Raw genomic sequence first — 72,089 nt, forward strand, 5'->3', positions numbered from 1 at the left:
TAAATATCACATAAACTTATTAAAGTTTTTTTTAAAACAGACATGAAACCTCATCCCACCAGTGGATGAGGTTTCATGTTTTTTCAGAAGTCCGATGTGGGGCTCCTGGCCTGCCCACCAACCTTAAGGTTGGACCGGCAGAGCCTTTAATTAGCTTAATTATCTTGTCAACGGCCTCAATTGGCCATTGACAGGTTGGCGGGCGGACAGCTGATTGCACTGTCCCCCCGCCTTCCTAAATATTTAAATGGGGCTGGATGATATCGGGGGTTCCCTGACCCCAGCTCGCCGACAGAAAAATTCTGGCCATCATCTGTGATAAGAAGCAATACCGTACTCCAGAGCTACCTCAAAAAGACACTTGGATGTAATTCCCCACAAAATCATACAAAATGTCATTAGTGAAGATCGAATAGGATGAATGACAGTAGACACTTTTTTTCTTGTTCCTCTTTTAAGAGTTGGGATCCATAAGGCTCTGCTGTGCTCTGGTGGATCTCGAAACTGGAATTCACATTCCGGATAAAATCATGGCCATGTACTTTCAACATTTCCAGTTTATTCAAAGACTAGGCATAATGATATTGATAAAAACAATGTAAATAAGTTCCTTCTGAGGTTTACAAAATCTCAGTCTTATATAAAGTCATATGTATTTGCCCTAAATATTTCTCTCACATGTCAAAACCAGACTTTTTGACTATAGCTGGCAGTTCCTAGCATTGGTCAGTAGTTTAAAAATAAACAAACCAAACCTACACAGCTTAAATTGCTGTGCCATTGTTTATCTACCACAAGCCTTGTATTTGTGTTGTCAATTGATTTCAGTCCAATTATTTGCCTGATTGTATGAACTGCCTTGATAAATTTAGATATTGCTGAAAGATTCTGAGGAAATGATATTTTGACTTGCTTTTTGAGATTTCAAAACTATTTACAAGTGTATGTTGAATCTGATAATGGAGATGGGCACAGCACAGTAAATTAAAACAATAAATTCAAGGCAGGGCCTTAAGCTCTAGAAAAGAGAATTCCAATGTATTTTAACGTAGATGGGCTGTTGAAAAAGTAAAAGTAACTTTTGTAGAAGCCAAAATGTGGAATTAGCAAAATTCTTGATTTATTACACTAAATTCAGTAACAGCTGTAGCCAACAGCAATAAGTGATGATGTAATTCCAACAAAGGAGAACATGAATCAGACAATCTGGGCTTTTTTTTTGCTTTGTATGCACTTGTATTTCAGCTGAATGTGACTTCTCTCCACAATTCAAAATTAAGTTTGGCATGATCTCTTCCTACTACTTTCTGAACACCTGTACCTTGGATCCCATTTGCAGTGAAAAAAATATTTGTTAGCTGCATATATTATACAGACTTTTCACTTAAGGCACACATTTACACCTGTTTAACAATTTTAGTTATAAGACAATGGAACTGTTCCACAAAGCTGTCAGCAAATCTCCGTTTGGTCTGCCCATTGTAGAGGAGACCGCATCAAGAGTAGCTTTGCGGAGCACCTCTGTTCAGTCCGCAGGCATGACTCTAAGCTTCCAGTGACCTGTCATTTCAATTGTCCATCTTGCATGAGATCTTTGTCCTTGACCTCCTGCTGTGTTCCAATGAAGCTGAACTCAAGATCAAGGAACAAACAGCACTTCATCTTTTGAGTAGGCACTTTATAGTCTTCTGGACTCAACACTGAGTTCAACATTTTCAGACCATAATCTCTGCTCCCCCAATTTGGTTCCTTTTCTTTGCATGTGTCAGCCTTAATCATATTTTTCTCGATTTGCATTCAAATGGCAGCTGTTCATTATTCTGGGTAAGCAGAGCTCAGTAGATGCCGAGGTGAGTCTGCCAACAATGCAATATTATCAATGTCATTCACACTTCCTCTGAACGCATATTTTGTTTATTTACTTGCCCCATTACTTTTCTCTTTGGCTCTGCCCCACCAATTCTTTTTGGATTTAATGTCTCCCATCTTCCACCCTTCCCTTTTTGTCTTTATCCACCTTCTTTCATTTCACAGACACGAAAGCTGTTATATTTGTAACTCTTCCAGTTCTGATGAAAGGTCACAATTCTCTCACCACAGATGCTGCCAGACCTGTTGAGTATTTCCAGCATTTTCTGTGTTTATTCTTTACATGATCTCACTTCAGGAAGAGAGTTAAATTTTAATGTTAGAGTCTATTATAAAAGATGTAATAGCAGTGCATTTAGAAATGCATAATATCATCAAGCAGAGTCAACATGGTTTCACGAAGGGGAAATCGTGCCTGACAAAGTTATTAGAATTCTTTGGGGAGGTAACAGACAGGTTAAATAAAAGGAAACCAGTGGATGTAATATATTTGGATTTCCAAAACGTTTGATAAGGTACCGCACATAAGGCTCCTTAATAAGATAAGAGCCCATGGTGTTGTGGGTAGTATATTAGCATGGATAGAGGATTAGCTAACTGATAGAAGAGAGAGAGTTGGGATAAGGGGGACATTTTCAGGATGGCAACCTGTAACTAGTGGAGTGCCACAGGGTTTAGTGTTGGGGCCACAATTATTTACAATATATATTAATGACTTAGATTTGGGAAGTGAATGTACTATCGCCAAGTTTGCGGATGACACAAAGAGTCTACAGAGGGATAAAGACAGGTTAAGTGAGGGGGAAAATATTTGGCAGATGGAATATAATGTGGGAAAATGTGAGGTTATGCACTTTGGAAAGAAGAAAAGAGGAGCTGAATATTACTTAAATGGAGAATACTGCAGAAAGCTGCAGCACAGAGGGATGTGGGAGTCCTCGTGCATGAATCCCAAAAAGTTAACATACAAGTTCAACAGGTAATAGGGAAGGCAAATGGAATGTTGGCCCTTATTTCAAATGAAATGGAGCATAAAAATAGGGAAGTCTTGCTAAAACTATACAAGGCACTCATTAGACCACACCTGGAAAACGGAACAGTTTTGGTCTTCTTATCTAAGAAAAGGTATACTGGCATTGGAGGCAGTCCAGAGAAGGTTCACTAGATTGATGCCAGGTATGGAAGGATTTTCTTATGAGGAGAGGTTGAGTAGGTTGGGTCTGTACTCATTGGAGTTTAGAAGAATGAGAGGCGACCTTATTGAAAGGTATAAGATTCTTAGGAGGCTTGACAGGGTAGATGCTGAGAGGTTGTTTCCCTTTCTGGGAGAGTCCAGGACCAGAGGGCATTATCTCAGAGTAAGGGGTTGCCATTTAAGACAGAAATGAGGAGGAATTCCTTCTATCAGAGGGTAGTGAACCTGTGGAATTTTTTAGCGCAGAGGGCTGTAGAGGCTGTGTTGACCCTTCATCAGAACTAAGACATATAGAAATTAGATGATATATAAACTGGTAGAAGGGAGTGGGACAGGAGAGCTCGATAGGGGGCCAGTAATAGGTGGAGGCCAAGAAAAGACTGCCAAAGATGTCATAGACAAAAGGACAAAGGGGTGTTTACAGTGGTGAAATTATCTAAAGGATTAGCACATGCTTCAGGTAATATCACCACCGTCAACATCCCTTTGTCCTTTTGTCTATGACACCTTTGGCAGTCTCTTCGTGGCCTCCAATTGTCACTCGCCCCCTATCGAGCTCTCCTGTCCCACCCCCTTCTAGCATCTTATATTTCATCTCATTTCTATATGTTTTAGTTCTGATGAAAGGTCATATGGACTCAAAACGTCAAATGTGTTCCTCTCCGCAGATGCTGTCAGACCTGCTGAGTTTTTCCAGGTATTTTTGTTTTTGTTCTAGATTTCCAGCATCTGCAGTATTTTGCTTTTAGGAAATCAAGGGTTATGGGGAAAAGGCAGAAAAGTGGAGTTGAGGATTATCATATCAGCCATGATTTCACTGAATGGCAGAGCAGACTCGATGGGCTGAATGGCCCATTTCTGCTATTATGATCATTGGCCACTGCAATAAAGCAGGCCCATAAGTGTAGTTACGCATTAAACTGCATGAATGCATTAACTGCATTGTCTACTTGTGACGGAGGAATTTGGATCGCATTGAATATTAAGTGTAACTGATTTAATTTCTTTAGATCAAAACTCACAAGTGATGGATTGAAAGATAACATCAGGACACCTGTATTAGTGAAGTTTAACTCTGTAAACAGTCTCTTTGTCATTGATTCCAAAAGGAAGCCAGTTAAGAAGAAAGAAAGAAAGACTTGTAGCAACATTCTGGGGGCTTACCATTGACCTGGGCCAACCATCTAAATACTATGGCCAAAAGTGCAGGTCAGATGCTGGGAATTCTGTGGTGAGTTCCTCACCTCCTGACTCCCCACAATCAGCAAGGCACTAGTTCGAAGTGTGATGGAATACTCTTCCTTTGCCTGGATGAAGCAACAACACTCAAGAAATTCAAAACCATCCAAGACAAAGAAGCCCACTTGATCGGCACCCCATCTTAAACACTCGCTCCCTGCACCACCGGTGAATGGCGGTAGCACTGTGTACCATCTACAAGATGCACTGCAGCAGCTCATCAAAACTCCATTGACAGTATTTTCCAAACCAAACTCTACTGTCATGTTATTATAATGGTATAAATCCTTGGGGTAGAATTTTGAGCTCGTTGGGCAGGTGCAGTGGGTGAGTCCGCCCGATGACCTCAAAGTTCTGCCCCACGATTGACCCCCGACCATAATTCCATGCTGGCTGGCCAATTAACAGCCAGCCAGAGTGAAATACATGCTGGAAAGCTCAGAGCTGCCAGAGGCATCAGCTCTTCTTTTGTGCCAGCTCCTCATTTCCCTGATATTTCAAAAATCTATCAACCGCCTCTTTAAATACTTTCAGTGATCTAGCCCCCACTGCTCTCTGGGATAGAGAATTCCAGACAGTAATTACCCTCTGAGAGAAGAAATTCCTTTGCATCTCACTTTTAAATGAGTGTCCCCTTATTCTGTAACTATGCCCCCTAGTTCAAGATTCCCCCACGAGTGGAAACATCTTCTCAAGACCCAACCTGTCAAGCCCCTTCAGAATCCTATTCATTTCAAGAAGATCACCCCTCTTTCTTCTAAACGCTAATGAAAAAATGCTAGCCTGTTTAGACGTTCCTGATAAGTCAACCTCTTCATCCCAGGAAACAGCCTAGTGAATCTTTTTTGAACTGCCTCTAATGCCAGTATATCCTTTCTTAAATATGGGGACCAAACTGTACACAGTGCTCCAGGTGCAGCCTCACCAACATCCTGTACAGTTGTAACAAGACTTCTCTATTTTTAAACTCTAACCTCCCCCAGCAATACAGGCCAAAATTTCATTTGTCTTCTTAATTACTTACCGCACCTGCCTGCTAACTTTTTGTGTTTCGTGCACAAGAACACTCAGATTTCTCTGCGCTGCAATTTTTTGAATCTCTCTCCATTTAAATAATAGTCTGCCTTTTGATTCTTCCTAACAAAGTGCATTTCCTACATTAAACTCCACTTGCCAAATTTTTGCGCACTCAACTCAACCTATCTATATCCCCTTGTAGATTTCTTATACCCTCAGCACAACATGCCTTCGCACTTATTTTTCTATCATCAGCAAATTTGGATACATTATACTCTGCCCCCTCCTCCAAGTCATTAATATAGATAGTAAATAATTGAGGCCCTAGGACTGATCCTTGTGGAACTCTACTAGTTACGTCTTTCCAACCTGATAAGGACCCATAAATCCCAACTCTCTGTCTTCTGCATGTTAACGAATCCTCAATCCATGTTAATACATTGCCCCCAATACCATGAGTTCCTATCTTGTGCAATAACCTTTTATGTGGCATCTTATTGAATGCCTTCTGGAAATCCAAATACACTACATCTACCGGTTCCCTTTTATCAACTCTGCTTGTTATTTCCTTAAAGAACTGTAGCAAATTTGTCAAACTTGATTTCCCTTTCACAAAACCATGTTGACTCTGATTGTGTCAAGCTTTTCTAAATGTCCTGCTATATTTTCCTTAATAATGGAATCTAGCATTTTCCCAACCACAGATGTTAGGCTAACTGTCCTATAGTTTTCTGCTTCTTGTCCCCCTACCTTCTTGAAAAGAGGCATCACATTAGCACTTTTCCAATCCACTTGGACCTTCCCAGAATCCAGTGAGTTCTGGAATATTTCAGCCAATGCCTCCACTATTTCTACAGTCATTTCCTTTAAAACCTTTGGATACAGGCCATCAAGTCACAGCGACTTGTCTGCCTTTAGTCCCATTAGTTTGTCAAATAGTTGGTCCCTCCTGATAGAGACTGTTACAAGATCTTTCTCCCATTAGCTCCTTGCTTATCTGATATCTTTGGGATGTTTATAGTGTCCTCTATCATGAAGACCAATGCAAAATATTGGTTAAAATTATCTGCCCTTTCCCTGTTCCCCATTATCAATTCTCTAGTCACATCCTCTAAGGGTCCCATGCTCACTTTAGCCACTCTCTTTCTTTTGATATACCCATAGAAGCTCTTGCCGTTTGTTTTTATTTTTCTTGCCAGTTTACTTTCATAATCAATTTTCTCCTTCTTTAACAGCTTTATAGTCATCCGCTGCTGGTTCCTAAAAAATTCCCAATCCTCTGGCCTACCACTCGTTTTCACCACTTTGCATGCCTTATTTTTTGATTGGATACTCTCCTTGACTGCATTTGTTAACCATGGATGTTTCATCCTTCTCCTGGATTCCTTCTTTTTGAGTGGGGTAAATTTTTGCCGTCTTAATGAAATATCTGCTTAAATGTCTGCCACTGCTCATCCACTAACCTTCCCCTTAGTCTATTTTCCCAGCCCGGTTTAGAAAACTCTTTCTTCATACCTCTGTAATTGCCCTTATTTAAGTTAAGGACACTGATTTGATACCCAAGATGCTTCCCCTCAAACTGAATTTGAAATTCTACCATGTTGTGATCGCTACCCCATAGAAGATCCTTAACTATGAGATCTCTTATTAATCCTACCTCATTATACATTACTAAATCTAAAATAAGCCTGTTCCCAGCTAGCTTCTGCTTTAAGAAACAATCCTGATGTACTCTACAAATTTCTATGTTACCCCTGCCAATCTGATTTGTCCAGTCAATGTGCAGATTAAGTTCACCCATGACAATTGTAGCGCCCTTCTTACACGCCTCCATTGTTTCCTGATTTATACTTTGTTATACAATGAGGCAACTCTGCAGGGGCCTATAGATGACTCCCAATGCAATTTGGTTCTTCAAATCTGCACTTCCCTACCTATGATGGAATTCTAAGCAGGCTCCTTTCTTTGCTGTTCAGGATCTCTTCCCTCTGTGGTCTCTTTGTCTCTCAGCCTGACTGACTTTCTGCCCTCAAGATGTGCGTTAATGAAGAATTTCTTAGCACAATCTGCGCTTTGTCAGATGACTATAGTATTTGTGTTCTTGGCCATTTGCATCTCCTTGTGAGAGAATGGTTTTTCTTCACATCCATCTTGTGGAATTTCAATCCACAGCCACTAAGTCTGGGTAGCCATTGTACATAGCTTTTGTAGACATTTAGACAATAGTAACTGTTAACTCCACAGGAGAGCTCTATTGCATTTTTAATGTCTCTTCAATGAAAGGTCCCAAAAAATGTTGTTTACATTTTAATGCCCTGTCCAAACAAGCAAGCTATTTCCAACCCTATTCAGTTTCATGTATATTTGCAGACAAGGAGGGAAGTCATCTGATTTCCTTGACTCCACCTTGTTTCAAGGTAAATTGTCCATTTTCCATTCTGCTTTTAAAAGTAAAGTGTTGATTTTTCATAGGTTCACTGGCATAACTATATGAGCATGACAGTTGCCTGTTTGATAGGGCCAGTAGGCCACATCCAATTTTTTTCCAGCTTTCCCTGTTTAATTTCAACCCTGATCTATTTGCAACGTGTACAGTGTCCTCATCGCTTCTTGGGTTGTTTCCCTACTGTGGCTATCATTTCTTTAACATCCTTATAATGCTTAGTTCTACCGTTGAATGTAACAATCCTTTTCATCCATCCATCCCCTTTGTTCCTTTGAAGAAGTTTGCCAATGATTCCACTAACACTACCTCTTCTTGTTTCCTCCCATTCTCATTTGTTCTGTTGCTATTGAACTGCATTTTCTTCTTGCACTTTTTTCAGTGACGGTGAACAGTTCTGTGACTGAAATGATAACTTATTAATTCATAACTGAATGCCACTGTGGCTGCAGAATGGCAATTTGTCACCAGGTTCTGAAATTGCATTCTATCTTTTACTATCCCTTCAGCTGACATTACTCATCACACAATCCTGGGGAGGTTAATATGGGTGTAATTGAACTATTACTTTAGTGCTTTTTGACTGGGTCAAGTGCTCTTGAGTCAAGTCAGTCAGGTAGCATAACTGCCGGTTTGGACTTGGCACTCATCTATGCCATGTATCCCAACTATTATAATCTTCATTTGGTAATTCTACTATGCCTTGCTTTGCCCCAGTTTTTGCAATATCTTCCTTTATCTATCAAGTTCCATGACAATAACAACTAGTTATATTTATATAGCGCCTTTGATGTAACAGAACTTCCTAAGGCGCTTCACAGGAGCATTATAAAATAAAGTATGACACCAGGCTACTTAAGGGAAATATTGGCCTGAATTTGACCCTCGGGATGCGCCTGAAGTTGGCTCGGCCGGAAGCAGACATACAACCCGCTCCTGGACGAGACCGTACTGTGAATGTGATCTTACACTGGCTGGCCAATTAACGGCCAGCCAGCGTGAAACGTGCCCAGAGAAAGGCTCAGCCACTACCGTTGGGAGCGGGCAGTGGGCAGGCGCTGACATTGGTGCTTCCACTGAGCTCCCTGAAGGCAGACAGATTTCTCAGGGAGCTGCAGAATGCCAAATAATTAAAGAAAGCCCAAAAATGCTGCAAAAAAATGTCCATGCAGCACAATCAAGCACCTGAAAGCATACCTCATTAAAAAAAAAATCTCCAGATATTTATTTTTATTTTGAATCCTAACAGAGATTTTATCCCGCCCTTGGATGAGGTTTCATCAAAAATGTGAAGTCCGCCTGGCTGATTGGCCCATCCAATAACCATAAAGTTGGACGGGCCATGAAAAATCATTTCAGTTTGGCCATTAATGAGCTTAATTGCCCGTTTAATTGTTGGTGGGTGTTCTTCCGACTTTTGTGCATGCCCATAGAGTGAAATATTGTGCAAGTGCGCGATGATGTCAGGACGCTCGCCCGATGTCATCTCGTACGATCTTACGCCCATTTGTGTTGGGCGCGCACCTGCCCCCAGGATGTAAAATTCCAACCATTAGGCCAGATGACCAAATGCTTGGTTAAAGAGATAGGTTTTAAGGAGTGTCGGAAAGGAAGAAAGTGAAGTAGAGAGCTGTGGAGGTATAGGAAGGGAATTCCAAAGCTTGGAGATAGGTAGCTGAAGGTACAGCCCCCAATGACGGAGGAATTAAAATTGGTGATGCACAAGATGCCAGAATTAGAGTAATGTGGATATCTTGGAGACTGGAGACTACAGAGATAGGGAAGGGCAAGGCCATGGGTGGATTTGAAATCAGGGATTTGAATTTTAACATCAAGAAGTAGCTTATCTGAAGGCCATGTAGGTCAGCGAGCCCAGGTGAACAGGACTTACTGCGAGTTAAGACACAGACAGAGAATCTTTGAATGACTTTAATTTTACGGAGTGTGGAATATGGGAGACCAGACAGGAGTGCAGTGGAATAGCCAAGTCTAGAAGTAACAAAGGCATGAATGAGGGCTTCAGCAGTAGTTGAGCTGAGACAAGGGTGAAATTAGGGGGTGTCACAGAAGTAGAAATTGACAGTCTTAGTGAAGGCATGGATATGGGGTCGGAAGTTCATCCCGGAATCAAATATGGCACCAAGGTTGCGAAACTGCTTAATCTCAGATGGTTGCCAGGGAGAGGGATGGTGTCAATAGCTGGGGAATAAAGTTTAGAGCATGGACTGAAAACAATGGCTTCAGTCTTCCCATATGCGACACCCTTGCGACAGCTCAGTTTACTTACTTCGGCATCGATTTTGATTTGTTAATTGTTTTTAAGTTTTCCTGTGAATGAAGTGATGAATGATATTAAAATTGGTTTATCACCAACTTCTTACCTATGGCCCACCTGCTGTTATTTTCGAGTGACACTTAGCATTCCTACAGGAAACAGGAGCACTTCTGCTCCTCCTGAATCCACAGAATTGTAACCTAGAGATTTTTCTGGGCCATCATTGGAGTGAGCAGCAGTGGCCCCTTTTAGGATTGTTGCTTAGGCCATTCAATGCCGTGGCACATGTCTGCCTGAAGATTGCAACAGGTGTTCCAACTCCAACATTGGATCCTGATTAGTATAAACAAGGGCTCTACCCTCGAAACAGGCTGGTGCTCTAACTGCCTGAGGGAAAACCCTTTAAAAATAATGGTGTCTGGTACCATTAAAATGGGTTTTAGCCAAGTGACAGTCCTCTCACTTGAGAACTTGGTCACTGAAACACAAGCAAGAGATTCATGTGCTGAAGGCAGTGCAGGAAAGAATAGAGAAATTTGTACCTTTATGCATTGAAAGGATTAATCTTCTTGAGTATATGATAGTTAAGAAAATGGAAAAGTAAATCTGGAAGATTACTTTAGGTAAAATTGAGACAGTAAAGAAAGGGATACAGTATCGAACTAACAAAAGATAAATTTAGGCCTGATGGCAAGAAGTTCTTCATTTAAATGGTAATCAAAAAGAGAATTGGCTCCCTGATAGGATAAAGAAGGTAGATACACGAACATAATTTAAGAAACAATGGAATTCTACCATAAGAGGAGTCATAAAGAGTCACAATCATCGAGTCATTATGGCACAGAATGAGGGTATTTGGCCCATTGAGTCCATGCTGGTTCTCGATAGAGCAATCTAATCAGTCGCATTCAATATCTTTCTGGTTGGGCAGATAAATTAAAGTAGTCTGAATGACCTTCCTCGCTGTAATCCTCCTGTGATCAGAATCCTGTGAAGACAGTTTAAGCCAGGTTGGTGTTAGGCCCTGCAGAAATTTTTGGTGGTGTCTTTATGGATGTGGCCAATCAATCTATGCTAGTTGTTTGTTATTGTAGTGTTAGAAATGCTGAAGGGACAACCTTAAAGCTGTTGCCTCTGTGATAGGAATGAGAGTTCCAGACCGATAGAAATGTGATGGTGCTGCAATGCATCCAATATGACAGTCTATGTATGCTCATTAAATGTCAGAGATGTCCAGGCAATCATGGTGGTAAACGGAGAATCAGAGGTGTGTAGGGCCTGTGCCTGAAGCTGACGTTAGGACTTTTGGATATCCGAACAATTCCAAATTAATATCTAAATAGATCTCCACCTATCTGAGGCGATTACTAATTATGCCAGAATTCCCATGCCAAACAATATTAAATGTGATGCAAAGTGAATAGAGGCCTGATAATTCTGTCCAAGTGAATTCACCTGGCCAACTTGGCCAATTGCCACCTCATCAGTCTACTCCCAATTTTCAGCACTCACCAACTTACCAAAGCTTATTTTGGCTTCCTCCAGGTCCAATCAGTATCACAGCCTTAGTCCAAACCTGGACAAAAGAACTGAATTCCAGTGGTGAGGTGAGAATGACTGTCCTTGACATCAAGGCAGCATTTGACTGAGTGTGGCATCAAGGAGCCTTAGCAAAACTGGAGTCAATGAGAATCAGCAGAAAACCTCTGCACTGGTTGGAGTCATACCTAGCACAAGTGAAGACGGTTGTATCCGTTAGAGGCCAATCATCTCAACTCCAGGACATTGCTTCATTCCTTGGAGTAGTGTCCGAGGCGTAAAATCTTCAGCTGCTTCATCAATGACGTTGCCTCCGTGATAATGTCAGAAATGGGGGTTCTCAGTGATGATTACACAATGCTCAGCACTATTCACAACTCTTCAGATAATGAGGCAATTCAGGTCCATAAGCAGTAAGACCTAGATGGCATTCAGGTGTCGGCTGATAAGTGAAAGTGATATTTGGGCCACACAGGTGCCAGATAATGACCATCTCCAGAAAGAGAAAGTCCATCGTACACCATCCTGACTTAAAAATATATTGCCATTCTTTCATTGTTGCTGGGTTAAACTGCTGGAATTCTCTTCCTAACAGCACTTTTGCTGTACCAATACCACATGGACTGTAGTGGTTCCAGAAGGTAGCTCACCACCATCTTCTCAAGGCCATCTAGAGATGGGCAATAAATGTTGGCCTTGCCAGTAATGCTCACACCCCCTGAATGAATACCAAAACAAAGAAACCAGGCAGGTCAAATCGGAGAATCTAGGATCTTCTTGTCACATCCTAAGGCATGTACTTTAGTCCTACTTAGAGCTGTCCATTTTCAGGGTCTATGCGATTGATATTTGCTAGTTTTGTAGATGGTCTGCATATTTATATTGTATTTAGAATTGGTGTTCAACAAAGAAATGGCAAAGGATGGTTGAGCATATTCCACTTTAGCACTTTGCAGCCAATTCCAGATGATGTAGATATCTGTGTCCATACCATTCCACCAAAAGAAATGATAGCAAAAAGAGATGAAAGATAAAAATAGAAATGTAGTGTCAGCCTTGGCTCAGCTGGTAGTACTCTTGCCCTGAGGCATAAGGTTATGAATTCAAACAGCACTCTTGGAGTGCAAAGGGACTTGGGAGTCCTAGTACAGGATTCTCTTAAGGTTAACTTGCAAGTTGAGTCGGTAGTTAGGAAGGTAAATGCAATGTTGGCATTTATTTCAAGAGGACTAGAATATAAAAGCAGGGATGCACTGCTGAGGCTTTATAAGGCTCTGGTCAGACCACATTGAGAATATTGTGAGCAATTTTGGGCCCCGTATCTCAGGAAGGATGTTCTGGCCCTGGAGAGGGTCCAGAGGAGGTTCACGAGAACGATCCCAGGAATTAAAGGCTTAACATATGAGGAACGTTTGAGGACTCTGGGTCTATACTCGATGGAGTTTAGAAGGATGAGGGCGGATTTGATTGAAACTTACAGAATATTGAAAGGCCTGGATAGAGTGGACGTGAGGAAGATGTTCCCATTAGTAGGAGAGACAAGGACCCAAGGGCACAGAGTAAAGGAAAGACCTTTTAGAAAAGAGATGAGAAGAAACCTCTTTAGCCAGAGAGTGGTGAATCTATGGAATTCATTGCCAAAGAAGGCTGTGGAGGCCAGGTCATTGAGTGTATTTAAGACTGAGATAGATAGGTTCTTGATTGGTAAGGAGATCAAAGGTTACGGGGCGAAGGCGGGAGAATAAAAACAAAAAACTGCGGATGCTGGAAATCCAAAACAAAAACAAAATTACCTGGAAAAACTCAGCAGGTCTGGCAGCATCGGCGGAGAAGAAAAGAGTTGACATTTCGAGTCCTCATGACCCTTCGACAGAACTAGGTGAATCCCAGGAAGGGTTGAAATATAAGCTGGTTTAAGGTGGGGGGGGCGCGGTGTTGGGTGGGGGGAGAGAAGTGGAGGGGGGTAGTGTGGTTGTAGGCAAAAGCAGTGATAGAAGCAGATCATCAAAAGATGTCACAGACGGCAGAACAAAAGAACACATAGGTGTCGAAGTTGGTGATATTACCTAAACGAAGGTGCTAATTAAGAATGGATGGTAGGCCACTCAAGGTATAGCTCTAGTGGGGGTGGGGGGAGCATAAAAGATTTAAAAATATTTTAAAATAATGGAAATAGGTGGGAAAAAGAAAAATCTATATAATTTATTGGAAAAAAACAAAAGGAAGGGGGAAGAAACAGAGGGGGGAGGGGATGGGGATGGAGGAGGGAGGTCAAGACCTAAAGTTGTTCACCAGTCTATCACCAGAGATTGAGACAGAGAGGTCAAGGAAGGGAAGGGAAGTGTCAGAGATGGACCACGTGCTGCTTCGTGCTCTCGTCGGGACTTGGAAAAATTTATTAATTTTGCTTCCAATCTCCACCCCTCCATCATTTTCACGTGGTCCATCTCTGACACTTCCCTTCCCTTCCTTGGCCTCTCTGTCTCAATCTCTGGTGATAGACTGTCCACCAATATCAATTACAAGCCTACCGACTCCCACAGCTACCTTGACTACAGCTCCTCACACCCCGCTTCCTGTAAGGACTCCATCCCATTCTCTCAATTCCTTCGCCTCCGTCGCATCTGTTCCGATGATGCTACATTCAAAAACAGTTCCTCTGACATGTCCTCCTTCTTCCTTAACCGAGGTTTTCCACCCACGGTCATTGACAGGGCCCTCAACCGTGTCCGGCCCATCTCCCGCGCATCAGCCCTCACGCCTTCTCCTCCCTCCCAGAAACATGATAGGGTCCCCCTTGTCCTCACTTATCACCCCACCAGCCTCCGCATTCAAAGAATCATCCTCCGCCATTTCCGCCAACTCCAGCATGATGCCACTACCAAACACATCTTCCCTTCACCCCCACTGTCGGCATTCCATAGGGATCATTCCCTCCGGGACACCCTGGTCCACTCCTCCATCACCCCCTACTCCCCAACCCCCACCTATGGCACCACCCCATGCCCACGCAAAAGATGTAACACCTGCCCCTTCACTTCCTCTCTCCTCGCCGTCCAAGGGCCCAAACACTCCTTTCAAGTGAAGCAACATTTCACTTGCATTTCCCCCAACTTAGTCTACTGCATTCGTTGCTCCCAATGCGGTCTCCTCTACATTGGAGAGACCAAACGTAAACTGGGCGACCGCTTTGCAGAACACCTGCAGTCTGTCCGCAAGAATGATCCAAACCTCCCTGTCGCTTGCCATTTCAACACTCCACCCTGCTCTCTTGCCCACATGTCTGTCCTTGGCTTGCTGCATCGTTCCAGTGAAGCCCAACGCAAACTGGAGGAACAACACCTCATCTTCCTACCAGGCACTTTGCAGCCTTCTGGAATGAATATTGAATTCAACAACTTTAGGTCTTGACCTCCCTCCTCAATCCCCAGCCCCTCCCGCCTTTGTTTCTTTCCCCTTCCTTTTGTTTTTTTCCAATAACTTATATAGATTTTTCTTTATCCTTCCTATTTCCATTATTTTAAAATATTTTTAAATCTTTTATGCTCCCCCCACCCCCACTAGAGCTATACGTTGAGTGCCCTACCATCCATTCTTAATTAGCACCTTTGTTTAGATAATATCACCAACTTCGACACCTATGTGTTCTTTTGTTCTGCCGTCTGTGACATTTTTTGATGATCTGCTTCTATCACTGCTTTTGCCTACAACCACACCACCCCCCTCCACTTCTCTCCCCCCACCCAACACCCCCCCACCCCACCCCACCTTAAACCAGCTTATATTTCAACCCTTCCAGGGATTCACCTACTTCTGTCGAAGGGTCATGAGGACTCGAAACGTCAACTCTTTTCTTCTCCGCCAATGCTGCCAGACCTGCTGAGTTTTTCCAGGTAATTTTGTTTTTGTGAAGGCGGGAGAATGGGGTTGCGAAACTTATCAGCCATGATTGAATGGCAGAGCAGACTTGATGGGCCGAATGGCCTAATTTCTGCTCCTATGTCTTATGGTCTTATGGTCTTATAGAGCATAAAGCCCAGGCTAACACCTCAATGCAGGACTGACAGAGCACCGCACTGTTAGAGGTGTTGTCTTTTGGATGAGGCATTAAACTGAGGCCCTGTTTGCGTTCTCAAGTGGACATAAAATATTGCATGGCATCATTTTGAAGAGAAAGGGAATTATCTCTCATGTCCTGGCCAATATTTATCGCTCAATCAACATCACAAAATTAGATTATTTGGTCACTATTACATTTCTGTTTGTGGAAGCTTGCTGTGTACAAATTGAATGCTACATTTCATAGACTACAGCAGTGACAATGTTTCAAAAGTACTTTATTGGTTGTAAAGTGTTTTGAGTCATCCAGTGATCATCAAAGTCCTTATATGAATGTGAGTCTTTTGTTATGTAATTTAAAACCTATTTCTATTCTGTTAATTTGGGGATGTTATTTTGTAACAAGTAAAATATTATAGCTATGAGTGCAAAAATCAATACAAAATGGAGTATTTAAAAAAATATTTAAGAAAGTAAAACAGGTATGATTCTGTGTCCAAAATCAAGCTCCCTCAATGTCTTCTATGTACATGCACCTTAAGTTGTGCTGCTGAGTCAAACTGTTCAGAAAGTTTTCAACCATCTTCAGCCAGCAATGTAGAGTGGATGGTCCATCTCAGCCTCCTTCTGAGACTCCCAGTATCACAGGTGCCAGTCTTCAGCCAATTCGGTATAGTCCACATGAGATCAAGAAACAACTGAGCACTGTGTTCAATTCTATTCACAACTCTTCAGGTAATGAAGCAGTCCATGCCTGTGTGCAGTAAGACCCGGACAACATTCAGGCTTGGGCTGATAAGTGGCAAGTTCCATCTCCAACAGGAGAAAATCTAACCATTTCCTCTTTCAACAGCATTATATCATTGAATCATTCACCACCAACATCCTGGGTGTTACCTTTGAAAAGAAACTTAACTGGACCAGCCACCTAAAAATTCAGGCTACAAGAGTAGATCAGAGCTGATTAATCGGCTCCCCACTTCACCTCCTGACTCCCCAAAGCCTGTCTAGCACCTACAGGGCACATGTCAAGTGTGTGATGGAATACTCTCCACTTGCCTAGATGAGTGCAGCTTCAATAACAATAGAACCATCCACGACAAAGCAAACCATTTGATCAGCACCCCATTTAACATTTAAGCATTCACTCCCTCCACTACCAGCCAACTGTGGCAGCAGTGTGTACCATGCGCAAGATGCACTTCAGCAACTCACCAAGGGTTCTTCCACAGCATCTTCCAAACCAACCACCTATACCATTTAAAAAAAACAAGGGCAGCAGATGGTAGTGAATCCACCACCTGCAAGTTTCACTCCAAGTAGCACACTCAGAATGATATTGCTGTTTTTTTAATTAATTTATATATGTGAGCATTACTGGCTAGGCCAGAATTTATTGCCCATCCCTAATTGCCCTTGAGAAGGCGGTGGTGAGCTGCCTTCTTGAACCACTGCAGTCCATGTGGTGTAGGTACACACACAGTGCTGTTAGGAAGGGAGTTCCCGGATTTTGAATAGTGACAGTGAAGCAATGGCAATATATTTCCAAGTCAGGATGGTGAGTAGCTTAGAGGGGAACTTCCAGGTGATGATGTTCCCATGTGTCTGTTGCCCTTGTTTTACTGGATGGTAGTGGTTGTGGGTTTGGAAGGTACTGTCTAAAGAGGCTTGGTGAGTTCCTGCAGTGCATCTTGTAGGTGGTACACATTGCTGCCACTGTGTGTCGGCGGTGGAGGCAGCGATTGTTTGTGGATGGGGTACTAATAAAGCAGGCTGCTTTGTCCAGGAAGACATTAAGCTTCTTGAATGTTGTTGGAGATGCACTCATCCAGGCAAGTGGAGAGTATTCCATCACACCCCTGACTCGTGCCTTGTAAATGGTGAATGGGCTTCGGGGAGTCAGGAGGTGAGTTACCTGCCATAGGATTCTGAGCAACTGATCTGCTCTTGTAGCCATGGTATTTAAATGGCTAGTCAGTTCAGTTTCTGCTCAGTGGTAACCCCCAGGATGTTGATAGTGGGGGATTCAGTGATGGTAATGGCATTGAATGTCAAAGGGCAATGATCAGATTCTGTCTTGTTGGAAATGGATATTGCCTGGCACTTGTGTGGTGTGAATGTGGTGTGATGCCACTTGTCAGCCCAAACCTGAATATTGTCCATGTCTTTCTGCAATTGGACATGGACTGTTTCAGCATGTGATGAGCTGTAAATAGTGCTGAACATTGTGCAATCATCAGCAAATATCCCCACTTCTGACCTTATGATGGAAGGAAGGTCATTGATGGAGCAACTGAAGATGTTTGAGCCGAGGACACTACCCCGAGGAACTCCTGCAGTGATGTCCTGAAACTGAGGTGATTGCTTCCAACAACCACAATTATCTTCCTTTGTGCTAGACATGACTTCAAATAGAGAACAATTTTCCCCTGACTCCCATTGACTCCAGTTTTGCTAGGGCTCCTTGATGCCACATTTGGTCAAATGCTGCCTTGATGTCAAGGGCAGTCACTCTCGCCTCACCTCTGGAGTTCATGTTTTGTCCACATTTGGACCAAGGCTGTAATGAGGTCAGAGGCTGAGTGGCCCTGGTGGAACTCAAACTGGGCATCAGTGAGCAGGTTATTGCGAAGCAAGTGCCGTTTGATAGCACTGTTGATGACACCTTCCATCACTTTACTGATGACCGAGAGTAGATTGATGGGGCGTTTGGCCGAGTAGGATTTTTTTCTGCTTTCTGTGTACAGGGTATACCTGGGCAATTTTCCAAATTGTTGAGTACCTTCACTGTTACTACGCCAAATTTTGGAACTCTCCAACTAACAGCACCATGGCTGCACCTATACCACATGGACTGCAGCAGTTCAAGAAAGTGACTCACCACCTTCTCAAGAGCATTTAGAGATGGACAATAAAAACTGATGTTGCCAGCTGTACCCACATTTCATGAATGAATAAAAACAAGAACTGGAGAAGCATCAGGCAGAAATCCCCATTCTTACTGGAAAATCCATATTTGTGGATGCGGAACCATGAAAGGATAGTCATAAGAACATGAGAAATAGGAACAGGAGTGGACCATTTGGTCCTTCAAGCCTGCTCTGCCATTCAATAAGATCATGGCTGATCTTTGTTTGATTTCTACAATCCCATTTAATCCTGATAACCTTTTATCCCCTTGCCTAACAAGAATCTATTTACCTCTGCCTTAAAAAATATTCAATGACCCCGCCTCCACCATCTTCTGAGGCAGAGAATTCCAAAGTCACACAACCCTCTGAGAGGAAAAATTCTCCTCATCTCTGTCCAAATAGGGCAACCCCTATTCTTAAAATAACACTCTCTAGTTCTGGACTCACCAACAAGAGGAAACATCCTTTTGATGTCCACTTTGCCAAGACCATTCAGGATCTTGTACACTTCAATCAAATCACCCCTCACTCTTCTAAATTCCAGTGGAAACAAGCCCAGTCTGTCCAACCTTTCCTCATAAGACAACCCACTCATTCCAGGTATCAGTCTAGTAAACCTCCTTTGAACCGCCTCCAATGCATTTGCATCCTTCCTTAAATAAGGAGACCAAAACTGCACACAGTATTCGAGGTGCGGCCTCAACAATGCCCTGTAGAACTGAAGCATAACATCCTTACTTTTATGTTCAACCCCTCTCATGATAAAGGAAAGCATTCTATTAGCCTTCTTAATTACTTGCTGTACATGTATACTAACTTTTTGTGACTCATGTACTAGAATACCTAGATCCCTCTGCACTTCAAAATTATGCAGCTGTTCTCCATTTAAGCAATACACTGCTGTTTTGTTCTTCCTGCCAAAGTGAACAACTTCACATTTTCCCACATTAAACTCCATTTTTCAGATCTTTGCTCACTCACTCAGCCTATTTATACCCATTGGCAACTTCCTCATGTCTTCTTCACAACATACTTTCCTACCTATCTTTGAGTCATCTGCAAATTTAGCTACCATGTCTTTGCTCCCCTCATCTAAGTCATTGATGTAAATCATAAAAAGTTGAGGCCCCAGCACAGACTCCTGCATGACTCTACTCATCATATCCTGCCAATCCAAAAAAGACCCATTTAGGCATACTCTCTGTTTTCTGCCAGCCAACCAATCTTCTATCCATGCTAATATGTTACTTCCTACACCATGAGCTTTTATTTTCCGTAATAACCTTTGATATAGGACCTTATGTGGAGGCCAGGTCATTGGGTGTATTTAAGACCGAGATAGATAAGTTCTTGATAGGTAAGGGGATCAAAGGCTATGGGGAGAAGGCGGGAGAATGGGGTTGAGAAACTTATCAGCCATGATTGAATAGCAGAGCAGACTCGATGAGCTGAATGGCCTAATTTCTGTTCCTATGTCTTATGGTCTTATGGTCTTATCAAATGCCTTCTGGAAATCCAAGTACAGTATGTCAACAGGCTCCTTTTTTATCCATTTGCATGTTACTCCTTCAAAAAACTCCAATAAATTGGTTAAATGTGATTTTCCTTTCACAAAACCATGCTGATTCTTCCCGATTGCCTTGACCTGTTCTAAATGCCCAGCTATAACCTCCTTAATGATCAATTCTAATAACTTCCCCATGACAGACATCAAGCTAACTGGTCTATAGTTTCCTGTTTTCTTCCTCCCTCCCTTCTTGAATAGAGGGGTTATATTTGCTACTTTCCAGTCTGATGGAGCCTTCCCAGAATCTAGTGAATTTTGGAAAATTAGCACCAGCACATCGACTATCTCATTGGCCACCTCTTTTAAGATGCTAGGATGTAGTCCAAAGACTTGCCAGTCTGCAGCTACATCAATTTGCTCAGTGCTGTTTCCCTAGTGATTTCAGTTTCACCAAGTTCCTTTCTCCCATTCACCTCCTGATTTTTAGCTATTACTGGAATGTTTTTTTGTGTCCTCTGTAGTGATCACAGAAGCAAAATATTTGTTCATTCCTTCCGCCATTTCCTTATTATCTACTATTAACACCCCACTATCACTCTCTAGAGGACCAACACTTAATTTAACTTAATCTTTTCCTTTTTTAAATAGCTGTAGAAACTCTTGTTATCCTTTTTTACATTTCTAGCTAGCTTCCTCTCATACTCTAATTTCTTTCTCTTGCTTAACCTTTTAGTCATTCTCTGCCGTTCTTTATATTCTGACCAATCATTTGTCCTGACATTCATCTTTGCAGAGTTGTATGATTTTTCCTTAAATTTGATGCTTTCCTTAACTTCTTTAGTTAACCATGGATGGTGGGTCCTCCCGTTAGAACTTTTCTTTATTATAGGAATGTATTTATTCTGGATAGTCTGAAATATCCCCTTTAAATAGCTGCTATTGCTTCTCTGTTGATCTATCCTCTAACCTAGTTTCCCAGTTTACTTCAACAAGTTCAGCTTTCATCCTCACATAGCTGCCCTTATTCAAGTTTAAGATACTAATCTTAGACCCACTCTTCTCCCTTTCAAAATGGATGTAAAATTCAATCATATTGTGGTTGCTGCTACCTAGAGATGCCTTTACTCTGCGGTCTCAATTAACGCTGTCACATTACACAATGGCTAGTCTAATATAGCCTGCTCTCTGGTTGGCTCCAGAACATGCTGCTCTAAGAAACTATCTCAAAAGCATTCTAAGAACTCCTCATCCAGGTTACTACTGCAAAACTCATTTTCTAGTTTATGTGTAGATTAAAATCACCCATGATTATTGCCTCCCCTTTATCACAAACACACAATATTTTCTCTTGAATACTTTGTCCTATACTGTGGCTACTGTTACGGGACCTGTAGACCACTATCACTCATGTCTTTTTTCCCTTACTATTCTGCATCTCCACCCAAATCGATTCTACATCCTGATCTCCTGAACCAAGGTCATCTCTAACTATTGAACCAATGCCCTCTTTGATTAACAGTGCTATCCCTCCACCTTTTATTTACTTCAATGTGGGAAATCAATTCATTTGCTTTATTATGAATGTTACACACAGTCAGATAGAGAGCCTTCAGTTTTGTCTTTTTGTTACCGTTTTAACATCCAGTCTTGACTGTTGATGTATTGTTAGGTTTTTCTTCTCGGTCCCTTCCTGCCATTCCCTGACCCTCATTTCTCATGTTACTATTTTGCTTTCTTGTCTTGACTCTACACCTTGAACTGCTACCTCTACCCAAGCTTGATCCCTCACCCCTCTTGTTTAGTTTAAAGCCCTCTCTACTTCCTTAGTTATGCGATTTGTGAGGACACTCATCCTAGCACAGTTCAGGTGTAAACCACCCTAACGATACTGCCCCCACTTTCCCCAATGCTGATGCCAGTGACCCACAAACTGGAACTCACTTCTCCCACACTAGTCCTTGAGCCACACATTCATCTCTTTAATCTTATTTGCCCTCTGACATTTTGCACATGGTTCAGGTAATAATCCAGAGATTATTACCTTTGAGGTTCTGCTCCTTAATTTGGTACCTAGCTCCTCATACTGACTTTGCAGAACCTCTTTTCTAGTTCTACCTATGGTACCTACATGGACCATGATGGCTGGATCCACCCCCTCCCACTGCAGGTTCCTCTCCAGCCCTCAGCAGATGTCCGGAACCCTGGCACCAGGCAGGCAACATGCTGCACAGAACAGTATCAACCTTTCTCACTATACTACCCCCTATTACTAATACATTCATTTTTGCTTCCCCTGCTTGAATAGCTTCCTGTGCCATGGCCATCCAGCTCATCCACTTTGCAGGCCTCGTTTTCAACCACACTGTTTGTGAGCACCTCAAACCTGTTTGACAATTGCAAAGTCTGAGGCTTCTCCACTACTGTCTGCTTGGTCCCATTACCTGCCTCAATGACAGTCACATCCTCCTGTCCCACACTGTTGACCATAACAGATGACCCTATTCTAAGAGTTGTGACTGCCTTCTGGAACAAATCATTCAGATATTTCTCCCTTTCCCTTATGTTGCACAGTCTGCATTTCGGCTTCCAGATCGATAATTCTGATTCGAACTTCATCAATACTTCCTGCAGATGTGTTTGTCATGGATCGCCTTGGCTTCCAAAAGCTCCCATATCCCACAGCTGCAACATAACACCTGTCCTGCCCTTCTAACTTGTTATTTAGTTAATTTATTTTAATTATTTGCTTCCTGTGTATGCTACAATTGTTATGACACAGCTGATGGTGTATGCTGAGCTTTTCAAATCCCAGAGGGGGACTTGAAAAAAACTGTCATAACTAATTTTCAATTTGTATGTCTCAAGATTCAGTCTTTGAATTCAGTAATAAGGCCACTGAGTTTTAAAAGGTTTCTATAATACTAAATTAAGCATTTATTAATAAAAGAAAAGATTGTAAGCCCATACATATATCTACAAATTACTACTATAATAACTACTAAATCCCCTAATTAATTTAACTCCCAGTTATACTTTCATTAAGGCAACAGTAAGACACATAGAGATTAAAAGACCCAGGCAAAGCAAACAATACCCTGAACAGTCAGATTCAAAATGAGTTTTCTTAGCTTCAGTCCCTGGCAGCAGTAGTTTGGTACATACAGGCTGCAGGCTTTTCACACTTGTTGGATCTTGAACTGCCTCTCTTACAAACAGCCTTCTCTCCTTTATACATATTTTCCTCATTGAATGAAAATTCCCATTGTTTCATTATGTCTTTTGAACTTTACCTCTATATTAATAAAAAATCTATTATAATACCAATTCTACAATTTTGGGAAAAATAAATAAGCACACTATTCCTTTCTACTTCTGCTGCCTAGGTATATATTACACCCTCTCCTTTGAATTCAAGCCACTATAGTTTGTTTAAAAATACAAATGTTCCCTTTACACCTCACATTCTAAAATTTCCACGTGTTTACCTAATTAACATTTCAAACCTAACTTCTCTTCTTACATCAAAGCACCCAGACTAGCTGCCCCTAATTCAATTAAGTCACAAACACACACACACACACACACACATGCCTAGACATGTCCCACTGTTACTTTATTTTACAATAAATTCCAATAACATTATGGAAATTATTATATCTTCCTGACACAAGTTACTGCATTTATTGAGTGCTAGTACCAGTGACAACTAAAGGTTATATGCTTCTTAACTACACAGGTATGTGTTTTAGATGTTAGTTTAAATTACTTTATTTTAATTGCTTTTTTATCTTTATTGTTTTAATTTAATTTTAAAGTTTTCAAATTTTGATTTATTATTTTAAAGTTTTAATTCTTTTTATTTATAGATCTACCCGAACTCGCCTGTTCTCAGCTGATTTCTCTCACACTGTCCCTTAGACTAAGCACTTACTGGCCAATCAACTTGCTAGCTTCCTGTGATGCCTGTGAATAATTTATATAGATTTTTCTTTTCCCACCACTTCCATTATTTTTAAATGTATTTCCATCCCATGTTTTATCTCTATCTTTTAGCCTATTTCAAGCCCCCCCTCCAACCTCATCCCCACTAGGGCTATCTGTCCCTTGCTCGCCCTGCTTTCTACCCTTAATGTCCCTATTAGCACATTTCTTAGCTAATATCACCACTGTCAACACCTCTTTATCCTTTTGTCTATGACAGCTTTTGGAAATCTCCACCTATCAATGGCCCTCTGTCCAGCTCTACCTGTCCTACCCCACCTTAAACCAGTTTGTATTTCACCTCTTTTCTATTTTTCCTTAGTTCTGATGAAGAGTCATTCGGAATTGAAATGTTAACAGTATCCCTCCCCGCAGATGCTGTCAGACATGCTGAGTTTTTCCACGTATTTTTGTTTTTGTTCCTGTGATGTCACAGTTGCTTTCTTCTTTTTCTTTGACTGCTGCCTCACAGCAGCTGAAAGGGTGCACTCCTCAGCTCCTGACTATCTCCTGCAGGTCTGCTCCACTCCGGCTCCCAGCAAGGTAGCCTTTCAAGGGTGTGATTCCCCATTGTGAAATAGTCTGTTGGCATTCATTGTTTAAGCTTAAATTTGAAGGATGTCCAGTTCGGCAGTGTTCTGGCAGATTGGCAGCAACCATTGAATTATATCCTAGAAGGTATGAGTGCCTCAAGGAGAGATGGTGGGAAAATTGGTGGATAAGAATCAGGCAGTGATTATATGTGTGGAATGAAGACAAAAGTAGTGATTTCCTGTGGACGAACCTTTCTTTTACTTAGCAGTGTCATTGCAGGGGTCTTATCAGGGTGTCTTGCTCACTCAGTTCCTTGAGGTTTTCAATGGGAACAGGGTCTTTGCAGTTAAATGTCACAAGTCACAGATGGAACAACAAAGTAACTTTCCTGACAGCATGGCCATCAGTCTGTAACTATCAAATTGAGCAGTGGTTGTGCTAAAGCACTCTGCATAATGGGATTGGGCATTTTAGAGACTACAATCTTTTAATAGAAATATCTTGATTTGTTCATTGTTAGTAAGAAGAGAAATATCAAAATTATCAACCTGGAATGTTTGTGATCAAGAATTGACTTGTGGTGTGGATAAATAATGGCCAGGACACTGGGTATAACTCCCCTGCTCTTTTTCAAAATAGTGCCATGGGACCTTTCACATGTATCTGAGAGTGCAGGCTGGACCTCAGTATAAAGCTTCATTTGAAAGACAACACCTCTAACAGTGGAGCACTCCCTCAGTTTTGCGTTGGAGTGTTAGCCTCGATTTTTGTGCTCAAGTCCTGGAGCAGGACTAAAACCCACAATCTTCTGATTCAGAAGTGACAATGCTACCAACAGAGCCATGATAAACAAGGTAATTCTATCAACACATAATTATTTAGTTAAAGCACAAACAGAATTTTTAAATCCAGTGAATAATAGGAATTATGATGTTTTAAAACATGCTATTCCTAATGCATATGATTTAGCATTTATAGGGTATAAATCAGGCATCCTTTCTCACTCTTTGGATGAAGTGTTCAGTGAGCCCACATTCTGGGTATAAAATGTAATTGTGTAGCGCTGCTTCTAGTCATGCTATATGAAGACCTACCTGCTGTTTTGCAGCACATGAGGTGCTGTCCATTACTTCCTGGATTGTATGGAAAGTGTAACTGTACTGGAATAATTACAGAGGTAAATCCCTGCATGCACGCAAAGATGTGCGTGATCCTCACATCCTGAATGGATTGATGCAACACCGGGATATCAAAATTAGTCGATGATTGTGAAGGCAAGTGACTTCCACATTCACTCCTGAAACAACAATTATAACAAAGCAAGATGGACCCTGTTCTAGACTTAATTAAAGGGGCCCTCAACAACTTGCAGCTGAGGTGCTTTTGGCTTATACCCAGTTGGTGAAAGCACTGCAGTAAGTTGCTGGAGGAATTTTGAGGTTTTTGCAGACCACAGAAAGGCGGAAAATAAAATTGCATTGTGTAAGTATGAAGATAGTGGCTGTTGTGCTTCTTTCTCCGCGACAAAATCAGGATATGGAGAGCAAGAGGCAGAGAAAGGAAGATCTATGAGGAGGCAGGAGATGGAGGCCCCAAATAGAATGTGCTAACCTGAAAGACTCTTTCAGGAGCAAAACTCATATGTTGCAAAGAGTCAGACGCACTCTCTCAGCAGGTTACACTTCACAAAGGAGGTTGTCACAGTGTGTCACCTTCTTCACAACAACCAGGAGACTCAAACTAATGTGAGGAGGACCCTCCCAGTGGCTGTGAAAGTCACCGTCGCCCTTTCTTTCCAGGTCAATGGGTTCTTAAGGCAGGAGCAGGTAAAACATATCACAGTTCACTGTGGGCATAGAAGCATCAGGGAGGTGACAAAGGTGCTCTATACATGGACATGGGAACTTCAGACTCTTCTCCATTAGAAGGGAACACCAGGGTGAAAGGGCACATAGATTTGGTAATAGAGTGGACTTCCCAATGCTGCAGATTACCATCGACTGTTCTGCAAGCCCTCGTCATGCCAAAGAGGAGTGAAATCACAAGGGCTATCACTCTGTAATTGTACAGATGCTGTTTGACCATGCCAGGAAATTCATCTCAGTAAATGTCCACTATGTGAACATTCTTTTATCCTATTCTTTTTGCGATTCTTTTATCCTATGACAAAAGAAATTCCCACCAGCATAAGGTGCTGCTTGGTGATAGTATACCCACTCCACACATGGTGCAGTTTGCTGGTGAGGTGATATCCACTTCACACAAGACACTGTTTGGTGAGGTGATACTCACTTTACACATAGCTCATGGCTTTCACAATCCCATCATGCAAGGTCAGAGGGCATTCAATGAAATTCATTGGTCTCCTAAAGCAAATACTTAGATCGCTCAGGGAGATCTCTGTAGTGCATGCCCAAGAGAGCATCCATGTTTGGGGTGATATGCTGCATTATCCACAACATAAAAGTTCTGAAGTTCTGAGGGCCCAGGCACCACTCCTGAGATGCAGAAAGCACGTTGCCATGAAGGAGGAGGAAAAGGAGGAGGAGAAAAAAGAAGTGAGAGGATCACATTGACCATGTGCAACTGGATAGAGCAAAAAGAACCATGGCCTGAATTTTATCGTTGGGGTACACCTGAGGTCAGTGTGGCAAGAAGTGGATGTAAAACCCGCCCCTGGCCAAGATCACGCTGTGAACGGACTCTTACACTGGCTGGCCAATTAACAGCCAGCCAGGGTGAAGCGTGCCCGGAGAAAGGCTCAGCACTGCCTTTGGGGGAAAGGAGAGGGCGGGCACCGACGTCACCACGGGCACAGGTGAGCACTTCCACTGAGCTCCCTGAAGGCAGACAGCTGACCACCAAATAAAATAAAGCACAAAAATGCAGCAAAAAATGTACATGCAGCACAATCAAGCACCTGGAAGTACACCTCATTAAAAAAACAGTCCCCAGATATTTATTTTTATTTAAAATACTAACTGAGATTTCATACCACCGTTGGATGAAGTTTAAGCAAGAATATAAAGCCCCCTGGCCAATTGGCTTGTCTGCAAACCACACGGTTGGACGGACCATGAAAAATTTCTTTCAATTGGGCCATTAATGGGCTTAATTGCCAGCTTAATATCGCGCAAGTATGTGGTGATGTCAGGACGCTCGCCTGACATCATCTTGCGTGATCTTACGCCTGTTCTGGTTGGGTGCGTGCCTGACCTCGGAACACAAAATTCTGGCCCATGTTGTGAGGCTTTAATTCAATTGAAATGGTCTTCCCCACCTCTACCATTCCAGAACAGTACATCCATTTTATATTCCCCATCACAAGGCCCTTTGGCCAGTATCATTCAATAAAGGTCAGCAACAAAAGTCTTCACTGAACAATTTTGTTGTGTCAAAAGTTAAAATTCCCCTAATATCTAAAGTAAAATCTCAAAAATATTGAAAGCCTGGCAATTTAGAATTAACAGTATCTGCACTATCAATTATGCAAGTATCTAGGAATTGAAGTTTCATGATGATCTTCATCCAAATTCTGCACTCTTTAGATACCAACATAAAAATAAAATACTGCAGATGCTAGGAATCTGAAATAAAACAAAAAAGTGCTGGAAAAAGTCAACAGCTCAGGCAACATCTGTGGAGAGAAACAGAGTTAATGTTTCAGGCCAACAACCTTTCTTTAGTGTTCTGAGATTGGGTCCTTCTGTCTTGGACACTAGGGCCAGGATTTTCCATTTGGCGGGAGTGGGGGGAGCAGGAGTGGACCCAATCACCGCCCACAATCGGGTCCGCTCTGCCATTTTACATGGGCAGGCCAATGAAGACATACCCAGTGTATTCGCCAACTTCAGTAGGTAGCGGGAGCGGGCGGGCTGCGGCGGGCATGCACAGACCACCGGGTCCAATGGCGACCTGGCAACCTGTTTAAAAGAAAGCCTGGCAGCCTTTTGTAGGCTGCTCACAATGGCCAGTTCCAGGCCGCAGCAGAGGATTTTGGGTGAGCAGGCCACAATGTAGGGAACGCCAGTGGGGGGCCAATGCGCCCCTTATTTTTCTGATGACTGCCTTGCTGCCCTCCTCGAGGAGGTGGCAGCACGGTGGGAGGTGTTGATCCCCCTAGATGGGTGGAGGGGCCCCCCCACATGACCAAACATGCCTGGGAGGAGGTGGCGGAGGTGGTGAGCTCCCACGACGTGGAGCAGCGCACTTGGATCCAATATCACAACAATTTCTCCAACAATTTCTTGCACTCCGGCAGTGTGAGTACCATGTTGGCATCAGACATTTAACCCAGCAGGTAGCCTTACCCTCTGCACCCCCACCCCCCGCCTCAAGTCTCCGTGTCTTGACTGTATTGAATCATTGACGGCAGTTTTCCTTTGCTGGGTGGCCAAGCAGAGAGTGCCCATGCTGAGGTCAGCCTGAGTGATTCATGAGAAGATGAGCTTTCCCCCGCACCATGTGTTGTTCTTAGTCCCACATGACTGCTTTGGGGACAACCTGGAGGGGTTGCACCTAGGCATAGACTCAGAACTCCAGTATATGACTTAGTCAAGGTGATGAGATGGTGGAAGGGGAGCCTCAAGGTGGCAAAGCAACAAACCATCTGCTGCCCTCTATGCTGCACGTGCTTGTGCCTCCTTGTCATGGGAATATATATCGTGTGGTGCCTAATGTGATGCAGGCAGCATGTGTACAAGGGGATGTTGGGGGGTGAGGGGGGGGTTGGGTAGCAGACCTAGCATCTTTGACTGAGTGATCAGCAGCAGCAAGGAGAAGAAGTACTGGAGGCCTGATGTGTCCCACTCTGGTTGGGGTGGGCTATGCGCAAACAGAGTCCATGTGCAATTTGCCCTATTCAATGGTTTTCTCTCCTTTTCAGGAGAAGGATGTGCAGAACACAGCCGAGCATGCAAGGAATGGAGGCGGCCAGGCACAGCTCTCCATACTAAGCTGTTTCAAGCAGGAAGCCCTTGAACTGGAGAGGCACCATGCACCCAGGTCTACTGGCATCGGTGAGGCTGGGGTACCACGGCCAGGTATTTAAGGCCAACTGTGAGGTCCATATTGTCCTCCCAACAGCCTCCTAGCACTGAAGATTGTTAAATTAGTCATTATCGCAACATTGCTGGGCCATTGGTTATGGAAGGTTGTGCACATAGTGAGCCTGAGGGATAGGGATGAAGTTTGTCAGTGTGTGCACGCTAACTGATCCACTGCCCTTGTTCTTCCTTTCAGCATCATCAGAGCATAGCCGAGAGGAGGAGTAGCAGATACCCCTTCTGACACCTGAGGGCCCTGAAGTCTCACCAGTGTCACACCACTTCTGCCAGGCAGGCACCAGCGCAGGTACTAACACGTCAGTGGGAATTCAAACATCGGCTAGTGTCTCGGGGCACTGCAGTGAGGGCACTTCGTAGACACTGGAGGAGCTGGCAGAGACAGAGAGTGTCCGTGGTGCCAGTAGTCAGAAGACTGCAGGGGACCAGGCACATACTCAGTTGGTGCCCGATGATGTGCCTCTGGAGTCGTCCGCAACGCAGCAGCTGCAGGAAATGCTGCCAGGTATGCGGGAGAATGTGGGAGAGATACATGAGGCTATGCTTGGCTTGGTCTCCGTGGAGGAGCAGTCAACATGGACAATCGCTGAAGCAATGAGCCACATGTCTGAGCGCCATGCGTCCTCCGTCCTCCATGGAGAGAGTTGCGACTCTCGTGGAGAGGCTCCTCCAGGAGACCCATCAGGGCTTCCTGGGGTTGCGCTTGGACCAGCAAGCCCTCATATCTGCATTGACCTCAGCTGGTCACTGCCAGTGTGGGAGATGGTGTGGGCATCAAGCTTCCCAGCTCGCTGCACATCCATCCACAGTGAGCAGGGAGGTCCGAAGCGACCTCATGTTGGCACAACAGCTGCCTTTCAGGGGGGGCTCCTCTGGGGGCTCCTCTCAGGGCGCTCCGGATGAGGGCGGCAGCTCCTCTGCCCCTCCCCCAGTGACTGTATCATCAGGTGAGGCTACGACAACTAAGGAGATGCCAGCTATGGAACTAGCAGCTCCCTCCCAAGCAGGGCCAGCACAGGCTCCTTGGGACAGAGGACAATCGCCAAGGTCATCGAGGCCAACAGGACAGCAGAGTCAGCAGGCTGTCTCAGATGACACTCCGAGCGATGGGGCAACACCAAGACGTAGTACCCGAAAACGAAAACATAAGGCACATTAGGCACAGCATGGGTTTCTCACTGGTGCTTTTGTGTTGACCCGGGATTAGGAACTTATGATTTCTTTTAGATTGTTTACACTATTGTTTTATATTTGTGTTAACTTCTGATTCACACATTAAATGCCAGATGTGTGACCATGGCAGAGGGTGACTCGTTTCTTCTGCATTTGTACGTTTAAGAAAAGTGTAATGAGTGATTTTTTTTTGGACATTCAGCTTTATGTACAAGGCCCTTTGTTAGTGCTGCTGACCTGGCAGATTTTGCACTCAGGTGTCGAGTATCGAGGCAGCAGCCCAGGCTTGTCCTGGTGATCCATCTGTGTTACGATAGCTGAACATACATTGGATTAAAGCATCCCAGGTGTCCCTGCCTCCCTGAAGTATTCCCGGGTCAGTGTTTACCCCTCAGCAATTCCCTGTGCCTGCTCACCCTCAGAATCACTGCTGGACTCATCGTGTGCAGTCGCAGCCACTGCATCAACATCTTCATCGTCCACAGTGTCCCCCCTTTCCAGTACAAGATTGTGTAGAGCGCAGCATGCAACCACTATCACCGAGACACTATCTGGGGGGTACTAGAGTACGCCTCTTGAACGATCCAGGCATCAGAAGTGCATCTTGAGAAGATCGATGGTTCTCTCCACCACAGCCCTTGTGGAGGCCTGGCTCCTATTGTACTGCTGCTCAGCTTCTGTTCTTGGATGGCAGAGAGGCACCATGATCCACCTTCTGAGGGGATAGCCCTTGTCACCTAGCAGCCATCCATCCAGCCGGGCTGGAGCACTGAAGAGCCCCGGCACTTGGAAGTGTCTGAGGGTATAAGCATCATGGGAGCAGCCTGGGTACCTTGCACAGACTTGCAGAATCTGCATCCTGTGGTCACACACTATCTGCACGTTCATGGAGTGGAAGCCCTTCCTGTTGACGAAGGCACCGGGCTCACCTGCTGTGCCTTGATGGCCACATGTGTGCAGTCTATTGCACCTTGGTCGCAAGGGAAGCCAGCAATGGCCGCGAAGCCTCTGGCTCACTGTGTCTGGCTTGCCTGGTCCCAGCGTTAGTGAATGAACATCAATGCATGCCTGAACAGAGCATCTGTCACCTGCCTGATACAAGTGTGGACAGCTGAATGGGAGACACTGCAAAGATCACCCACTGAACCCTGGAAGGAGCCAGAGGCATAGAAGTGAAGGACAACTGTGAGCTTTAGAGCCACTGGCATGGGGTGCCCACCCACACAGTTGGCACAAATCTCAGGGCCTATCATCTGACAGATAGAGTTGACTGTCTCCCTTGAGAGACGGAGCCTCCTTTGGCACTGCACCTCAAACATATTGAGGTAGCTACCTCGCCGCCTGTATACTCTGGCAGCAGAATAGTGGCATCTTCTGCGGCCCCTTCCACCTTGGACTTCCTCTTTGCTCTGCACCCCTTGTGCCTGCGTCTCTCCTCCCAAAGTTGGCTCCCCTGGAAGCTGAATGTGCATCCTGGCCTCCTCCCCCTTCTGGCCCTTCCTTCCTCCTCAGAGGAGGTGCCACCAGTGGAGAACACAACTCCCATTCCTAGGCTCAGGGAAGCCTTCCTGAAAACTGCAGGCCCCAGAAATGATTTTCATTGTAGAGTGCTAACCTGAAGGTTGTGAATCCTGTCCAAGCAGTTGGTTTGAGTTTTGAAGTATTTCTGCTCACACAGGCAAGTATCAGTAACTTTCCACATAAATTTCTGACTGAGCACATTCACAACCTCACTGACCCTTCTTATCTGCCCGTGGATGAGGTTTATACAAATGTGTCCTATCCACCTGCCAATTGCGCCCATACAACGACCTGAAGATCGCATGGGCCCCAAAAAATCACCATCAATTGGTGCCTCAAGGGCCTTAAGTGCCTTGTTAATTAATGGCGGGTGTGCATCAGGGATCATCGGGCGCCCGCCCACTGAAATATTGCAATGGCACTCCGTGACGTCGAGACACTCGCCCAACGTCACCGCGTGTCATTTTATTTGTTGGCGTGTGGGGCCCGCCTCCCGCACACCAACGGGAAAATTCTGCCCTAGGTGTGGGACTTAGTTCATAGACAGACTGTAGACATACTCTAGTATCTGCTTAATACTTGTTCATTATCACTACTTCTAAACAGGCTACAGAGTAGGCACATAGCTCTTAGGCAGGATTCTACCCTCTCTTTCTCTCAAGAGTGTAACACATGACTGACTAATGTTAATGGTACATCATCATCTACATCATATATTAGAATAACCCATCTGTTAATCTTTTATACTACAATTAGAACTGAAAAAAGTTAGAAATGTAAGAGCTTTTAAGCCAGTAAAGAGGGGAGATGCAGGAAGGACAAAACGGGAGTGGGCAGGAGAGATTGACTAACAAAAAAATTCAGAATACAAATTCCAAAGAGAGTGGTAATGGGTATAGTAAAGAAACAAATGGTATGTCCAGATCAGTTGTGAATGGCTATATAGCAGTCATGTGAATGCAGTATGAAGGGATTTGGAAACAAACAAGCCAGCAAAAAAAAACATTGACCAAGATGGAGGCAGGGGTTATGATCTAAAATTTTGAAGGGAGGAGGTGAAGGGACAGGTGTGGCATCTCCTACACTTGCACAGAAGGATGCTGTAGGGAAGGAGTGGGTGTTGCGATGAGTATAATCGTGGTCAGTAGCATGAAACAGGAAATAGCAAATTGACAACCTGACAATTTTACTCCTTATGCAATTTTATTTTCCTTTCAAACTGATGAAAGGTAATGGGGTGGGACATAAAACAGGTTGCCAATTCTCTATCACAACTTTTACACAATCAGCAAAGACCAATTTATCCCACCCTTAAGGTGAGCCTACATGGAAACCTACTGGTTGATCCACTTAAATCGGTATATCCAGTAAAAGAGTCATTAATATACTCTGGGTTATTTTTCTTTCCATGAGGCCAGCTCTTTGTATGTTGCACAGGTAGACTATTTTAATGTCAGTTGTTAAATAGGAGCCAAAGTACATAAGAACAATTATCACAGGCTGGAGTGTAAAACTGGCTCTGGGCGCCTGCCCATTCCAAAAACTACAAATTTTGTTTTCCATTGACTTCAATGGAAATTGTAAATGATTGCCCTTCAATCTCTCAATGAGAGGCCTGTCTGATTCTTGCAATCACATTACATTTTTATTTATTTTTTATTCATTCATGGGATGTTGGCATCACATTTATTGCCCATCTCTAATTGTTGTTCAGAAGGTGGTGGTGAGATGCCTTCTTGAACCGCTGCAGTCCATGTAGTGTAGGTACATCCACACTGCTGTTAGGAAGGGAGTTCCAGGATTTTGACCCAGCCACAGTGAAGGAACAGCGATATATTTCCAAGTCAGGATGGCAAATGACTTGGAGGGGAACTATTTTCACCCCCTTGAACACTATAGGTATAAATTTTAAATTACTTGGTTTTGACCCAAATTAAGACTTTAAAGGGAACAAATTAGGAATATAGAGGAGGATTGGACTAAAGGAAGACAAACAGTCCAGCTCAGCAGTCCCATGAATGAACAGCCATTATTAACAGATAGGTCTTAGAACCATAGAACACTACAGCACAGAAAACAGGCCATTTGGCCCTTCTAGTCTGTGCCGAAATATTATTCTGTTAGTCCCATTGACCTGCACCTAGTCCATAACCCTCCAGACCTCTCCCATCCATGTATCTATCTAAATTATTCTTAAAACTTAAGAGTGAGCCTGCATTTACCACGTCAGATGGTAGCTCGTTCCACACTCTCACCACTCTCTGAGTGAAGAAGTTCCCCCTAAACCTTTCCCCTTTCACCCTAAAGCCATGTCCTCTCGTGTTTATTTCTCTTAATCTAAGTGGAAAGAGCCTACTCACATTTACTCTGTCTATACCCCACATAATTTTGTAAACTTCTATCATATCTCCCCTCATTCTTCTATGCTCCAAGGAAGAAAGTCCTAACCTCTTTAATCTATCCCTGTAACTCAACTTCTTAAGACCCAGCAACATCCTAGTAAATCTTCTCTGCACTCTCTCAATCTTACTGATATCCTTCCTGTAGTTAGGCGGCCAGAACTGCACACAATACTCCAAAGTTGGCCTCACCAATGTCTTATACAACCTCACCATAACATCCCAACTCCTATACTCAATACTTTGATTTATGAAGGCCAGTATGCCAAAAGCTTTCTTTACAACCTTGTCTACCTGTGATGCCACTTTCAGGGAACTATGTATCCCAGATCCCTTTGTTCCTCCACTCTCCTCAGTGCCCTACCATTTACTGTGTATGACCTACCTTGGTTTGACCTTCCAAAATGTAACACCTGACCTTCCAAAATGTAACACCTCACACCTTTCCGCATTAAATTCCATGTGCCATTTTCTGGTCCATTTTTCCATTTGGGCCAGATCTCTCTGCAAGCTTTGAAAGACTTCCTCGCTGTCCACAACGCCTCCAATCTTAGTGTCATCAGCATACTTGCTGATCCAATTTACCACATTATCATCCAAATCATTAATATAGACAACAAACAACAATGGTCCCAGCACAGATCCCTGAGGCACACCACTAGTCACAGACCTCCAGTCTGAGAGGCAATCATCCACTACCACACTCTGTCTTCTCCCACACAGCCAATTTCGAACCCAGTTTACAACCTCTCCATGGATACCAAGTGTCTGAACCTTCTGAACTACCCTCCCATGTGGGACCTTGTCAAAGGCCTTACTAAAGTCCATGTAGACAACATCCACAGCCTTTCCTTCATCTACTTTCTTGGTAACATCCTTGAAAAGCTCTACAAGGTTCATTAAACACGACCTACCACGCACAAAGCCATGCTGACTATCCTTAATCAGCCCTTGGCTGTCCAAATAATTATATATCCGATCTCTCAGAACATCTTCCAATAATTTACCTACTACTGACGTCAGGCTCACTGGCCTGTAATTACCCTGGTTTACTTTTGGAGCCTTTTTTAAACAACGGAACAACATGAGCTACCCTCCAATCCTCCGGCACCTCATCGGTGGCTAAGGACATTTTAAATATTTCTGCCAGGGCCCCTGCAATTTCTACACTAGTCTCCCTCAAGGTCCGAGGGAATATCGTGTCAGGCTTGGGGGATTTATCTACCTTTATTCGCTGTAAGGCAGCAAGCACCTCCTCCTCTTTAATCTCTATATGTTCCATGAAACTGCTGCTTGTTTCCCTTCCTTCCTTATACACTATGCCAGTTTCCTGAGTAACTACTGATGCAAAAAACCTGTTTAAGATCTCCCCCATCTCGTGAGGCTCCACACATAGACAACCACTCTGATCTTCAAGGAAACCAATTGTGTCCCTTACTATCCTTTTATTCTTAATATACTTGTAGAAAACCTTCGGGTTTACCTACACATTATCTGCCAAAGCAGCCTCATGTCTTCTTTTTGCCTTCCTGCTTTCCTTTTTTAGTATTTTCTTACATTTTCTATACTCTACAAGTACCTCATTTGCTCCTTGTTGCCTATACCTGCTATACACCTCTCTCTTCTTCTTAATCAGATTGCCAATATCCTTTGAAAACCAAGGTTCCCTATGCCTGTTAACTTTGTCTTTAATCCTGACAGGAACATGCAAACTCTGCACTCTCAAAATTTCGCCTTTGAATGCCTTCCACTTACTGAACACATCCTTGCCAGAAAACGACTTATGCCAATCCACTCTTCCTAGATCCTTTCTCATTTCCACAAAATTGGCCTTTCTCCAACTTAGAATCTCAACTCGAGGACCAGACCTATCCTTATTCATAATTAGCTTAAAACTAATGATATTGTGGTCACTGGACCCAAAATGTTCGCCTAGTTCTTAGTAGGGATCTGAATGGATCCACTCCCTCTGCTTGGTAAAAAGGAATTTATATGATTGTATTTGGAAGAGACACTAGAAAATAAATGCCCTTCAAGAGATGGTCTACATAAGTGAGATAACTGAGATATGTTTTCTTCTTTATGGATGTAAAAAGAAACAGAGAATGCTGGAAACCTGAAGTAAAAGTGAAAGTGCCGCAACTGCACAGAAAGTCCATAATTATCGAAAAGAGAGAGCTCTTCCTCCTCTTTCCAGATGCTGCATATTTCTATTATGTTTTATTTATATTTCTCACTTTTCCTATTCTTTGGCTAAACAGCTGAAAAACAAATTAAGCCACATGGAAGTGGCTTCTTATCCTTTAGTTAGTTGGGCACATTAAGGCATGGTTAAAGCCTGCCTTCCTAGAATGAGATTACTGAGCAAGGTTCTGAAATTACATCACAATCTATCTGCTCATGGTTAAAATATATTATTCCAATATATCTTATACTGCTTTGCCATATGCTTTAATCAGCCCTGTCTCTGTATAAAATACACTGCTAGGTTCACTTTTACAATAATGGATTTAATGGCAGACTGCCACTGTACATAAAACTCAAAATGGTCTTAATAGATTCTGATGCAAAGCATTTTTGTGAGTTTTACAGTTTAATAAATTAGTGGAATAGGATAACGCATCTGATGGTTCTGGGTAAAGGCATTGCCTGGCATCAGAATGAGACATCAAATTTACCAGATGCCAGAATGAATTGCCAATCTGCATTCAGGTCTCTGACATCAAGTAAGGGAGCTAGACAATGCTTCAATTTCCCTTCTTCAACAAGCCCAGGAAGTGAAAAATCCATGATCATTGCTGAAATGTGAATGTGTATGGTCATTGGGCAGAATCTTGTCTGTCCTGCAGGGGTAGGCTTTGAACTGAACTGGAATGAGTTTCAAAAAAATACACGTGGATCAGTGGCCACCTCCGGACAATCTTCTTGGCAGTGGCAGGTAACTGGTCTGGAAAATTAAATGCCAGTTTGTGGGCTAATTAGGCATGCCATCAGGATCTTCCTGGCAGCACATGGACTGTCTTCGGGGCCAAGCCTGGCAGGTGCCTGGAGGCAGCTTGCCAGCAGCTGGCCTGAGGGTCCACGAGGCCTCCTATTTTAATCCCCCCAATAGATCCACAACGTCAGCCTCACAGCTGTGGCCACTACTTATTGAATTGAATTCTAACTTCTTTAGAGGGCACCTCAAGATGGATGCATTCTTGCATTGTTGGCTGTCCTTCGATTCGAGAATGACTTCTACTCAGGGTCATGGGTTTCTGCCATGGGTCTTCATGTGACTGAACAGGCCGATTCTCAACACACAGATCTTTGGGAACATTGAGTAGGAAATCCCAAGAAGCAGTGGGACCTGGAGTACAGGATTTGCTTCCTTTTCTTTCCTCCTCTGTCGCCACCCTGCCTCTTCATTAAGGCATTTGGACTCAAAGTATGCTGCAGCTTGATGCACCAGTTGCCCCTTTTGAATGACTTTTGTTAGCAAGCTCCTCCCAGTCATTAATGCCCATGCTGCCATACTTCAAGGACAGCTTCAGAGTGACTTTGAGCATTTTCTTTGTACTCCTATAGAACGCTGGCTATTTGAGAGTTCGGAAAGCAAGACATTGTCGAGTCCATTGCAGCTGATTTTGCAGGAGTTTTGCCTGAATGCTTTGGGAGCTGGTTTCAAGGTGGATACTAATAATTGCTTGCAGAACAACTCAAGATCACAAGTCAAGAAGACAGCATTTCAATAGGTCAAGGCTTGCACCCAAAGACAAATCTGGGCGATAAAGGACAAGTTGTAGAAGAGAAAGCCTAAGAGATCCAACAGTATGCTGACCATCAAGACATGCAAAGCTTTTTTGAAGCCACCAGGGCCACCTATAGACCAAGCTCAAATGGAGAAAATCCCATTTTCTCACAAGAAGGTGTCTCTTTTCTTGAGTATGGCAATGCTATTTGTCAATGAGGAAATAATATTTTCAGCATTTTTTTTTCCCCCTCTGACAATAGCAGTATCCACCTCTGGTGATAGGGCAGCAGGTCTTCAAAGGCTGCAAAATCACAGGATTGATACAACGCAGAAGGAGGCCATTCAGCCCATCGTGTATGCACCAGGCCTCCGAATGTGCAATTCACTTAGAGCCATTCCTCTGCCTTCTGCCCATAGACCTGCACATTCTTCCCTTTCAGATATCAATCCAATTCCCTTTTGAATGCTTCAATTGAACCTGCCTCCAACACACTCTCAAGCAGTGCATTCCTGACTTCAACCACTTGCTGCATGAAAAAGTTTATTGTCATGTTGCTTTTACTTCTTTTTCCAACTACTTTAAATCTGCCTTCACTTGTTCTCAATCCTTTCACAAGTGGGAACAGTTTCTCCCTACCTACTCTGTCTGGACCCCTCATGATTTTGAATATCTTTATCAAACCTCCTCTCAGCCTCCTTTCTCCAAGGAAAACAGTCCCAACTTCTCCAATCTATTTTCATAACTGAAGTTCCTCATCCCTGGAACCATTTTTGTGAATCGCTTCTGCACTCTCTCTAATGCCTTCACATCCTTCCTAAAGTGCAGCACCCAGAACTAGATGCTGTACCCCAGCTTAGGGTGAACAAGTTCAACATAATCTCTTTGTTCTTGTCATCCCTGCTCCAATTAATAAAGCCCAGGATACAGTATGCTTTATTAGCTGCTCTCTCAAACTGTCTTGCAACCTTGAATGACTTATGCACATAAATACCTATGTCTCCCGGCTCCTGCACCCCTTTAGATTTGTACCCTTTAGCTTATACTATCCCTCCATGCTCTTCGTACCAAAATTAATTACTTCATATTCTCTGCATTGAACTTCATCTGCCACCTATCTGCCTATTCCAACAGCTTGTCTATATCCTTTGAAGTTCTACATTATCCTCCTCATAGTTCACAATGCTTCCATGTTTCGTATCATCCACAAATTTTGAAATTGTGCCCTGTATTGCAAGGTCTAGGTCATTAATATATGTCAGGAAAAGCATGGATCCCAACACTGACCCCTGGGGAACTCCACTACAAACCTCCCGCCAGCAGGAGAAACATTGATTCACCATTATCCTCAGTTTCTTGCCACTCGGCTTCATATGTTACTTTTCCTTTTATTCCATGAGTTATAACTTTGCTCAGAAATCTGTTGAGTAACACTTTATCTAATGTTTTTTGGAAGTCCATATACATCACATCAACAGCATTGCCTTGTTACCTTTTCAAAAAAAGTCCAGCAAGTTAGTTAAACAAAATTTTCTCTTGACAAATTTGTGCTAGCTTTCTTTAATTAACCCACATTTGTCTACATGACTATTAATCTTGTCCCAAATTATTGTTCTTAAAAGTCTCCCCACCACCAAAGTTAAACTGACTCACTTGTAGTTCCTGGGCTTATTTTTACGCTCTTTTTTGAATAAGGGTGGAACATTTGCAATTCTCAAGTCTCCTGGTCCCAGCCCTGAACTTAAAGAAGTCTGAAAATTATGGCCAGTGCCTCCAATTTGCACTCTCACTTCCCTCAGTATCCTTTGATGCATCTCATCCAGTCCTCGTGCTTTATTAACTTTAAGTACTGTCAGCCTATCTAATATCCCCCCTTTATCAATTTTAAATCCCTTTAGTATATTAATTATCTCCTCTTCCACCGTGGTCTGGGTTGCATCTCCTTCCTTGGTAAAGACAGATACAAAGTATTCATTTAATACCTTAGCTATTACCCTTGCTTTCGTGAATTAATCCCATTTTTGGTGTCTAATCAGACCTACTCCTCATTTTACCACCCTGTTACTATTTATATGCTGATAGAAGACTTTGGAATTTCCTTTTATGTTAGCTGCCAGTCTCTTTTCCTACTCCCTTTTCTTCTCTTATTTGTTTTTTCACTCCGCCTCTGAACCTTCGAAATGCAGCCTGGTCCTCCATTGTTTTTTCCGCCTGACATCTATTATAAGCATACTTCTTCTTCATCATCTTGATCTCTATCTCTTTTGTCATCAGGGAGCTCTGAATTTGTTTACCATATCTTTCCCCTTTGAGGGATCTTACCTAGACTGTGCCAGAACTATCTCTTCTCTGAAGAGATTGTTCAGTTACGATATTTCCTGCTAACCATTGATTATAATTTATTTAGCCCAGATCCATTCTTACCCGCACTGAAGTTGGCTTTCCCTAGCTAATTCTTCTTACTCTAGATTGCTCTTTATCCTTTTCCACAGCCAACAAAAACCTTATGATACAATGAGCATTGTATCCTAAACGTTCTCCTTAGGGAAGAGCAGTCAGACAGGCAGATCTGCGGGAGATACACAGAGCTGGGAGAGAATAAATACAGCCCGGGGAGCATGGCCTACAGCACTCACCTTCGGAAAGAGAAGTCAGAGAGGCCGACTGTCAGCTGCTCGGAACTGGCCTGTGCTGAGTTTGAAAGGAGAGTGAAAAAAAAAGACGTTGTGACATCACAGAAAAGAAGAAACTTGATTGGATGAAAAAGAAGCTAGCTGTTTGGTGTGTATCTGGTGAGTTATTTAGTCAGTGTTTAAGGTTCATTCTATTCATAAGGTTTAGAATAAAGTAGGAACTGTACTTTTTAGTAAGGTTTATTAAATAGGCGTTAAAAGCTTAAGTGATTTATAAATTTAAGCTTAAGGCATGGCAGGACAGCTCAGCCAAGCGGAATGCCCATCCTGTGGCATGTGGGGGAGTCACGAATTCTTCTTGTGACCCAGACGAGCCCAAGTGCAGGAAGTGTTACCGGCTGCATAAGTTTGAGCTCCTCATTTCAGAGCTTGAGCAGCAGCTGGAGTCACTGAGGTGCAATTGTGAGACAGTGAACTATGTGGATAGCATGTTCAGAGAAGTGGTCACACCGCCAGTTAGGGGCAAGCAGACAGATAGGTAATGGGTGACCACTAAGCAGTCCACAAGAAACAGGCAGATAGTGCAGGAGCCCCAGAGGTCCTGCTCACTAGCTGGTTTTCCATTCTGAATATCAGTGACGGCAATGAATCCTTGGTGGAGTGCAGCAAGACCCAAGCCTGTGGCACCATTCGTGGCCCAGCTGTACAGGAGGGGAGGAATAAGCGTGAAAGGGAAGTACTGATAGTGGATTCTTTAGTTAGGGGAGCAGACAGGCATTTCTGTGGCATCAACCTGACTCCAGGATGGTTTGTTGCCTCCCTGGTGCTAGGGTCAAGGATGTCACAGAATGGCTGCAAGACATTCTTGTGGGGGAGGGCAAACTGCCAGAGTTTGTGGTACATTGATACTAATGACATAGGTAGGAAGGGGGATATGCTCCTGCAATTGGAATTTAGAGAGATAGGTAGAAAATTAGCAAGCGAGATCTCTAAAGTAGTAATCTCTAGATTACTCAGGGTGAGGTGGTGGCAGAGACCCCGGGTAATGCTTTGGGGACCTGGGTTCGAATCGCACCATGGCAGATGGTGGACTTTGAATTCAATAAAAACCTAGAATTAAAAATGTTATGATGACCATAAAACCATTGCTGATTGTCGTAAAAGCCCATCTGGTTTACTAACGTCTTTTAGGGAAGGAAATCTGCTGTCCATATCTGGTCTGGCCTAAATGCGACTCCAGACCCACAGCAGTGTGGTTGACCCTTAAATGCTCTCTAAACAAGAGCAGTTAGGGATGGGCAATAAATGCCAGCCAGCGATGCCCACATCCCATGAACGAATAAAAAAAACTCCCAATGCCATGTGCAAATGAGTACAGAGGAACTGAGTTCCTTGCAGGTTGTTTGGCTAGTTGGGGAGGATTTAAACTAACTCAGCAGGGGTGTGGGAACAAGGAGAGAATATTAGATAGTAATACCAGGGTGCATTGAATGCTGGGAGAGGCAGATAGCACTAAAATAGAGAATAGTAAGTTAATATATGGAGTCAGAGTAAGAGAGCAAGTAATGAAGCCTAAATCACTGCATATATGTGAATGCATGGAGTGTAGTTAATAAAATTGGGGAGTTACAAGCACAGGTTACTTGTGGGATTACGATGTTGTGGTGATAATGGAGACCTGGCTTAGGAACGGCAGATCTGGATGTTAAATATCCCTGGTTACAAAGTGTTCAGAACAGATAGGAAAGGGAAAAAAGGAGGGGTGGCATTATTGGTTAAGGAGAGTGTTGCAGTACTGGATAAGGAGGGCATGTCAGAGGATTCAAGGACAGAATCTATTTGGCTGGAGCTAAGGAATAAGAAGGGTGTAATTACATTGCTCGGTGTAATACATAGACCACCAGCTAGTGGGAAGGATACAGAGGAGCAAATCTGCAAGAAAATTACAGAGAAGTGTAAACATCATTATAATGTTATAATGGAGGATTTTAATTGCCTGAATATAGACTGGGATAGTGGGAGTGTAAAGGTCAGTGAGGGACAAGCATTCCTAGATTGTGTTCAGGAGAATTTCCTATAGCATCATGTGTCCAATCCAACAACAAAGGAAGCACTGCAAGGCCTGGTTCTTGGAAATGAGATGGGCCAAGTAGAGCAAGTGACAGTGGGGGAACATTTAGCAGGCAGTGATCATTGTGTCATAAGGTTTAGGATTAGAGTGGAAAAGGATATTCGTCAATCCAGAGTAAGAAAAATCAACTGGCATGGAACGGACTTCAATAGGGCAAGAACAGAGCTGGGCTGGATAGGCTGGAACCAAAGGTTGGTGGGAAGAACAGTAGCTGAACAAGGGGCTACCTCCAAAGAGGAGATGGTTTGGGCACAGTCAATGTATGTTCCCTCAAAAGGGAAGGGCAGGACAAACAAATCCAGAGCTCCATGGATGACAAAGGAGATAGAAATTAAGTTAAAGAAGAAAAAGTGTGCTTATGACAGGTGCCAGGTAGCAAGTACAATTGAGAACCAAGCTGAATACAGAAGGTTCAGAAAGGATGTGAAAAAACAAATACGAGAAGCAAAGAGGGATAATGAAAAAAGACTGGCGGCTAATATAAAAGGAAATCCCAAAATATTCTATAAGCACATCAATAGCAAAAGGATGGTAAAAGGAGGAGGAGGCCGATTAGGGACCAAAAAAGGGATTTGCACATAGAGGCAAGAGGCATGGCTGAGGTGTTAAATGAATACTTTGCATCTGTCTTTACCTACGAGGTGGATGTTGCCCAAGCCACTGTGACAGAGGAGGAAACTCAGTCACTAGAAGGATTTAACATTGATAAGAAGGAGGTATTGGATAAGCTGTCAGTACTTAAAGTTAATAAAGCACTGGGACCGGATGAGATGCATCCAAGAATATTGAAGGAAGTGAGAGTGGAAATTGCAAAGACACTGGCAATAATCTTTCAATGTTCCCTGGATTCGTGGGAGGTGCCGGAGGACTGGGGAATTACAAACATTACACCCTTGTTCAAAAAAGGTTGTAAAGATCTGCCCTGCAATTACAGACCAGTCAGTTTAACTTTGGTGGTGGGGAAACTTCTAGAAACTATTATTCGGGATAGAATTAATAGTCACTTGGAGAAATGTGGATTGATTCAAAAGAGTCGGCATGGATTTGTTAAAGGAAAATTGTTTCCAACTAACTTGCTGGAGTTTTTTGAAGAGGTAACAGAGATGGTTGATGAGGTCAAGGCCATTGATGTGATATGTGTATATGGACTTCCAAAAGGTGTTCGATATAATGCCACACCACAGACCTGTGAGGAAAGTTATAGGTCATGGAATAAAGAGGACAGTAGCAGCATGGATATAAAATTGGCAGAGGGATAGGAAACAGAGAGTAATTGTTACTGGGTATTTTTCATGCTGGAAGAAGTGGAGTTTTTCAGGGGTGGCTATAGGGACCGTTGCTGCTCCTGATATATATAAATGATCTAGATCTTGGTGTGCAGGGGACAATTTCAAAGTTTGCGGACGACACAAAATTTGGGAGAATTGTAAACTGTGAGGAGGATAGTGTAAAACTTCAAAAGGACATTGACACATTGGTGGAGTGGGCAGATAGGTGGCAGATGAAGTTCAATGTGGAGAAGTGTGAGGTGATGCAGTTTGGTACAATGAACATGGAGAGACTGTATAAAATAAAGGTTACAACCTTAAAGGATGTGCAGGAGCAGAGAGACCTGGGTGTATATGCACATAAGTCATTAAAGGTGGGCAGGACAGGTATAGAGATCTGTTTCTAAAGCATACAGAATTTTCGGCTTCATTAATAGGGCCATAGAGTATAAGAGCAGTGAGGTTATGATGAACTTATATAAGACACTGGTTAGACCTCAGCTGGTCTATTGTGTACAATTCTGGGTGCTGCACTATAGGAAGGATGTGAACGCACTGGACAGAGTGCAGAAGAGGTTTACAAGAATGGTTCCAGGGATGAGACACTTCAGTTATGAAGAAAGATTGGAGAAGTTGGGACTGTTTTCCTTGGAGAGGAAAAGGCTGAGAGGAGACTTGATCGAAGTTTTCAAAATACTGAGGGGCCTGCACAGAGTAGATAGGGAGAAACTGTTCCTGCTCATAAACAGATCGAGAAGGTTTAAAGTGTTTTGTACAAGAAGCAAATGCGAGGTGAAAAAAAAACTTTTTCACACCGTGAGTAGTTAGGATTTGGAATGCACTGCGTGGAAGTGTGGTGGAGGCAGGTTCAACTGAGACATTCAAGAGAGCATTGGATGATTATCTAAATAGAAACAATGCGCAGGGTTACAGGGAAAAGGCAGGAGATTGGTACTAAGTTAAAATGCTCTGCGAGCAGATGCAGACATGATGGGCCAAATGGCTTCTTTCTACACTGTAACAATTATGTGATTCTGTGATATTTGATCCACTTGACCCACTTCATTCCCAAGAACCAGGCCCAGCAATGTTTTTCCTTTCAGGGGCTGGAAACATACTGCTGTAGACAATTTTCATGAACACACGTAGGAACTCCTGCTCCTCTTTACCCTTCACACTGCTAATATCCCAGTCTATGTTTAGATAATTAAAGTCCCCCATTACAAGTGCTCCATAATTCTTGCACCTCTCTGTGATTTCTTTGTAAATTTGTTCCTCTACATCCTTTCCTCTAGATGGTGGTCTATACACTACATCGAGCAATATAATTGCATCTTTTTTATTCCTTAGCTCTGTCCTTGCCCCTCTGGGATATTCTTTCCCTCCAGCACTGCAATGCTCTTCTACCACCACTTCCCCCGCTTTTCTTCCATTCATATATTTCCTGTACACCTTGTATCCAGGAATATTTAACACCCAGCCTGCCCTTCTTTAAGCCAGGTCTCACAACCTCATATTTCCACATGTCAATCTGCACTGTAATTGACTAATCTTATTAACCAGACTCTGTGCATTCACATACATGTATATTATCCTGATTTAGAGTTTATCATATTCTCCCTTACTCTGACCCCACCTAGTAACATTATTCACTACTCCAGTGCTATCTATCTCTCCCAGTATTCTGTGTGCCTTGGTATTCCTCTCTGATAACTCCTCCTGGTTCCGGCACCCCTGCCAATTTAGTTTAAGCCCTCCCCAATAGGACAAGGAACATGGTCTGGGCTCAATTTAGGTGCAACCTGTACAACCTACATAGATCCCATCTCCCTGAGGGCTAACCCTAAAGGCCAAAGACTCTAAAGCACTCCCTCCTGCACCATCACTCCAACCACACATTCATCTGCCTTATCCTCTTATTTTTATATTCACTTGTGTGTTGCAATGGGAGTAATCTGGAGATTATTACTTTTGATGTCCTGCTTGATAATTGCCTAGCTAGCTTGCCAAATTCTGACTGCAGAACCATATCCCCCTTTCTGCTTATGCCATTCATACCACAGTGTACTATGACTGCTAGCTGTTCACACTCCTTTCTGAAAGTGTTCTGCAGCTGTTTAGTGACAGCCTTGGCCCCATCTACAGGAAGGCAACACAGCATCCTGGATTCACGTCTGCAGCCACAGAAACAATTAAATCACCTACCACTATTGCTATTCCAGTCTTCCTTGTACCCTCCCTGTACAGCTGAACCACCTGTGCTGCCCTGGACCTGGCTCTGGCTGCATTCCCCAAATGAACCATTACTCTCTTCAGTATTCAGAACTGAATACTGGTTGGGGAGTGGATGCACTCAGTTGACTCTTGCGCTAGCTGCCTGTTTATCCTTGACTGTCTGGTGGTCGTCCATTCCCTCTCTCCTTTCATGCTCTTAAGCTGCAGGTTGAACACACTGATCATGTGCTATCACAAAGCTCTCAACCTCGTGCAGGCACCACAGTGATGCTGGCTGCTGCTCAAGTTTTAAAACCTGGAGCTCAAGCTGGTGCAACTGATAACACTTACCACACAAATTGTAGGCCAGATCACGGAAAGTATCCTGGAGTTTCCACATAACACAGGATATGAAATCTAGGGGTTGAAACATTCAACCCACCATTCCTAAATCTGTTAGATAATAACCTTGCTACTGCTAATAAACCTTTACCAATATTAATAAACCTCACTAATACTGATACACTCTATTACTACTTAATACACATCACTTGTAGTAATAAACTCTGCTTTTTAAAAAAAGGAAAAATAAGGTTCACCAGTTTATTCCCTTTTTAGATAAGATAAATAGGAAATACTCAACAGCGACCAGCCAATCACTTGCTTGCATCCTTATGATGTCACACCTCGATTTTTCTTTCCAAATGTGTGCTCTGAACCCACAGACTGGCTACTGGTGGTGGCGGATAACCCCCCCTCTGCCCTCACTGTTTCCCACCACTCACCAAGTGAAATCTTGCTCTGTCCACACTGTTTTAAGCCCTACTCCCCCTTCGCTGTTTTCCACTGTTCTAAAAAATTCACTCTTTTCAAAGCTGAGCCATTTGCATCCTGCCTAGCCGAAGTCCCCTTTCTCCATCACTCCTTTCCTCACTGACCCAGAGCAGGTCCCTGTCCTCCAAAGCATTGATTGTAAAATCCTTGTTCTTCTATCCATAACAATGTTGTTGACCCCTCTATTTCTGTAAGCTCCTCTGTTCTTATGTCACTTGCAGCACAGTTTGATTCCCTGGCTTCTGCCTTCTGTTGATTTTGCCATTCTTTTATTGGTGCCCTCTTCCTTGGGGATCCCCCCCTAAGAATTCCAGCTTCTTTGTTATTCTCTCCCTCTTTAAACAGCATCTCAAAACCCATCACTCCGTTTTTGATTATTTTTGCTAACTTATTATCTGCAGCTCATCACCCTCTTTTTATTTATTTAATATGCTCTCGTTCCTCTGCAAATCACTTAAAATAATTTGTATAATTAAGATACTAAATAAATCCAAGTTGTAGTTGTTGGATTTTCTGTATCAATTGTTAAAATTAATAGAAAATAGTATTGCTGAGAAAACAGACGTTTTTGTCAAAGCTATTCGTCTTGCACTCATCAGGACAATTTATAAGGAAAAAACAATGTCGGGGGAAGAAACATATTTATATTCTATGGGCAGCATTTTCCCCCCATCAGTGGGGAAGTTCAGGAGCGAGCGCATGGAGGCGCACCTCCGCTTGGTGCCCCTGATTGGGGGCGTGTCACCATTTTACGTGGGTGGGCCAATTAAGACCCGCCCAGCATGACATCCGCCAGGAAGTGCTATGCATTCCCTGTGTGGGCGGGTGGGGGGGGTGGGGGTTGTGGGAGCCCTGGCCTATGAGAAGAAAGTGCTGATTGGTTGGCACATCGACTCTGATTGATAGAGATATTGCCATAGAGAATGTACCAGTGGATGGTAACTGACAGTTAACTGCCGAGCACTGTTTGAAATTTAAACCAGGCAGCTTGATTTTGATTGATCAAACCATTGGCCGGGGGAATGAACTAGGGAATGGCTATCACTTATTTTGTTTAGCTGAAACAGGCACAATGTATGTACATGTTCTTTTTGTCTGCAAAGAACAGGACCTTGTGTATTAATATATGCAGCTTCCATTACATGCAAATGTGTCACACCATGAGCCTGACTGGCAATATTAAATTGGTTGTTAGCATTATTATTAGCACACTGAGGATTATTTGGCAAATACTGTCCAAGCATGGAATCAAATCTAATGTTGGGCATTGTGTTTTGAGTTTTGCAAGCACTGGCTGGTTGGGTATAGTCCGTACCTACCTGTTGTGAACAGCTGAAGGGACATGCTGCTTGATATGATCCACCAGCCTTTGGGACGTACGATCTACATACCTAGCATTACACTAGCACTGAAATTCATACACCACATTAATCATTTGTGTGTTAGACAGGGTGTCTTTTTGGCTTGAAAACAGCATCCTCTTAGTGTGAATACCACTCATGTTGCTACCATATAGTAGCAGCGTGAAACAACTGGCTTCATCTGTTGATCAAATTTTTCAGATACCTTGCCCTTCCAGGGTAACTTGAGGTAGACTAGATGCTTTTCAGGGCCTTGAGCCCGTTCATGAGTTGCACGAGTTTACATGGTATACAGCACGCAATGATCTGACCAGGGTAGGCATTATCTCGCAGGATATCTTTGAAGCGTCTTGTTTCAGCATCAAACTTGCATGGTGAGCAAATGGCTCTGGCACTATTTGTGAGGTTGCAAATAAGGCCAATCTTATAGCGTGTGGAACTGTAAGAATCGCAACACATGCATTGACCAGTGAAGGTGGGCTTGCGGTAGACCATGGTAGAGAACCCCCTGGCAGATTCCTCAGTTAGTATGTCAACAAAAGGGAGTTCATTTGACTGAACCATTTCAAAGGTGAATTTGAATGCGGGATGGAGCAAGTTAAGACATGCTCGGACTCAGCGACTTGGCACTCAGCAGCCTGGGGACCACCAGCGTCCTGGCTATCATAGCAGGAATTTTACATAGGTACCATATATCTAGTCTTTTTGAAAATAATCGACTTTGGCTGCCTCCAAATTCTTTCCGGGGCTGTTGACCTGATTCCCATTAACACCGGTCTGCCTGAAACAAAAATTCAAAAATCTGGGGCAATTTGTCCCAAGATGGGTTTGTGCAATCAGGAATTTTCCTGACTCTCGGGAGTGAAAATTCATCCCTAAGTTTCCAGGCTAGCAAACTGCTCCAAGGCCTTAGTTTAATCAGTCACTTGAACATATGTAAGGGACGCTGGGAGGGAGCGGTGAGTGGGTGGGGGTGTTAACTCACACAGCAATTTGCCTCTTCCCTAAATTACTAGGATGCCCCTTGCCTCTAGCCAATGCTGGTGTGGGCAATTTTTATTATTATTCATGTTCAGCTCTGGATCGATGGCCTACTTTACTTCTCTATCCAAATTGCAGTAGAAAAATTGCAACACAAATCTTTCTTGTTCAGAGTTTTTTGATAATAGTTTCAGAACAACCTCTACAGAAACATTTAGAATAGGAGTTTTAATTTGTATCTCATTCAAACAACAACAATAGTTTGGTATCTTCAAAGTAATAAGGTGCTTCGCAGAGGCAATATGAAATAAAAGTATGACACTGAACCACATAATGAGATATTAGGGCATAAGACTAAAAGCTTGGTCAGAGAGACAAGTTTTAAGAATGTCTTAAAATCCCACCCTCATTGGCATTAACCTCCCTGACCTTCTCCTTTCCATCCCCAAGTCTGCCTCCAAGTTCCCACCAACCAGCCTTGCCGTCGCTTCTATCGACAGCGTAACACCCTTACCCCACACCCTGCTGCCTCATTCTGCCCTCGGTCACTCTCACCATTCCCTCCTACTACACCCACCCTCAGTTCGCTCCCCTGGAGGCAGTCATGGACTCAATAGTGCCCTCCCCTGCACTTTAATCTGGGCATTACTCCCCTCCAGATTGTTTCTCCCCTTGGAACTCCTTCCCCACCCCCGGACTCCCCTCCACCACCCGGGACACCTTCCTCCCCACAGACCCTCCCCTGGATTCCCCTCTCCCCCTTAATCCTTCCCCTTCCTGACTCCTTCCTCCACCCTCACTTCTTCCTCCACCCTTACTCCTTCACCTCTCTGGACTCCTTCCTCCCCCGAGAATCCTTCCTCCGCTTGGGCTCCTTCCCCTGTCCGGACTCCTTCCTCCCCCAGACTCCTTTTGCCCTGTGGACCCCTTTAACCCACCAAATTCCTCCCCTTACACCTTCCTCTCCTCTTACACCTACCTCCCCAGTTGCTATCTTCTCCCCATTACCCCCTCCTCTCCTGTACTTCCTCCCCCTTCCAACCTGACACCTTTGTTCCCCCTGCCAATCTCATCCCCCGACACCTTTGTCCACCCCTCCCAACCTCACCTCCTGACACTTTTGTTCCACCCCTCCCAATCTCATTCCCCCTGCACACCTTCCTCTCCCAGTTGATCTTCGACCTTCCTCTCCTACACCCCGTTACATCTTCCTCTCCTAAGCACAGCTGGACCTTCCTGTCCACCTCCTCAACCATCATCCGTTGTGAGCATACCCTCAACGATGACTTTCCACCTTCCATGAGCTGCTTTGTAGCAGAGCCATGTCCATGAGCATCCACCCAGCATGTGATGGACGTTCCTCCAGAGATCCCGGTGCTGTCGGGCTCCAACATCTTCTACTCCTTGGATGTCCACAATGTGAGCAAGTGCCTGGCAAGTAAGTCCTGACTTCTGTATGTCGCACTTGTCAAGCACTGATGTATTTTCCAGCCAAAATAGGCAGATGATCCAGCAAAGGGGGATGATTCCGGTGGGCTGATCTTATAATAATGTGCAGATATATTACAATGAGGTTCCCAATGTCTGACGGCAAGAAATGCAGCCAGTCATTGATGGGCAGAGCAAAAGATTGCAAACTGGTTTCTCAACATCATAAACTGATTTTTGGCCTTCTTGCCACATTGTCAGCTTACACCGACAAACACACCCGATGCCAGGACAAGGAAGATTCGGCCCTAAAGCTTGACTGCTGGGTTATTTATAATGTAATCATTCATAAATTGAAAGGGGGCATATACACACTCATAAATTCTTGGCTCATGGACCACTTTAAGGAAGTGCCCTTTTTATGTTGTCGTGACAGTAGTGTGATCAACTATGTCAAAGGCAGTAGACAGGTCAAGAAGAATGAAGAAGGATGGTTTACATTTGTCACAGTCCACTCCAGATGTCATTTGTGACAAGGCAAATTCCTAACTTAAAGGATATGAAGGATTGATGATATTTGCCCATGCTTTTATTTATAAGCATCGTTTGGTTCAGAAATGTTTGCAGGTCCTCCACTTAAAAGTTGATAACTAATGTTTTCAATAGCATTATAAAACAACTAGTCTGAAAGATAAGTTTTAATAATACTACTTTACTTTTGCACTTATGAGGGCCATAATAGTTCTGTTTTCACAACTTGCTCTACATCTTACCGTCCTCTTTCAAAGCATTTTAATAAGATTTCAACAAGTTTTAGTATTTACTGTGGGGGGTTGTTCTATAGTGAAACAAGAAATGTGAAAGTTTAGTCTCCAAATGATCCTTCTGATTATTTTTCATCGCAGCTTTAAAAGTCTGTACTGCTCTCTCAGCTAATTAATTAGTCGAAGGATGATATGGTGCCGTCTTTACGTGTTCGATACCATTTAGGGTCACAAATATTTGAAATTCAGTGCTAGTAAATGCAGTGCCATTGTCTGAGACAATTACTTCTGGCAATCCATGTATAGAAAAGTTTTGGCATAAATTTTCTATAGTCGCACCTGATGTTGGCAACCTAAGCTTGTACACATCTAACCATTTAGAATGTGCATCAATTATTAGTAGGAACATGGTGCCTAGAAAAGGACTGACATAATCTATGTTTTGTCTCACCCAGGGCCTATCAGGCCATTCTCACGGGTGTAATGGGGCTGCAACAGCTAAATTCTAACTTCAGTAGTTGTTAGCATTGTATACAGTGTTTAACCATCTTCTCGATATCACCATCCATGCCAGGCCACCAAATGTAACTTTGCGTGATCATCTTCATTCTTGAGATTCCCGGATGTGCACTGTGCAACTCTGTGAAGAGTGGTTCCCTTCCTTGTGAAGGAAAACTACTCACGGACCCCATAACAGGACACCTGACAACTCAATTCATTCCTTCGAGTGAAGAATGGCTTCAATTCGCCAGGGACTGGTTCTGGGGACCATCCTTTAAACACTTGGTCTCTCACTCTAGACAGGACTGGATCATGATTGGTCCAGTTTCTTATCTGCCTTGCACAGGCTGGCGAGGAATACAGGAAATTTATCGCTAATAATATCTCTTGGGGAATTGGGGCATGTTCATTGCTCTTCTGCAAAGGAAGGCAACTTAGGGCAGAAGCATTGGCTATATGCATCCCTGGTGTGTGCACAGGAGTGTATTCGTATGCACATGAAATTAGACTCCATCTTTGAATTTGTGCACACGCTATGGGAAGGATAGCTTTTTCTTCATTGAACAGACCCAAGAGCGGTTTGTGGTCAGACATTATCATAAAATGTCGGTCATGTATGTATTGATGGAATTTTTAAGCTCCAAAAATAATTGATAATCCTTCTTTCTCAATTTGCGAATACCCTTTTTAGGCCATGGAAAAGGTTCTGGATACATAGCCTATCGGCTTTTCTGAACTGTCATGTATCTTGGGCAATAGTACCACTTCCACACCATATGAGGATGCCTTGCAGGTTAGTGCCAGTTCCTTTGTCAGGTCGTTGTGTGCTAACAAGTTTGAAGAGTGCAAGAGTTGTTTAACTTTCGTGAAGGCTTCTTCGTGGCGTGACTTCCAAACCCAACGCTGGTTTTTCTTTAGTAATGAGTGTAGAGGGGCTAGGACCGTTGATAAGTTGGGTAGGAATCGGGTATAATAATTAACCATAACTAAGGATGACTTATGTTCAGAGACATTTTTAGGCAAGGGTGCCTCCTTAACAGCTTTAACTTTTTCTTCTACTGGGCATAACACTTGGGCATCCACTCGGTGGCCCAAATAAACAAATTTGCTTACCTGTAAGATACACTTTTCTTTTTTTAAGTGCACTCCAGCTTCCAAAAATCACTTCAAGACTTCCTCCAAATTAGCCAAGTGTTCAGCTTCCATGAACCCAGTTATTAGGATGTCATCCACATAGACCACGACTTGAGGTAGTCCTTTAAACAAACTTTCCGTCTTCCATTGGAAAATTACACAGGCCGAAGAAACCGAAGGGCAGACACAGGTATTGATATAACCCTTCGTGGGCATTTATGGTCACAAACTCTTTGGAGGTATCATCCAGTTCCAGCTGTTAATATGTGTGACCCATATCTTATTTAGTATAAGCTGTTTCTCCTGCTAATTTAGCGTAGAGATCCTCAATTTTGGGGATATGGTACTTGTCCAATTTGGCAGCTTTGTTTACTGTTAGCTTATAGTCCCCACAGATCCGGATGGTCGGATCTGGATTTAAGACAGGGGCTATAGGTGCTGCCCATTCTGAGGATTGAACTAGCTGTATGACCCTCAGTCTCTCTAACCGGTTCAATTCAATGTCAACCTTCTCTGTCAGAGCATATGGCACCGGCCTTACTTTAAAGAAATGAGGAGTTGCTTCTGAGTCAGCGTAGATCTTAGCCTGTAGGTTATTGATTCTCCCCAGTTCATCATGAAAAACCCTGCCATATTTCCTTAGCAGCTCTGGCAGTCCTCCTATATGTAGCTGGAAAATTTCAGACCAAATTAATTTAATTTATTTCAACCAATCACAACCTAGAAAGCTTGGTTCATCATCTTCTATTACCATCACTGAGAGTTGTGCTGCTTGGTGCTTATAATAAACACATACAGTGGCAATACCTGGATAGCTTCAACAGTACAATTTCTCAATTTGGCTGAAGTCTGCTCCAAATTCAACTGTTGAGTATCCTTGTTTAAACATTTGAAGGTGTGCTGTCGCACTACAGTGGTTGAAACACCAAGGTCCACTTTCATCATTAAAGGTTTTCCATTTACCTACAAAGTAAAAGTAATTGGCTCTGTCTTCCCTACTTTTATATTAAATAGGGGGTAGATATTAGAATTGTTGTTTTCTGGTTCTTCCACATTATGTACTTCAATTAACTTAGTTTGCTGCCTGAGAATCTGCCTTAATGTTGCTTTACAATGCTTCAGCATGTGCCCTATTTTATGGAAAAATTAGCACTCCACCTCCTTAAAACAGCAAGTTTCAGGAGTATGATTGCTTCCACATCACTAACAATTCATTTTCTGATTTGCTGCTGAGCTGTTTCCTGTATTTATTTTAAATTTTCGGGTAGCAGAGACTGTCTCCCACTTAGCGGCAGAGTCCCGACTTTTCGCGCTACACCTGGCTGTCCATTCCTGCCCTAAGTGGAAAACAGCACCATTTTGAGCATCTTGCATAGCCTGTGCATCCCGCTTAGTGCTTTCCATCATGAGTGCTATTTCCAATGTTTTTTAAAATCAAGGTTAACCCCATCTTGCATACCACAGACCAAACGATCCCTGAGCATTTCGCTTAAGGTCTCTCCAAAATCACAGTGTTCAGTCAGTTGTTTCAATTTCACCACTTAAGTTGCAATAGTCTTCCCTGGGTCTCTAACACTCAAATTAAACTTGAACCTGTGCACAGTGGGTGAGAGTTTGGGTTGAAAGTGTCCCTTAACGAAGTCTACCGATTTGCTGAAAGTTTTCAAATTAAGGCCATTCGGGGCTGTCAAACTTCAGATTAAATTATAGGTTTTACTCTGCAAATGCTTTGGAGAATTGACCTCCTCTTTTTCTCCCACTTTATTTTGTTTTCTCAGAAATAGAACCTGAGGCATTCTACATATTGACACCAACCCTCTGTGTTTGGTTCAAAGGGGCCAATCCTGCCAAATTGTGACATACCTGGTGAGTATATCTTCCTTTTCTTCAATTTAAACAAGATACTCACAGTAGCTGGGTGAAGGACAATGCTGGACCCAATTTATCCTTGTCGCCAGTTTGTTATGGATTTGATTTTCCAGGCAGGTTTCTCATTAGAAACATTGAACTTTATTTACAGGCTGCAGCAGCAGTTACGTGCTTCCATCAAGCTCCACAACTAGAAGAAGTACTCCCACTCTAAGGTTCCTTGTGTTTGGATCTGATTCGTTCAAACTTTCATGTGATACTATACAACACAATAAGCCTTAAGGCTATAGTTGCTACCTTCCTTAAAGCTACAATTCCTATAGTATTTCTTGATTTAAATCAACTCTGTCATAGAACCAGAGCTGATTATTAGTTGTACAATTTGTTTAATAGAAATAAACGTTGAAAATAAATGGTCCCTATAAAGTTATGAAACATTTTACTAATGTGCTAATGTACTACTGCACAAGGCATTACAGTGTTCACTGCCTATCCTTTCTCTCCAATGCTTCATTTTCTCTCCACCTTGCACCCTTATCATCACCTTCCAAGTGTCAAAAACATGACGGATTTGTCAAAAGTGATGATTTAAAATCAAACTTTTGTCTGCCAGTGCGATCATATATTAAGGGAGATCTTATTACCCTCTCAATCAGTTGCTATTGTGCCATTTTCTTGTCTGCCTTTTGAAACTGTCTTGTCTCTTGGCTCACATTAACTGAATGATAAATGATTCTGTATCAGTGATATTGGCAAAAGATTCCTGTTTGGCCAGACATAGAAGAGAACTATTTCACATAGAAGCTCAAGGTCTAGTTCAAGAACACCAATTTTCAGATTATTTGAATGCATATTTTCAATGCTAAGGGAGTCTTCAAAGTTAGAAGACCTAGGGTGCTTATATATAACAGGTACTGACAACTTTCAATTAGAAATTGCTGACAAGCACTGCTGCAGACGAGAAGAAGAATAGTGGCTAATTAAAAACTAAAAATGCTGACACAGAGAATGCCTGAGCACAAATATTGAAGCAATGAAAATTTAAAAAATCTGTGGTTTATGATTGCTGACTGTGAATACTGAAGGACAAAAGAGAAAAATATACTCGCAAAATGCAAACTACAATTAGGACAAGAATACTTTTGCTTTAAAAATCTAATTGGGAGCCACAGTCATGACATTAACTTCTCCACATAGATAAATATTGGCCTTGAGCTTCTGGGAAGTAACACATCTTGGCATAAGAGCTGCTGACCCCAATTTACAAATCGTTACTATTTGTCATGATTTTTTAATGATATAAAAGCACTAATCACTCATAAGGAATTGAGTAAACACTTCGTGGGTTCGCTTTTTAATTCTAGGCACATGTGAACAGATATACATGGACAGAAAGCTTGAACGCATCACAGCTGCTGAGCTGTGTGTTAGCTCTGCTTAAAAGTGAAAGTGAAACTAAAACATGATCACATGACACACTCCCTTTCTAGTGAATAGCATGCTGCTATCTCTTAAAAGCATATTACAGTATCCCCCTTTCTTTTTAAAGATATTTCCCCCCTTCCAGAGAAGTATAATTATCTACAATACATATTGATGTTTAGTTACCATTACACAAGTGTTTCGAACGGATGAGTCTATGAGTCTCTAAAGGTAAAGGTAATTTGCTGGTAAGTTTAGATCTTGTAATTTTAACCTTGTATGGAGATTTATTGAGTTGCTCACAGTGATCTGCGGGATTGTCATTCTTGGATGTTGTTCCTGGTTTCATGCAGAATCTTGTTCTAGATATAATAGGATGGTTGAGAATCTGGAATGGATCTGATTTATCGTCGGTTGCACCTCACCATCTCGTCTTTGTGTGAAAGGACTTCATAACACCTTAGTTCCAAACAAATTCTTGTAACCTTGCTTAGTTGCCAAGTACCTTCTGTGGGACCCTGGATGCGAACTTGTTGCCCCAACAATAAACTTGACAATTCTGTACCCACATTTATATCATGCATGTTGGTCATCTTCCCTTGTAGTTTTAAAAGTTGCTCTCTAGTCTTTGACAGACTAGAATGGTTAAAAGTAGGTAGATTGCTATTCACTGGTCTGCCGAACATAAGCTCTGCCAGTGATGGAATAGTTGCACTTAAAAATGTCACTCTCAGATGTAACATTGCAATGTGTAAATCTTGCTTGGTCCATCTACGTTTGAGAATTCAGGGTTTCACTGTGAATCATTCATTCAGCTAGGCTGTTAGATCTAGGGTAATGAGGAGTTGAAGCCATGTGATTGATATTCCACTTCTCACACATATCTTGCAATAGCTTACCAATAAATTGCAGACCATTAACCATACTGATCTCCCTAGGCACAACAAATATACTGAAAGTAGTGTGTGCAACAGTTGCACTTGAGGTATTGTACAATTGTTGAATATAGGAGTATTTGGTAAAGTAGTCAATGATGACAATAAAGTCAGTGCCATGGACATAAAAAAGGTTGGATGTGATTTTGGACCAAGGATGTAGGAATCAGTGTTTCTTTGTGCTGACTTGACATATGCTCTTGACATGCCTCGCAGTTCTTGAAGACAGCTTCAATGTCATTGTTCATACCTGGCCAATAGACAGTCTGTCTTGTGAGTGTTCTTGTCTGATTTATGCCCAAGTGTGAGTGATGAAGTTGTTGAAGAATATCAGGTCACAAAGATCCCAGCATGATCACCAAGCTGCTTTAAAAAACACTCCCCATAAGATGCCTAGATCGTCCTGGTAAGGCCAAAATAGTCCCATATGCTCATGATTGGAATTGAATTGAATCAGGCCACCTGTGATGGATTTCCATAGTTTTTGTAGTGTAAAATCTTATGCCATTGCTTCTTGCAGTTGCTGGCATTGCGCAAAATGTACCAGATCAACTAACAGATTTGCATTCTTCTGCAAGTGTGATGTTGCAACTTACTTGAAACTTCTAATTTTGTCGAAACATTCTGAATGTTTTAATGTTAGGTCAGGAACTCAGGTGACAGGAGTAGTTTCTGAGGTTGATCTACTGTATGAGGTCTGACTAATTTCAAGAACTGCCACTTATGTGAGGTAACGGCATGCTGGTAGACCTGCGATTGCTGGACCTTTAGTTTACATGATGTAGAACATCTGTGACACCCAGGAGGATTGATTGTACTTGTACTCCAGGCCTATAGATCCTGGATATGGAATTAGTGCACTATTGAACGCCAAAGGTTGTGCAATTGTGGGTTTCACCATGGCCTTTCATGTCTGTGAATACATGTTGTCATAAATGCTTTAATCACAGAAAATGATTCATCTTCAAGGACTAAGAACATTCTGGAAGAATTTGTATTTTTTAAAAGGCAGTTAAAGGGTTAATGCAAGGATTCTGGTTGTTGATGTTCCTGGAAAAAACAGCACTTTACAAGAAAAGGTAATTAAGCAGTTTCAAAGAAGCTGGAAACCACCTGACCCTGGTGGACTGTTTACAAAAGGGTCACATGATGGTTTATGGCTTTGAAATAAACCATGCCTGGTTTTGGTTTTGCTTTGGAGGAGAAGAGAAGATCAATTGCTTCGGTAAAAAAACACACCAGCTCCTGAAGCTCCAGACCCAGTCCTAAAGCAGAGAGTGAATGGAAGTTGCTCCAAAATCACTCTATGTTTTGAAATCAACTGACTGCAAGTTTTCTTAGAGTCCACCTAGAAAGTAGTGCAAGAGTCATCAATTGTTTTGTAGACCTGTGCTGGGAAACCAACCGTAAAACCCTGATGTTATTTCAAGGAGCCCACCATCTATTCTTTACCTTTGAACCATTAACTTTTAACCTTTTGTCAGAATTCCTCATTTTTTTGGTGTTTGTGTGAGAGTTGGGGTATTTGGAAAGAGTAATTATTACACTTTTGTATTTCATTGCTGCATTGGGCTTTGCTCTAGTGCACTGCCACTGCATATGGTCCTTTCTACCACATGTCTTGAAGAATTTCTGGAAAGCCGGGCATTTCCTTAAGGCATGCAGAAGGCTACACCTTCCACATGTCTTGCTAGGTTTAGGTTCCAGTAAGGGCATCAACAATTGGGGTTGTACTTAGGACCTGTAAGCTTCATCGACCTGTGAGGATCACTTTGTACTTCCGTCCATCCTTGAGTGGTTCATTAATGTTATATATTTCAGACTTGTCTAACAGATCTTTCTGGACTTCTTTCGTGGGACTGGATGTGATTACAAACTGAACAAGTCTGTCTGCTAGCTTTGCATTTGAAAAATCACAGTACATTGCTTTTCTCTGCATCTGCTGATGAAGTGGTCTATGGGTTCTGTAGGCTGTTGTCAAAATGCCATGAGCTCCAGTCAATGAATATGGAAGTCTAACCTGATACTGAACCAGTCTTCCAATGTAGTCCATATCTTTTTGGGTATCCTTTAGCTCTTCTGCTATTAATCCGACATATTCAGCTTGTATACACCTTCATTCCCAATAGGGGAATTTTTATGGCTTGCTTGTCTGGTTCAGACAAACTTAAATCAAGAAATCAAAGCTCTGTACATTTTAAGCATTTTGATTTTGGGTAGTAGGTCAACTGCATCCCAATTCAAACTGGGGAATTTTGTGGACACTTTTACAATATCCCTTCCTTCTCCTTCGCCTGAGATGAGTGAGGCTATAGCCGCTTTCACGTGCTTTTCCTCGCTGCCTTCTTTGAACCGATTTTTATGACTTATTTTTGTTTGCTATTGATCTGGCTCACACCCTGGTAACTCACCTTTCCTAACTGAGCTAACTTGGTGCTGGTCCTCTTGATGTGCTGTCCTACTCATCACAAGGGATCCGTCTTTATAAGAGCACCTAAGCACTGTGTCTTTGAAGCTTTTTCTGTGCAGTCACCACGCTATGATTTCAACACTCTCCGATGCTGCAAATTCTTTGCAGTCTGACCAGAATATAAAGGGTCATCTCATGCCATGTAGCATTATCTTAGACTGTTTCACCATGTCATACCCGTACTGAATTTTGCTGTTAGGCTGAGTTTGATGCAATTTAGAAGGAATCACTGCTGCAAACTATGTTGTGTTTTCATAATGATATAAAAGCACCAACCACTCATATGGGAATGGGTAAATGCACTGTGGACTCATTTATTAATTCTAGGCACTTGTGAACAGATATACAAGGACAGAAAGCTTAAAGACATCAGAGCTGCATAGCTGTCTATGTGTGCTCTGCTTAAAAGCAAAAGTGAAACAAAAACAGGATCGCATGACACACTTCCTTTCTAGTGAATGTCATGCTGCTACCCCTTAAAGACATATTACACTATGTAGGGCACATTCATCCATTATACTTCCCCACTGAAGAGGCTGGTGATAGTGAGGTTCCTTTTTGAATCCTGCAGCCAGTGCGGTGAAGAGACACAACCATGCAGGAAGGTGGGGAATTCCAGGATTTTGAGCCGGAGATGATGAAGGAGGGACAATATATGTTTCCAAGGATGGTGCACGACTCAGAGAGGAACTTGAAGGTAATGGTGTTCCCATGTTCATGCTACCATTGCCCATCTACATGGCCAAGGATGCGGGTTTGTTAAGTTATGTCAAAGGAGCTTTGGCGAGTTGTTGAAGTGCACCTTGTATAAAGTACATGCTTCTAACACTGTGAACCAATGGTGGCTGGGATGAAAGTTTACGAAGGTGTATGGGGTGCTAATCCAGTGGGCTGCTTTGTCGTGGGTGATGTTGAGTTTTTTTAGTGTTGTTGGAGCTGCACTCATCCTGGCAAGTGAAGAGCATTCTATCACACTCCTGATTTGTGCCTTGTATGTGGTGGATGGGCTTTGGGATTCGGGAGGTGAGCCACGCACTGCAGAAGTCCCAGCCTCAGACCTGCTCTTGTAGCCACAGTTTTTATATGGCTGGTACAGTATCATTTCGGGTCAATGGTGACACCCAGGATTTGATGGTAGGGTATTTAATGATGGCAATACTGTTGAGTGTCAATGGGTGCTGGTTAGACTTTCTCTTGGTGGACATGGTCATTTCCTGATACTTGTGTGTCACAAATGTTACTTGCCACTTATCAACCCAAGCCTGAATGTTGTCCAGGTCTTGCTGCACAGGTACAGTATGGATAGATAAAAGCAAAAAAGTGTGGATGCTGGAAATCCAAAACAAAAATAAAAACACCTGAAAAAACTCAGCAGGTCTGTCAGCATCTGCGGAAAGGAACACAGTTAATGTTTCGAGTCCATATGACTCTTCACCAGAACTAAGTAAAAATAGAAAAGAGGTGAAATTTTAGCTGGTTTAAGGGAGGGGGTAGAGCTGGATAGAGGGCCAGTGATAGGGGGAGATTGCCAAAAGATGTCATAGACAAAAGGACAAAGGGGTGTTGAAGGTGGTGATATTATCTAAGGAATGTGCTAATTAAGGGTAGAAACCAGGACAAGCAAGGTACAGATAGCCCTAGTGGGGGTGGGGTGGGGTGAAGGGAAGGGATCGAAATAGGCTAAAAGGTAGAGATAAAACAATGGATGGAAATACATTTAAAAATAATGGAAATAGGTGGGAAAAGAAAAATCTATATAAATTATTGGAAAAAAAAGGGGGGGTTCGGAAAGGGGGTGGGGATGAAGGAAAGAGTTCATAATCTAAAATTGTTGAACTTGATATTCAGTCTGGAAGGCTGTAAAGTGCCTAGCTGGAAGATGAGGTGTTGTTCCTCCAGTTTGCATTGAGCTTCACTGGAACAATGCAGCAGGCCAAAGACGGACATGTGGGCATGAGAGCAGGGTGGAGTGTTGAACTGGCAAGCGACAAGGAGGTCTGGGTCATGCTTGCGGACAGACAGAAGGTGTTCTGCAAAGCGGTCACCCAATCTGCGTTTAGTCTCTCCAATGTAGAGGAAAGCGCATTAGGAGCAACGAATGCAGTAGACTAAACTGAGGGAAGTGCAAGTGAAATGCTGCTTCACTTGAAAGGAATGTTTGGCCTCTCAGACGGTGAGGAGAGGGGAAGTAAAGGGGCAGGTGTTGCACCTTCTGCAGTTGCATGAGAAGGTGCCGTGGGAGGGGTTTGAGGTGTAGGGGGTGATGGAGGAGTGGACCAGGGTGTCCTGGAGGGAACGATCCCTGTGGAATGCCACCGGGTGGGGGAGGGTGGAGGGGGGGGGGGGGGGTGGGGGCGGTGAAGAGAAGATGTGTTTGGTGGTGGCATCATGCTGGAGTTGGCAGAAATGGCAGAGGATGGATCCTTTGAATGCGGAGGCTGGTGGGGTGATAAGTGAGGGCAAGGGGAACCCTATCATGGCTCTGGGAGGGAGAGGAAGGTGTGAGGGTGGATGGGCCAGACATGGTTGAGGGCCCTGTCAACCACCATGGGTGGAAAACCTTGGTTAAGGAAGAAGGAAGACATGTCAGAGGAACTGTTTTTGAAAGTGGCATCATCAGAACAGATGCGACGGAGGTGAAGGAACTGAGAGAATGGGATGGAGTTCTTACAGGAAGCCGGGTGTGAGGAGCTGTAGTCGACTGTGGGAGTCGGTAGGTTTGTAAAGAATATTGGTGGACAGTCTATCACCAGAAATTTGGACAGAGAGATCAAGGAAGAGAAGGGAAGTGTCAGAGATGGACCATGTTAAAATGATGGAAATTGAAAGCAAAATTAATAAATTTTTTCAGATCCAGATGAGAGCATGAAGCAGCACCAAAGCAATCATCGATGTACCGGAGAAAGTGTTGTGGGAGGGGGCCGGAGTAGGACTGGAACAAGGAATTTTCCACATACCCCATAAAGAGACAAGCATAACTGGGGCCCATGCGAGTACCCATAGCCTCATCTTTTATTTGGAGGAAGTGAGAGGAATTTAAGGAGAAATTGTTCAGTGTGAGGACAAGTTCAGCCAGACGGAAGAGAGTAGTGGTGGTTGGGGATTGTTCGGGCCTCTGTTCGAGGAAGAAGTGGAGAGCCATAAGACCATGCCGGTGGAGGATGGAGGTGTAGAGGGATTGGACGTCCATGGTGAAGAGGAGGTGGTTGGGGCCAGTGAACTGGAAATTGTTGATATGATGTATGGTGTCAGAGGAATCACGGATGTAGGTGGGAAGGGACTGGACAAGGGGAGAGAGAAAGGAGTCAAGATAGCAAGAAATGAGTTCCGTGGGGCAGGAACAGGCTGACACGACTGTATGGACATGGACTGTATGCTGTATGAAATAGACTGCTTCATTATCTGAGGAGTCACGAATGGTGCTGAACATTGTGCAATCATCAACGAATATTCCCACCTCTGACCTTATGATGGAAAGAAAGTCATTGATGAAGCAGCTGAAGATGGTTTGGGCCTAGGACACTGCTCTGAGGAACTCCTGCAGTGATGTCCTGGGGCTCAGGTAATTGGCCTACGGCAACCACAACCATCTTCCTTTGCACTAGGTATGACTCCAACCAGTGGAGAGTTTCCCTCCCAATTCCCATTCACTTCAATTTTGCCAGAGCCCCTTGTTGCCACACTCTGTAAATGCGGCCTTGATGTCAAAGGCAGTCACTCTTGCCTCACCTTCTGATTTCAGATCTTTTTTCCATGTTTGGACCAGAGCTGTAATGAAGTCAGGAGCTGAGTGGACCTGGTGGAACCCAAATTGAGACCCAGGAGCACCGCCAGGATTAAATCACTATTTTCTTAAATAGCACTTGAAAAATGGGTGTTTGGGTGCACTGCAGAGGAAAAATGTGTGCTAACAATTTTCTTCGCTCTGCTTCAAAATGGCCTGACTGCCTAAACATCATCTATGAATTATCCTGTGCCTGTACCCAACCATATGTGAAGAAAGTGCAAAATTATAAATTACCAGCAAATAAATGTCAGTGGGTTTTGTCTAGTTCCTCTGCAGTTGCAAATCGGACAAATTGTCCCCATAGAGGACTGGCACGTTTACTTCCTGAGGTGATATTTAGGTACTATCTCTCCTAAGAGACAGGCTAGTATGAGCCAGGAAAAGTCTTTATTGGCTTGACATTTGAAATAAAATTGTTTTTGCTGCTTCAGTGCTTTTAACAGATTACTGCTGGCTTTTTTACTTGCTGACTGATGTTCAGTATTCAGGGCTGCGGATTGCCCCACCGCCTTCCCATTCGCTGATTGGTCAGTTGAAGACAGACAAAGAACAAGAACCATATATTCCTTATGACATCTGTTGAAGAAATTCATCTAGGCTTCTCCCCATGCATGAAAATCCAGTTCCTTAACACAGAATCCACATCCACCTGACCGCACATTGGCTCCATGCCTTCCCAAGAGAAAAGGAAAAATTCACAATTACATCAGTACCATTCTCCTCAAATTCCCACACCATCATTCTTACCCATGCTTCTATTCCCCGCTTCTTTATCTGCTGTTCGGCACCAGTGCCACTTTCTTATAAATTCTGTCGCCTGCAACTTTCTCCTTTTCAAAGAGGAGAGGACTCTAAAGTAAGGTCTCTAACAGGCAAATTAGGATTATTTTTTGTATTTATTCATGGGATGTGTACATCGCTGACACTTACTTCTCATCCATCATTGCTCTTGAGAATGTAGTGGTGAGCCGCCTTCTTCAACCTTTGCAGTCCATGTGATGTTGATACGCCCACAGTGCTGTTAGGGAGGTAGTTCCAGGATTTTGACTGAGTGACAATGAAGGAATGGTGATATAGTTCCAAGTCAGGATGGTGTGTGGTTTGAAGGGGAACTTGCCAGTGGTAGCGTTCTCATGCATCCTTTGTTCCTTCCAGGTGGTAAAGCTTGCAGATTTGGAAACTTTTGTCAAAGCAGCCTTGGCAAGTTGCTGCAGTGTATGTTGCTGTTGAACGGCAGGGGAAATGGTTAGATTTTCTCTTGTTGCAGATGATCATTGGCTGGCACAAGTATGGCATGGATATTACTTGCCACTTATTAGCCCAACCTGAATGTTGTTCAGATCTTTTTGCAAGTAGGAACAGACAGCTTCAGTGTCTGAGGAGTTGTGAATGCTATAGAATACTGTGCAGTCATCACCAAACATCCCTGCTTCTGACCTTAAGCTGGAGGGAGGACCATTGATGAAGCAACTGAAATGGTTGGGCACAGGACACTACACTAAGGAACACCTACAGTGATGCTCTTGGACTGAAATGATTGATCTCCAACAGCCACAGCCATCTTCCTTTGTGCTAGATGCTTGCTTTGAATTCAGTAGTAAAAAAAACAAGTCTTGTAGGTTTTCATAAAACTAAATTTGACATTTATTAATAAGAAAAATTATTTTAAGTACATACACAGGTCCACAAATTACTACTATGATAACTTCTAAATCCCCTAATAAATCTAGCTCCCAGTTACACTTTTGTTAAGGCAACAGTAAAACACCTAGGCCAGAATTTTGACCTTGATGGGCGGGCGGGCCCCACCGGCTCGGCAGCGGGTAGGCAGCCGAAATCCACCACCAAAACAGGGCTGGCCGCCATTTTACAAGGGCGAGCCAATTAAGGCTTGCCCATTGGCCTGCTCGACAGGAAGCGCTATGCGCAATGTACTTCCTGTGCGGGGGGGGTGGGGGGCGGGGGGGCGGAGGGATTCCTCATCTGTCATGCGCGCAAAAGAGTGCACTGCTCCCTAAGACTAAGTGCTGTCTCAGGGAGAGCACTGAATGTTTAAAAAACTTTAAAAATAGAGAAAGACACTGTCACACAAGGTGGGACATGTTAATAAATATGAGTGAAACCTTAATAAATTTTTTAAACACTGAGATGAAACCTCATCCCGTCAGTGGATGAGGTTTTATCTTTTTTCAGAAGTCCACTGGGGCTCCTAGCCTGCCCGCCAGCCTTAAGGTTGGACAGGCAGTTCTTTCAATGAGCTTAATGATCTTGTCAATGGCCTCATTTGGCCATTGACTGGTCAGCGGGCAAACAGCTGATTTTGCTATCCACCCATCCTCCTAAAAATTTAAATGGACCAAGATGATGTTGGGGGTTCCTCCCGACGTCATCCCGCGTCATTTATCCGTCGGCGAGCGGGCCCCGCCCCCAAATTGCCAATGGGAAAATTCTGGACATAAACTTTAAAAGACCCAGGCAAAGAAACATGATACCCTGAACAAGTTGAATTCAAACTAACTTCTCTTCACTTCAGTCCCTGGAGACAGGAGCTTGATGCACAGATGCTGAAGGCTTTTTCATATTTGTAAGATCTTATAAATGCCTTCCCTTACAAACAGTCTTCTCTCTTTTATACATATCTTCCTCTTTGAATGCAAATACCCATTGTTTAGCTATGTCTTTGGACTTTATCTTCATGATAATAAAAACCTCTCATAGCACTAAGTTTTACCAGTAATCTTTGGGAAAAATAAACACACTGTTTCTAAACTTCACCTGGCTAGGTGACATATTTCACTTCTTTTTAAGACAATGTAGTCTGGTTTATTTAAAAATGCAAATGTTCCCTTTATGTTTCTAAACTTCACCATGTTTACCTAATTAACAATTCAAACCTAATTCCTCCTTACATCAAAGTACCCAGACTAGCTGCCTCTAATTCAATTAACATACATACAGACACATAGGGCAGAATTTTACGAGTCGGTGAACAGAGGCGGGGCCCACTCACTGACGCGTAAAATGATGCACGGTGATGTCGGGGGGAGCTCCCGACATCACCGCGCCCGATTTAAATTTTCAGGAAGGCGGGACTGCAGAAAAATTAGCTGTGCACCCGCCGACCTGTCAATGGCTAATTGAGGCCATTGGCAGGATCAGTTAAGTAATTAAAGGACTTGGAGCCCTGGCAGGAACCAGAAAAAACATCAAACTTCATCTACGGACAGGATGAGGTTTCATGTAGGCTTTAAAAAAATTTAATAAAGATTTTGTAAAAATTATGGATATGTCCTAACTCATGTGACTTTGTCACATGAGGGGACACGTAAGGGAAATTTGTTTTCTATTTTTAATATATTTGAAAGTAGAGGTGATCTCCCTGAGGCTACACTCTCGATTTTGGAATCCCAGCTCCCCCTGCCCGCACAGGGAGCGCATAGTGCTTCTGTGCAGACGTCACGCTGGGCCTTAATTGGCCCACCCATGTAAAATGGCGCTGTGCCTCCGATCCGGGGCGCCAATCAGAAGTGTGCCTGTACGCACCCGCTCATCAACTTCCCCCTCAACAGGGGGAAAATTCAGCCCATGTCGACATATCCCACTACTACTCTAATTTACAATAAATTCCAATAATATTATGAGAATTATTATATCTTCCTGACATCCCCCTCTGTATTGAAAATTAAACCATCATAATTTAAAAAGATGGCTTCATTTTTATTAACCCATCTTATACTATCATATACTCATCTATATATTTACACTAATACATTATTATATGCATGCATTAACATTACAATATATATAAATCCTTCTCATCAACAGAAATAATTCCAGTTCAGAGTCCAGGTTTATAAATGTCCAATTTTCCCTTTAAGATTCAAACACTTGATAAAAAATCTACAATCAGATTTTCTCATCCAGCAACATGTATAAACTGTAGATTAAATCATTGCAGTAATATACTCCATCTGAATAGCCTTACACTTCTGTCTCGAAATTTTTCCAGAAACTTCAAAGGATTGTGGTCTGTATAAACAATTGTTTCTGATGAATCGTTTGCCACATAAATTTCAAAATTCTGCAATGCTAACACCAAACCAAAGCCTTTTTTATCGTTGAATATCTTCAACTTCCGAGAAAAATATCCTACCGGTTTTTCATTTCCAGTGTCATCTTTTTGTAACAGTATGGCCCCAATGCCTATATCACTAGCTCAAAAACTTCAGACCATGAACTCTCTCCCCCTTTTTTAATCCCCGTACTTCTACATTCATTTTTATTTTTTATCCACTTATTTGATTTTTATTTTTCTTACCATATCTGTAGCTTTATCCCCTTTTTAATCCCATTTTCTATTCATCTTTCCCCACCACCCCCTCCCCCAACCCCATCCCCAAAGGGCCATCTGTCACTTGTTCCATATTGTTCCTTCACACAATTCTACCCTTGTTCTACCATAATCACATTCTGCTTCCTTACCTTTATGCCACTATTAGGGCCTTTTTAGCACTAATCACTACCATTAACAATCCCTTTGTCCTTTAGTTCATGACATCTTTGTCAATCCCTCCTTTGTCCTCACCTATCAGTGACCTTCTATCACCCTTAAACAGTATAAATGTCATCACATTTCCACCTCTCTTCAGCTCTGAAGAAGGGTCAAATGGGCTCAAAACATTAACTTTGTTTTTCTCTTTTCAGAGATGCTGTCAGACCTGCTGAGTTTTTCCAACATTTTCTGCTTTTTGTTTCAGATTTACACCATCCGCAGTATTTTGCTTTTAGCCAATTTAAATTGCTTGGTTTCATTTCCACTGTCAAAACTGGTGTCGTAATTAATACAGTTTTCAAATTATCAAATGCCTTCTGACACTCTTGTGTCCATTGAAGCTTCTTGTTCTTTTTTAATAGTTCAGTCAGTGGAGCAGCCACACTGCTAAAATTTGGTACAAATTTCCAATAAAATCTCCTCATGCCCAGAAATTTCGAAACTTCTCATTTTGTTGTAGGCACTGGGAAATCTACAATAGACTTGATTTTCCTAGATACATAACGTGCACTATTGCAAATTCACTTTTAGCCAAGTTCATCACCAAATTAACTTCTTCGAATTGTGTAAATAATTGTTCCAGATGTTGTCAGTACTTCTCCTACGTAGGACTGAAAACTATCAAGTCGTCAATATAAACTGCACAGTTGCTCAGACCTGCAATCACTTTGCTTGTAGGTCTTTGCAGGTTCATTCTTCACACAAAAGTGCATGGCTTTAAATCGATATAGTCCATTTGGCGTCACAAAAGCCAATACCTCCTTTGCTCTCTCCGATAACAGTACTTGCCAATATCTTTTTAGCCAATCAATCTATTGTGATAAATTTTTATTGTCCCACTTTCTCAATGCAACCCCCCCCAACCTTGGCATAGCATATGAATTCACTTCTGTCACTGTATTCACCTTTTGATGATCCACACACAGTCTTTGTGTTCCATCTGGGTTCGGTACCAGTACAATACCTGAACTCCAGTTACTGCAACTATACCCAATTATATCATTTTGAAGCATGAAGTCAATTTTTTCTGTACTTATGATAACTTTGTCAGATTTAATCTATAAGGATATTACCTTACCGAAAATGAAATTTCTACAGACACATCATGTATAACTAAATCTGTCCTCCCCAACTTACTTCCACAAATAGCTTTGTGTGACCACAATAGCTTTTTCAAATTATGTTGACACTTGCCTGGACGTTAACTCAATATTACATTTAAAGTTTCAAGTACCCCCTCATTATCCAATTTGTGTAGAGGAAAAATCAATTTCAAAATGCTGCATTTCTACTTCTTTCTCATTATCTACTACCACTGACCTTTTGGTCTACTACCAGGACCTTTTGGTCCTTTTCCCTGTCAAAGTACTTTTTAAGCATATATCCATGACACACCTTCTGCTTCTTTCTTCTGTCTGGAGTATTTATTGAATAGTTTACTTCACTCGGTTTCTTTTCAATCCTGTAAAGCCCACTAAACTTTGTCTTTAATGAATCACCCAGTACTTGTAGCAGAACCAGCACTTTCTCTCCAGCAACAAAATCCTGAGCTGTAGCTTTACTGTTTGCTTTTTCTTTCAGCACTTGCTGTGATATCTTTAAATGTTCCCTAGCCAACTCATATGCCCTGTCCAATCTTTCTCTGAAGTTTGATATGTAATCCAGGAGAGTAGTTTCTGAACTTTGACCCACCAGTTCTCATAAATCAATTTCAGTGGTCCCCTTACCTCATGGCCATAGACTAGTTCGAAAGGACTTAAACCAGTAGATGCATTAGGAGCGCCCCAATAGTAGATTCCTCCATTGCAATCCTGTGGATAACCCTGACAGTAAGCTCTCATCATAGTTTTTAGAATTTGATGCCATCTTTCCAAAGCCCCTTGTGACTCAGGATGATAAGCTGTTGGCTTAAATTGTTTCATCCCCAAACTGTTCATTACTTCCTTAAACAGCTGTGACATAAAATTTGAACCCTAATATGATTATTTCCTTAGGTAAACCATATCTTGTAAAACATTTAGTTAGCTCTTCCACCATCTTCTTTGTTGTAATGTTTCTCAACAAGACACTCATTATTGTCAGTAAGTACTGAATTCCACTTTTAGTCTTCGGGAGGGGTCCTACACAATCAGTCATAACTCTAGTAAAGTATTCTTCAAATGCTGGAGTAGGAATTAAAGGTGCCGGCTTAATCACTGCATGTGGTTTCCCTATCAACTGACATGTGTGATATGTTCTACAGAATTTGCTATATCCCTATGAAATACAGACCAAAAGAAATGCATTTGTATCTTTGCTTGTGTCTTTCTAATTCCTAAATGTCCCCACATTGGAATTTCATGAGCTATCCTCAGAATCTCATTCCTGTACCCAAATGGGATAACAATCTGATGCACCTCCCTCCATCTTTCATTTGCTGATACATGATATGGTCTCCATTTTCTCACTAAAATATTATCCTTAAGGTAATAACATTCTGGAATACATTTTGCCTCTGTTTCTGAGTGAGCTGTCTGATATAAATGTTGTATTTACAAATCCTTTTTCTGTAACTTCACCAACTGCCTTTAATTAAACACCTCAGATGAATTGTCCTGTAGTCTTTCTTCCTGAACAATGTTATCAAATACAGTGTCAGCTAAATTGATTTCAATGCCTTCGTCCTGCCTTTGAACTGCCTGTCCTTCCTGTTTTTCTTGTTTCAACCTATGAGCCTGTGATCTCATTATCACACAGCCTGCAAACAATCCAGGGTGCTCTCTCTGCAACACTTCTGTTGAAGACACCTCTACAGGCTGCTCAACTACCATAGTCATCACCCACATTTGTGATCCAGCTATATCATTACCCAAAATAAATTGAATCCCTGCAATGGGCAATTTTTCCACTACTCCAACAGGCACTTCACCTGTTTTCCATTTACTTTTTAAATTTACCTTCCACAATGGAATAGGTTTAGCATCTCCATGAACTCCACTTATTAACACATATTCCTGCAATACTCCCTCTGAACAACAAATATCACTATCCCGCAACATTAAGGATTGACCAGCCACTGCGTCTCTTAAAATTTTAACATCTTTACCTACTCCACCCTGAAAACATGGAAAGACTTTCCCTTCACATACAAAATCTCTAAACGTTTCTACAACCTACTCCGTCGAATTCTCTTGGGTAATTTGTGAACATATTTCCACTTCTTTACCTATCACTCATTCTCCCTGTTTTACCTGTACACAAACCATTGGCTTTTCCTGTGCCTGAACCTTAGAACTCACAGTACTTTTACTTCCAAAACGTTTCTGCACCCTTATAATTCCAATAGATTTTCCCTGCAATTTCCAGCAC

The 72,089-nt window shown here is 42.7% G+C and overlaps 2 long non-coding RNA genes across 2 annotated transcripts; one reads left to right on the forward strand and one right to left on the reverse strand.

Moving 5' to 3' along the window:
• Positions 1-539: 539 nt before the first annotated feature.
• On the reverse strand, positions 540-41,153 carry LOC121284237. Its single transcript, XR_005944457.1, has 2 exons — positions 41,094-41,153; positions 540-2,161 (listed from the first exon to the last, which is right to left on the reverse strand). It is a non-coding gene; the product is annotated as an uncharacterized LOC121284237 (long non-coding RNA).
• Positions 41,154-41,216: 63 nt separating this feature from the next.
• LOC121284342 lies at positions 41,217-55,929 on the forward strand. Its single transcript, XR_005944472.1, has 4 exons — positions 41,217-41,249; positions 53,264-53,365; positions 55,485-55,572; positions 55,727-55,929. It is a non-coding gene; the product is annotated as an uncharacterized LOC121284342 (long non-coding RNA).
• The last annotated feature ends 16,160 nt before the right edge of the window (positions 55,930-72,089 follow it).

This window comes from Carcharodon carcharias, chromosome 1 (assembly GCF_017639515.1).
Source record: "Carcharodon carcharias isolate sCarCar2 chromosome 1, sCarCar2.pri, whole genome shotgun sequence".
In the NCBI taxonomy this organism is placed as follows: Eukaryota; Metazoa; Chordata; class Chondrichthyes; order Lamniformes; family Lamnidae; genus Carcharodon; species Carcharodon carcharias.